Genomic DNA, 72,089 nt, shown 5'->3' on the forward strand with positions numbered 1-72,089 from the left:
GGCAGACAAGACTATTGTCAGTGTATATAAGCCACTCTGAAGGAAAGCACTCAGCACAATTGGTCAAAGCAGAAACCACAATGTAAGAGATTTGTATTTAAGGGGGAATTACGGGAAACATTATCCAAAAGGGAGGACTTGTTTTGCAAGGTGATTCCTGTAGTGAATGCATCACAAACTAATTGTGCTTTCATTCTTCATCACAATTACTCATTTAAGGTTTGTTTGTTTTAGTAGCATATTATTTTATTACTTCTTTGATGATTTTACAGTGAGACTTGCATTTGTATTTAATTGTTTTGTTTGACAAATATATAGTAGAAATTTTCCCTTCCAACTAATCCTTGAGACTTTGGACACTTAAAGTAGTATATATGCTCACATCTAATGATCTCTTACTGTAAGCTTAAAAGTTCCAAGTTTCTCAACTTGAATGAATATCATACTTATAGGTCACTAAACTTACTCTAATGTTATCTGATTGTATTATTGGGTGTACTATTTTCTCAAGATACAGACAATATAGTAAAGCAGTTCATTGAGATTGGAGGGAGATGAGAGTGGCTGTGCACAGAATAATCATAGTTCTCTCAGAATTCAACAATGAGAAAAGAATATATGTGAAATGCCATTGATATTCAAAGGTTTGGGTTACACTTGGTTGATAATTAAATCGGATAATTTTTTAATGAAATTTCTCATTTATATTTATGTGTATACACATATTTAAATGGACAAGTACCTTGTTTTACAAATTTCATTAATTTTCTTGGACTACTGAAAATCATGATTCCTATCATATCATTTATTTCATAGTCTGGAAGTAATATTGGGGACTTGAATTAGAATTACCTTATTTTGCACTAAAGTTTTACTACTTTATGGAGATTGACCCAGGAAATAAATATGCAATATTATTAATAAAATATAATAGTTTTAAAATTCTTTAAACGTAACAGTTCTTTTAATTCCTAACACAGAAATTGCACAATATTCCCTAATTTGGTGACATTTTGGTCTTCTAATTTTAAACTTAAATATAATATTAAAAAGTACAGAAATAAAGAAGAGGGAAAAATTCATGAGAAATAAGTGGAGGGACAATGTTAAAGAAAGAAAAGAGAAAAAGAAGAAGAATTGAGACAGAAATGTAGAGAGGATTTTATGAATACTTATTCAAATTCGTATATGATATCTTAGCATTTAGAATTAAATAGCATCCCTCATGTCTAGGAATATATGACTCTGCAGAGATACACTCAAATGGCTAAGTCCGTAGTTCAAGGAAAGACATTTTGCTCAGAATGAGTTTCAGAGTGGGGGTTCTTAAATTATTTGACGAACCATTTTTATCAATCACTTTAATATACTTAATTAAATCTGTACATTTAGACTTTGTCAAAAATAGATTTATTCCTGAGAATTTTGTGCTTATGTCTGAAATATGTCAATAGATTGTCATTCAGAGCTTATGATTGTCAAATATAGAAGGTCTAATATTAACTAAGATATTGATTGAAGAAAATATTTCTGATTCCATATGGAATAGGTAGTTTTAAGTGTTGAAAAATGTAAAGAAAATATTAGCTACTAATGTTTTTAAACGATATATTCATTTCTATACCTATACATAATACCAATCAGATGTATATTTTCCTGTATTTAGGAACATTCCCTGACTAGAAAAAGTATAGCAACATAGGAAAATTATTTTAAACTTGAGTGGAAACAATGTTAAGACATAATTTGTATTTTTGTCTGCTTATATTACCAAACATTAAGTTATTGTTTCTATTTCAGAAATTGTTAGTTCAACTTTGTCTTTCAACTCATTAGAACACCTTGTAGTAAATGGAAGAAACAAACCAGACTGTGGTCTCTGAGTTTATTTTTCAGGGAATTTGTGCTTCAAAGGAACTACAGCTCTTCCTCCTGCTGCCATTTTCCATCCTCTATCTAATGGCTGTGGTAGGCAACCTCTTTGTTGTGATATTGATCATCATTGATCATCATCTCCATTCTACCATGTACTTTCTGTTAGCTAATCTATCATTTATTGACTTCTGCCTTTCCTCAGTTACCACCCCCAAACTGATAACTGACCTCCTAAAAGATAACAAAACCATTTCCTTTGGGGGCTGCATGAGCCAGATCCTCTGTGTGTACTTCTTTGGAGGAAGTGAGATGGTGCTTCTTGTAACAATGGCCTATGACCGGTATGTGGCCATCTGCAGGCCACTCCACTACAGCAGCATCATGGGCAGACAGAAGTGCATCTGGCTTGTTGTGATATCATGGACCATTGGCTTTATACATGCCATGAGTCAACTGATACTGATTTTGGATCTGCCTTTCTGTGGACCTAGAGTGATAGACAGCTTTTTCTGTGATATTTCTTTGGTGATGAAATTAGCCTGCATGAATACTGATACTCTGGAAATTCTAATAAATGCTGACAGTGGTGTTTTGGCAACAACTTGTTTCATCCTCTTACTGATATCTTATACTAACATTCTATTAACTGTTCAACTTCACTCTAAAGATGGTTCATCAAAGGCATTATCTACATGCACATCCCATATCATAGTGGTTTTGCTGTTCTTTGGGCCAGTCATTTTCATCTATCTGTGTCCAGTTAGCATCACCTGGGTTGACAACTTTCTTGCCGTATTTTACTCAGTCATCACACCTCTCCTTAATCCAGCCATCTACACACTGAGAAACAAAGATATTAAAAATGCCATAAAGAAGCTGATAAACCACTTGTGAATTCTGGTTTAGACATCTTACATAATTATAATTTATTTTTTAGACACCATTTTATCCACATTCCTATTGGAAAATGAATTATGTAATGACTCCTTTTGGGAACCTATGAATTATAATTAGTATATGTTTATGAAACTAACCATTAGAAAATTACATTCAAAATTATAATATTTGTAGTTTTATCCCTTAGAATGAGTAATCATTCTGCATAGTATACCTGTATATATTGATGATTAGCAAAAGATAATAATGTTCCAAATATCATGTTACTACACATTTTCTGTGTTCCCAACATTGTGAAATTCAATTTAATCAGATCCTTAAAAATATCCTTTGAATTACTTTTCAATATTACCATCCTATAAAACATAGCATTATATGCCAATATGCCGATCCTAATTCTATTTTTGCCATTGAAGATATATGTGAAGTCTACATCCTTTTATAAATAAATATGTAAAAGAATTCAAATCATAATGCTAGTTGCATTGTTTTGACTTCATCTTTGTCAGTTTTCAAGTGTTAGCCATTCATATGAATTCAGAATGTTTTATTTCATTTCTTAACAGAAAAGACAATTTGTTCAAAATATTTTAATATACTTTTCTCAATTCAAACATTATTTGTATGATTATGATCTTATATTATATAATGAAATACCATAATTGCCAGGACCAGTTAGGTTAATATTATATGCTCTTGATAATATGGTCTACATAATATTTCATATATATACTTGATATAGCGTATAATTTTCTGGATAATACTATATGTATACATGTTTACAATACTTTGAGTTTAGTTTATTACTCATTAGACATGAAAGCCCTACTTTCTTGAATAATGTCCTAATATTGCATGAGCTAATGGGTAAAATCAATCTGTATGCATATCTTAATAAGTTAAAGAGGTTGCAGTAACAAAAATTATCTATCTAAGAACAAACACACACCTGTTTTTATAAAATCATATGATTAAAGGTAAGTATGACTCAAGTCTGTTCATAGACCTCGCTGCATACATATGTGTAGTTTTTGGTATCCTTTTCAAAATAAAAAGATCTCCATTTATAGATTTATAGATTTAACTAGCAACACTTTTACATCTACATATTTTAATTAAATATGTTCTTTAACAATATCTGCAATAGTTGATTGCATCTTATTTTTGCCTGTGGTTTTGTATTTCCCTACCCCGACTATTTCCCCTTTCCCCAGACACATACAAACACATGAGGATCTTTGCACATTTTTGTATTTTTGTTTCATGTGTCTGTTTGTTTTTGTTTTCATTAGTAGCTCACTGTTCAGCAAGAAGTTGTAGAAGTCCATAGCAACTCTCTGATCTGTGATTGACTGTTGACTTTGATTTTGTTGTTCAGGGGCCATGGCAGACAGCCTTGAGATCATGACTGCATCAACTGCGCCATGCTCACAAGATTATACTTCACAGGTTTTGCATTCTTTTTGTCCCCTTCTACATTCCTTCTCAGAATTATTTTAAAATTATTTTAAATCTACAGATAGTTTGTCCTCCTCTCCCACAGGCATAGTAGAGCAACATAACACTTTAAGGATGCCTTGCAAAACTAAATAATTAAGTTCTAAAATGATCTTTTATTGCCTGTTTAGTTTCTAAGTGTTAGTTGAAAATGGCTTATTCCTGGACAGATCACACCAAGCAAGCACAGTTCTCATGAGAGAGGTGCTTTATTGAATGAGGAGAAGAAGAGAGCAAGCAAAAAGACAGACAGGGTTGGGGTCCCTGTCTTCTATCTGTTCTGTAACATAGGTAACACAGGTGGTGACTAGCACAGGTGATGCAGGTGAGGTGTGCTCAGGGAGTATGGTGTGGTTGCCATGGCAAAAGATAGAAGAAGGTCTTTGTCACCTAGGGGTGACTTCATCATTGGATTCAGAGCTTGGCTATATTCTGATGCTAACATTAAGGGTATAAACTTCACTTGAATTTTAGCAATTCAGTAACATTACTTGTTTGAATGTGTGTTTCAATGTGTGCACAAGGGAGGTGTGTGAGATGGCACAGCACACAAAGGAGCTTCCTGTCAAAGGAGAGGGCATGAGTTCCAAACCAAAAATCCCTTGGCGAAAGGAGATTAGCAACTCCATAACTTTTGATCTAACACCTACAAATATTCGCACACATGAACACAAAGACTATTTAAATAAATAAGTAAATAAATAAATAATATATAAATGTTTAAAAAGAAATAATCAGAATGGAAGCTTTAAAATATGTTTAGTTTGTATCCTAATGAAAGCATAAAAATAAAAAAAAACCTTGGAATACAGTGACAATCATGCTTTGAGAGATATGTGAGTGTGTGTAAAATATAAAAATCATATCAATGGACAAAGTTTCACAAATTAAAAATAAAGAAAGGAAACAAATTTAAATTATAGACATTTTTATTCTGACATTCAGAGTCAAGAAAAATAAGGCTAATTATTCCAAATAACAAGCTAATTCATAATATAGTAGTAATATCAATAATCAGCTTCCAAATGCTGACACCATTGCATACACTAGCAAGATTTTGTTGAAAGGACCCAGATATAGATGTCTCTTGTGAGACTAGGCAAGGGCCTAGCAAACACAGAAGTGGATGCTCACAGTCAGCTATTGGATGGATCACAGGGCCCCCAATGGAGGAGCTAGAGAAAGTATCCAAGGAGCTAAAGAGATCTGCAACCCTGTAAGTGCAACAACATTATGAACTAACCAGTACCCCTGAGCTCTTGACTCTACCTACATATGTATCAAAAGATGGCCTAGTCGGCCATCACTGGAAAGAGAGGCCCATCAGACACACAAACTTTATATGCCCCAGTACAGGGGAACGCCAGGGCCAAAAAAATGAGAATGGGTGGGTAGGGAAGTGGGGGGGAGGGTATGGGGGACTTTTGGGATAGCATTGGATATTTCATTGAGGAAAATACGTAATTAAAAAAAAGGCACAGATAAATCTGAGAATAAATAGAATACTTAAAATACTATCATTCATATAAGTATTTATTGGCATATATATGTATATGTATATATATATATGTTTATACTTTATTTGAAATTTATAAATGCTTACTAAAGTGAAAATATTAAAGCAAGAAGTCTTTAATTTTCAAAAAGTAACTAATTTTATGTGTGTGTCTGAGTATATATCAGTGTAACATGTGTGTGTAGGAACACAAAGTTGTCAAAAGAGATATTGGAACCTTGGAGCTAGAACAGATAAAACTAGACATGTCATTTCAAAGATCAAGAAGGGCTTTTAGCTACTAAACCATCTTTCCACATCTATCTTAATATATGTTCATTGAACTCTCTTAGTATATAGTAATCCCACTCATTCCAGTTGCTGTCCACTTATTTCTCCTCTTCTGTACCCACTGGTGCTTTTCTATTTCCCAGATACTCATTGTACTTTCATTTATAAAAATATTTTAAAATGTTTGTTTTCCTGAGCCATTGTCATTTCACTTACCATGATTCATATTTTTATTCTCTTGATGATAGATATTTTGAATAGGCTAATAGGGGCAGGAAGCGGTTGGGGAGCAGCAGGAGGGGGTGGGATAGGGGATTTTTGGAGAGAAAACTAGGAAAGAGGATAACATTTGAAATGTAAATAAAGAAAATATCTAATAAAAAAGGAGAAAAAAATTTCAATACATGTCTCTCATTTGTTTTCTGTTTGTTTGTTTGGTTTTTTTTTGTTTGTTTTGTTTTCTTTTGTTTTGTGATGTCATTGGTTTTTACCGAGTTGCTTTTTTGGTTCTGTTTTTATTTTGTCTTGCTATGGTTTATTTCTTGGTAATAAATTTTAAAACCAAAGTCTCATGCATGCTAGGGAAGCTCCCCAACACTCAGCTGTATATTTTCTGCCAATTACTTTTATACTTGAAATAGGCTCTTACTAAATCACTCAGGTTGTCTTTGACTTTTCAATTCTCCCACTTCGGCATCCCAGGGATATGGAATTACAGACCTGTATTTTGAGGCTAAATTAGTTAGATATGTGTTTGCCAAATGCCTAACCATTCAACCTAACTGATCTCAAAATAGCAATGGCATTCATCACAGTACTGGAGATGGGGAGAACATCTTTAGAACTTGCCAGAGACCTGGCATGGGCTAGACTCTAGGAAGTCCAGTAGACTAACTTTAGCTGAAACTCCTAGAAGGGTGGATATGGAGCCATCTCCTGTAGCTATGCATGAACTAGTGGAGGGATAAGAATACCAATCCACCCACAAAACCTTCAAGATGGGTCCTGACTACAAGATTAGAAAATAAAATTTTAAAGTAGGAAAAAAAGACATGATCTAAAGAAAATTAATCTTAGGAAAAAGAAAGGGATAAAAGAGGACAAATTGTAGGAACAGCAGAGGTGAGAGAGGGCAAAAGGGAGCAAAATACAACAAATGTAGAGAGTAAAATGTGACATAAAACACATTGTTTGTACAATTTACACCCTCTAATAGAAAACCTAATTCACCAAACAAGTGCTAAACAGCAAAGGAAACTGTCTCAGATAATGTCACCTCTTCAATCACTGTAAGAATATTATTTAGATTTTTATAAACCACTAATTATGGAAGATTTGTCTTATAGAGGGCAAAATTATAAAACCTGAAACAAAATTTAAATGACTTTGGAACTGTTTGTGTATATTAAGAAGTCTGTGGATAAAATTATGCTTAGTGGTACTTGCTGAAAGCATGGAAAGAACTGAGATAATATATTTATAAAGAAGAAAATATATAAAGCTTATGAGAAAACTAGAAGAATATAGTTTCTTTTTCTTTGAAAAATAAAGTTTTATTTAACCACAGTGTATTAATACAAATATTAACATTTTAAAATTATTGATATAAGAAACATCATTTCTACAGTGTTGGTTAAAATATTTAGAGCTATTTATATGTCCATTTTACATTTCTTGTTTCTTCTCTTTTCAGTTTTGATACCTTCCCTTTCCTACCTCTAAACTTTCCCATATTGGCCACCCTGCCACTCTCCTTTGAATTTCTGGCCTCTTTATCCATGAGTTGTTATGGAATGAATATATATATATATATATACCTAATATATATATATATATATATATATACCTAAATACTGCCTGATCAGTCCATATATGTTACTTATATGTGTGTTTTCAGAGCTAACCATTTTTGCTTTGGACGATCAATGGTTGTGCTCTTCCTTGGGAAGAACACCTCTCCCACTCTCAGCTCTCTGCAGTTGCTTCTAGTTCTTTGTGTAGGGATGAGGTCTCACGTGTTTCTCACCATCCACTTTGGCATGTCCATTGGTATCATCCTTGTTTGTCTCACATTTGGGCTGTCATGTTGGTGAAACTTTATGTGTGCCAAAGGATCAGACAGTTTTCTATAAGATTGTATATTTTACTGATGTCAAAATCCTCACCTTGCGTTCTGGATTGTATTGCTGTATTAAACAACTGGTTAAACAATGGACACTGTATCTTTAGTTCTTTAATTTTGTATCCCTCAATTCTGTATCCATTCTTTTTCTATCATGTGTTTAGGTTTAGCTTAAAATAGTACATTTATGATGAAAATTCTACTTGTGTGTGCACATGAGTGTGTGCGTACACGCTCACACACACATACACTCATATACACACAAAGTTGTTCTACTTGTTTACCTTTTCTGTACTGATTTTTGTCTTGAACTTTCATTCATCTGTGTAAGCAAATTGCATATATGACAGTATATTATTTTCAAATCATTTATTTTTCTAATATTTTCTAAACCACTTACTTTCAACCTTTTGCCAAGAGCGCTGATCTATATATTTGCCAGGAAAAAAAAAAGTCTGCTCTTCACACCAGAGAGTTCTGGTACACTGAATATCAATGTTTCTAAGGAAATAGAATCACTCTAAATTTAGTGTTTCTATTGTCTCCTCATACAGCAAGCAATGAACCATGTCTCTCATATATATAGTCAAGCAAGCAATAGTTTTCCCTGTGATGGGATTCAAAGCAAACCATCAAAGAAGCCAAAATATGGTTTGCAGGACAGTGAAAATCCACGTGGGCCTACATACTAAATGGACAGCTAAGAGTGCACTGCTTTACTTTGTTTCTATTACTATATATTTCTTAGTATTAGGTACAAACATAATTTAATAGATACCAAACAGGAATTATCAATGATTTTAATAAGTCCAATACTTCAATGTACACCAAACGTCAAAGTTAAGAAAATATTATCATAGTCACACAGACTCTCATCAAACAGAACAATTTGTCAAATATCAATTCTGCATCTATTAATAGTTGACTCTGGGAAGAACAATATTTATGGAAGGCATTGTTTCTATAGAAAATCAGTAATGATGTAGGTATTGGACTTTATGCCCAGTCGTATTAATTGGTTACATTCCTGCTAATAAATACCCATGTGTCTTTAGCTGTAAAGTTGAGTGAAGAATTAGAGAAAGAGTAAGTCTCCCTGTGTTTCTCATCCCTGGAAGATGCTGAGGGCCGAATCTGTGCTTACACAGGTAGGGCGAGTACTGTTTTCTAACCTTCTGGTTTCAGATCGCACTCCCCTCACCTTGTTCTGTGCTTTTGTTTTTCACACTTTACTTTTTTTTCATCCTAATGTTTCAATCTCAGCTTAACTCACTCAAGTTTATTTGTAAATTTTGGTTTCTTTCCTCATAGCTGAAACTGAGTGAAGAGAAACTCAAATAGTCTTCAAAGCAGTAATACTTTAAAGTACTATGTTTAGTATTTAGATCTTTCTGCTGTCTCTCTAAAAAATAAGATCATACAAATAAAAAAGCAATGTCTGTCTGTATCTTCACTATATAATAGCAATTCAACTATTACTTCTAATCTGAATAGCTATAAGATATTTTCCTATAAGTACAGAATAATGTTTATGATGAAAAAATGCTTAGTACGTATGCCATAATATTATATTGTTGTAGATATTGATAATTCCATGTGTGTGTGTGTGTGTGTGTGTGTGTGTGTGTGTGTGTGTGTGTGAGTGTGTGTATTAATTTGGATACATTTTGAATTTGAAAAAAAGCACTATACTTAATGTAGAACAACTCATATTGGTAAGAATAAACTGAAATTGTTACTTCATCCCCAATCCAGAAGTTGTAAAGATGACTTAGTGGATAAAGGAGCATTTTAAAAATCAAGTTTCTAGATTTGTATGTGATTGGAAATGTGTTTTGAAAAATAGACAATTTTTATCTATTTCTTTATATTTTGGTAAAATCATCATTGCATGAATAGAGCCAGTCTATTGCACTTCCTAAACAATAATAGTTTTCTGTGCTCTGCCCTACCTGTCATTATTCACTTATCCAAATTTCATACTTTCCATTTTGGGTTAGTCCATCATATTTATACTACTTTTCAGGAATTATGCAGTTAATCCATAGTCTTCTGGGAATTGATAGATTCACAAGTCTGAACTTACTTTATTCTATTATAATAGTTTGGTTTACCATTTTAACAGGATTTCAAATTCATCAGAAAATATTTTAATAGAATATATATGCTGTCTATGCACTTACTTTTTGTATATTTCTAACTTAAATTAGTTTAACTATTCTTCTTCAATATCATAGTACTTCTTTGTCTTAATTTTATAGGAAATTATGTAATTTGGCAATTGATTACTGAAATTTTGTTTCTTTGCTTCAAATAGCATTCTTTCATTCTCTGAATTAGATTCTTGTCTACATCATAACACACTGCTAATATATAGCTCTAACAGGCTTTTCTTTATTCTTATAGCTTTATATTTTACTGAAAATCAGAAGTTGACAACTTAAAAATTCCATTCAAATTATCTTGAATAAATTATTTATAAATGCTTCCTTTTCTTTTTGTAAATTTATAAGTCATTTTAAAATTAGTAATTCATATGTTATATACATTTTCTATAATAAGTGGGTTAAAATCCTCTGCTATATTCTGCTGTTTCATCAAAATTTTGTACAGTGTCTTGAAGAACTTCAAAAAGTACTTAAGAAATACACCCAAGAATTAATTTGAAAAAATCACATCCTGTAGATTGATATAAACACAAGAAAGAAAGGGGACAATAGTATTATTCATTGTGGTCAAGATACAGAAATAAGAAGTAGAAACAAAAATATTAAAACAGTTATCTAGAGGAAGGAACTGATTTAGGAATTATTAGAAAGCAAATATATAAAAATGCATAGCAACAATTTAGAAAAAAAATCTGGTCCTAATGTAATATAAAGGTTGTTTCATTTAAAATTAGCACCCCTCACTCCACATTCTGAGAAAACGAAATTTATGTTGATAAAAACCGGAAAGGCACATAGCTGATAGACCTCAGAAAACCACAGGTAGAAATATATAGAAATAAAACAATGATTGAGAACATGTAATTTTTCAGTAACAGCATGAAAACGAAGATTAATGTGACTATTGCACAGGATATTGAGATTTATAATTATTTTCTCTAAAATAATCTGAGGAGATGGAAGTATCACAGTAGGATCAATAAAATTGGTCAAGGCCTTACAACGGAGGAGTTGTAGAGAAAGAAATATTAGTGCACAGAATTCCAGAGTCTTACTTATTTATGTGTTTGTTCACTTGCTTTGCATTTTGACACGAGGTCCTCTGAAGCCAATTCTAGTCTCAAGCTCACCATCTGTCTCTGAATTACATTGAATTGCTGATCATCTTTTGTTACCTACACCCAAGTGCTATTTTTTATACTCCAGATTTTATTCTTCCCCCGCCCCATCCACCCTCTGCCTGTTCCACATCCCGTACCTCCTCCCACCCCCTGTCGCCATGTGGACATCCCCACCCCACCGTGCCCCACCTGACTTCTAAACTCCCAGGGGCCTCCAGTTTCTTGAGGGTTTTCTGCATGCTCTCTGAATAAATACAGACCTGGAAGTCCTCTACTGTATGTGTGTTGGGGGCTTCATAATAGCTGGTGTATGCTGTCTGTTTGGAGGTTCAGTGTTTGAGATATCTTAGGGATCCAGATTAATTGTGATCCTGCTGGTCCTCCTACAAGTTTGCCCTTCTACTCAGCTTTTATTATCCTTCCCTAATTCAACAACAGGGGTCAGCTACTTCTATTTATTGGTTGGGTGCAAATATCTGCATCTGACTCTTTCAGCTGCTTGTTGGGTCTTTCAGAGGGCAGTCATGATAGGTCCCTTTTTGTGAGTGCTCAATAACCTCAGTAATAGTGTTAGGCCTTGGTACCTCCCCTTGATCTGGATCCCACTTTGGGCCTGTCCCTAGACCTTCTTTTCCTCAGGCTCTTCTCTATTTCCATCCCTGTAATTCTTTCAGACAGGAACAATTATGGGTCAGACTTGTGACTGTGGGATGGCAACCTCATCCCTCACTTGATGTCCTGTCTTCCAGCTGGAGTTGGACTCTATAAGTTCCTTGTCCTTACTGTCAGGCATTTCATCTATAAACTAATTATTAAAACTGTTGTATTTAATTTAATAATTAAACACATTAGACATTTAAAATATTTATAGGTACAAATATGTGGTTGATGTTCAATGAGGCTTCAGATGTGTCTAAAATAACCCAGAAAACTGCCTTTACCCTTGTTTGTCCACCAAATCCATGAGGAAAGACATTGTTTATTAAAAAGAAAAAAAAAAACATTCTTTTTCAGGACACAGAGCAATCAATCTCAAATTGACTGGGGATGTTTCTTCCTATTCTATAGGATTCATGGTGCTAAAAGTTGCTCAGGGAACTGGCAGGAAAAAGACTTCAATGGCCTTATCCAATTCTAGGCCAGTTATGGTAAATAGAATCCTATCTGGCAAGATGTATCCACTGCTGTATTATGGCAGTTGTCTGATGGACAAACCAACAATTTTTGATGCCCTTTTCACAGGATAGAATTTATGTCTAATGCTGTAAAGTTAGTTAAAACTCAAAAGCTATTCACACAGTTTACTGTTGTTAGGTTTTTACATTTATTTTATTTTATTCATTTGGAATTGTCTTTTTTTGTTAAAAACAGATCATAAATTATTTCTTCTGCAATTTTTTGATATAAATTATAAATGTTCTTTGTCCTAAAGAATATCTTTGTACAGTACTATCTTTTTTTAAAACTCCAGATTTTATTGAATATGAAATATATACATTCCCCTCCTGGTCTACCCTCTGACTTTTCTACATTCTATACCTCCTTCCCACCCCCCTGTCTCCATGAGGATGTCCCCACCAGACCTCTAAACTCCCTGGAACCTTCAGTCTCTTGAGGGTTAGGTACTGCAGTTCTTTTAAACAGGAACAATTCTGGATCAGAGTTTTTGAGTGTGGGATGGCACTTTTAAAAGTTGATCTCTTCTAAATGATGCCAGATATACCACATCCAAGCATGATAGGAAAGAGACCATGGGAAGAGATGCCTGAACAAGCAGAGGTACATCCAGAAGGTGAGCGTCAAGGCACAAGTAAGACCAGAAATTGATGAGCATGAGAAAACTCAGGAGTCCAAAGGACACAGGGTTATGGGGGCTGGACGGTCCCAAGGACTGAAGTATGGAACTGTCGTAATCATAATAATACATGGGCCTATAGTCCTTTGTACGCAATAAATTATTTTATGGAATGTTTGGAGTACCTTAAATACATCCTGTCTTCAAATGCTAGTTTGTCTTCCTTGCCAGTTTGATTCCCTATGTATAATCTCATTTGGAGTATGTCTGAAAGGTTGGTCTTCAATGTCATTCTAAATTATTACAATTCATTTGCAGCTAAAAATTTAATCTGTTCTTCTGTATTGTAATTAGCCAAATTCTGTTTGGGGGAAATAAATGGAAAGTCAAGTTATTAGAGAAATTATGTAATTTTAAAAACAGTTGGTCTCACAGAAATTCAAAGCAATGCAGTAGTTACTAGAGGCTGAGGTGAGTGGTGGTGGGAGAGGAGATACCAAAGTTAGATCTGAAAAGAACAATACATTCCATTTTGTTTTTTTCACATTGGGACTCTACAGAAAAGTGGCATATACTTTATATTTCAAAAACACAGGCTTTTTCTGTCTCTCACTAGAAAAGAACAGTCTTCTAAAAAATAACAAAATAAAATAGAAGATATAATGCAAAACATTGTATCAAAGTTGGAAAAGAAGGCCCACAGAAAAATAAATGATAACAGGCACAAGAATTAGAGAGCAACTCAAGAGTCCCATAAACTGAAACTATATATTCAGTTTATGTGTGTGTGTAGATAGATAGATAGATAGATAGATAGATAGATAGATAGATAGATAGATAGATAGTTTTGAGTGCTAAACTGATAGATGATATAGAGATAGATAGATATAGATGTAGATATAGATATAGATGATATAGATATGGAAGGATTTGATGGAAAGATCTCATTTAGAGCTGTATGTTCCAAGATTTCGTTTTGTCTGTACTCTCTGGAAGTTGACCTGTGTGTTTTTCCCATCTGATACAGAAAATGTCTTCTCTGATGACAGCTAATTAAGGCACTGATCTATGAGTATAGCAGAATATCATTAAGAGAATGGTTACTTTCCATACTGCTCTTCAAGACTTTGCCATAAGACTTTGTCTCTCTCCTTACTACCTCCCTCAATCCCAGCTCTTCTAAACGTCATGTCTGATCTTCCAGGTTTTATCCCTCGCCATATCCCTGACTCATTCCAGCCATGAAATCTATTCTATTCCCCCTTCAGAGGGAGATGAATGTGCCTCCCAATTCCTTCTTGTATGTCTATCCTCTCTGTGTCTACAGGCTGTAGCTTGGTTATCATGTATTTAATAGCTCATATCCAAATTAAAAAAAATACTATATCTTTCTGCATTAGGGTTTTTTTTCCTAGTTTCTCTCTGGAAACTGACATCCTACTTCACAGAAAGAGGCATGAGCAACCAACACTCTGGTTAGCAAGTTAAGACATGAATATTAGACAAGGCAAGCTCTCTGCCACAGTTGAATAACCCATCCAATGGGATCATGATAAGTATACAGCAAAGACATGTTCCTGAAGAAATCTCCATATGCCTAAATCCTGATGGGTAGAATAACTTGGCACAGATATTTGTAGGTCCCTGGCTTTAAAGCCCTGTAGCACCTTAACTTGGGGTCATGGTTCAGTTCCTGAATCTGGACTGTGGTCCTGACCATTCAGTCCTGGTGCATATGCTCCATAAATTATCCTTGTCTGACTGAGATTGGTGTTTGTGTGATTCGTGAGGTGATTTTTGGACTCCAACAATCAGTAAGATTAAGAAATACTTTTTCTAAGATAACTAAAAGGCAAAGAAAGACGATCCAAATTAACTAACTTAGATTTAAAAAGGGTGATATAACAACAGACACTTGGAACTATTGACAATGAATCATAAGGTACTTTAAAATCTGTATTTCACCAATCTAAGTCTAAAAAAATTGGATATTTTTTCTTGATACATATTACTTATCAAAGATAAATTAAGTTCAGATATGCAATAGTGTAACTGACACCACAGCCTGAAGGCATCCCAGGAGATCTAATGCACATAAGGCAACTGAGCAACAGATACTAGTTTGTCTGCTTCCCTGAAGACACACAGCTTGACGGCATCCCAGGAGTTCCTCTGTATATAGGGCAACTGAGCAACCAACACCGCAGTCTGAAGAACTTCCAGGTGGCGGGGGTCTCTGTGGCATCCAGGGTAACTGACCTAACAAACTGAAAGCCTCCCTGGAGTTGTGCTGCAGAGAAGCAGAAACCACACAGGACCCCCTTGAGAAAATCTTCATACAGGACAACAGTTTGACTGTTCCTGTGGAGACCCAACAGTCTGAAGGCCTCCCAGAAGATCTTCTGAAGCCAGGGCAACAGATAAGCAACTTCTCTGCCCTCTGAAGATCTCCGAGTTGGAAGGACCTACAAGAGGTTTGCTACAGCCAGGTCCACAGGCCTACCAGGAGACCTGAAGCAACCCAGGGACAAAAAAGCTAGACTTAGTCAAACCAGATCAGCAAATATCAGGGATAACCAGATGGCAAGAGGCAGGCACAAGACCATAAGGAACAGAAGCTAATCTACGTGGGTATCATCAGTTCTCTCACCACAGCAAGTCCTGAATACACCAAAACACCTGAAAATCAGGGTATTGACCTAAAATCTTATCTCATGAAGATAATAGAGGCTTTTAATGAGAACGTAAATAACTTACTGAAGGAAATATAGGAAAACATAGGTAAACAGGTAGAAGCCCTTAAAGAGGAAACAAATAAATCCATTAAAGAAATACAGGAAAACATAATCAAACAGATGAAGGAATTGAATAAAGCAGTCCAAGCCCTAAAAGTGGAAGTAGAAACAATAAAGAAAGCAAAAATGGAGGCAAAACTGGAAATGGACAACCTAAGAAAGAGGTCAAGAATTACAGAAGTAAGTATCACCAACAAAATACCAGAAATAGAAGAGAGAACCTCAGGTGTAGAAGATACAGCAGAAGAGCTTGACACAATTGTCAAAGAAAATTCAAAACATAAAAAACTCCTAACCCAAAACATCCAGGAAATTGAGGACACAATGAAAAGACAAAATCTAAGAATAATGGAAATAGAGAAGAATAAAGCTTCCCAGCTCAAACAACATGAAAACTTCTTCAATAAAAATCATAGAAGAAAACCTCCACAATGTAAATAAAGAGATGGCCATAAAGGTACAAGGAGCCTATAGAAGACCAAATAAATGGGACCAGAAAAGAGAATGCTCTTGTCAGAGAATAATCAAAACACTAAACACACAGAACAAAGAAAGAATATTAAAAGCTGCAAAGGAAAATGGCCAAGTAACATACAAAGGTAGACCTATCAGAATTACACCAGACTTCTCAACTGAGACACTAAAAGCTAGAAGAGCCTGCTCATGGGTCATGCAGAACACAAATGCCAGCCCAGTTTACTATAGCCAGCAAAACTCTCAATCAACCTAAATGGAGAAACCAAAATTTACCAGGGGAAAAGCAAATTCAAGCAGCATCTATCTACAAGTCCAGCCCTACAGAGGATCCTAGAAGGAAAACACCAACACAAGGAAGGTACCTATACCAAAGAAGACACAAGACATTAAGCATCTCACAACAAAGCCAAAAGGAGAGAACCACAAGGACATAAAGCCACCTATAAAAACATATATAACTGGAACCAACAGTCATCTGTCTTTCATATCTCTCAATATTAGTGGACTCATCTCACCTATAAAAAGACATAACGTAGCAGATTGGGTATGAAAACAAGATCAAACATTTTGCTGCATATAAGAAACACACTTCAATAATAAAGACAGATACTATCTCAGAGTAAAAAGATGGAAAGGGTCTTCCAAACAAATGGTCCCAAGAAACAATTTGGAGTTACCAATCTAATACCCAATAAAATAGACTTTCAACCAAAAAATATCAAGAGTGATGAGGAAGGAAACTTCATATTCATCAAAGGGAAAAGCCACCAAGAGAAATTCTCAATTCTGAACATCTATGTCCTAAATGCAAGGGCAGCCACATTCATAAAAGAAACTTTACTACATCTCAAAACACACATTGAATCCCATACAATAATAGTGGGAGACTTCAAAACTCCACTCTCATCAATTGCCAGGTCATTGAAGCAGAAATTAAACAAAGACACTGTGAAACAAGTAGAGGCTATTAACCAAAAGGATTTAAAATATATGTACAGAACATTTCATCCTAAAATAAAAGGTCTCAGCACACCATGGTACCTTCGCCAAAATCAACCATATAATTGTTCAACCAATACACAAAGATTGAAATAATCCCATGCATCCTATCAGATCACCACAGACTAAGGCTGGTCTTCAATAATAGAAATAGCAACAAAAAGCCCACACACATGGGGAAACTGAACAAATTGGTCAGGGAAGAAATAAAGAAAGAAATTAAAGACTTCCTAGAATTTAATGGAAATGTTGACACATCAAACCCAAACTTATGGGAGACAATGAAAACAATGCTAAGAGGAAAATTCATATCACTAAGTGCCCTGGTGAAGAAATTGGAGAGATCTTACATGAACAACTTAACAGCATACTTGAGAGCTCTAGAAAAAAAGAAGCAAACACACCCAAGAGGAGTGGAATGCAGGAAATAGTCAAACTCAGGGCAGAATCAACCAAATACAACAAAGAGAACAATACAAAGAATCAACAAAACTAAAACCTGGACCTTTGAGAGAATCAACAAGATAGATAAACCCCTAACCAAAATAACTAAAGGGCCCACAGGCAGTATTCAAATTTGCAAAATCAGAAATGAAAAAGGATATATAACAGAAATAGAGGAAACTCAAAAATATCAGATCCTACTACAAAAGCCTATATTCAACAAAACTGGAAAATCTAGATGAAATGGATGGTGTTCTAGACAGATACCACATACCAAAGTTAAATCAAGAGCAGGTAAACTATATAAATAGGCCCATATCCCATACGAAAATAGAAGTCATTAAAAACATTCCAAACAAAAAAGCCCAGGGCCAGCCAGTATTAGTGCAGAATTCAACCAGACTTTAAAAGAAGACCTAATACCAATATTCCTCAAACTATTCCATAAAATAGAAACAGAAGGAACACTGCCTAACTCGTTCTATGAAGCCACAATTACTCTGAAACCTAAACCACACAGGGATCCAACCAAAAAAGAGAACTTCAGACCAATCTCACTTATTAATATCAATGGAAAAATACTCAATAAAATTCTTGCAAACTGAATCCAAGAACACATCAAAGCCGTCATTCACCATGATCAAGTAGGCTTCAACCCAGGGATATGAGGTTGGTTCAATATGAAAATCCATTAACTTAATCTACTATATACACAAACTCAAAGAAAAAAAATCATATGATCATCTTCTTAGATGCAGAAAAATCATTTGAAAAAATAAAAAGCCCCTTCATGTTAAAAAAAATTGGAGAGACCAGGAATTCAAGGCCCATACCTAAACATAATAAAAGCAATTTACTGCAAACCAACAGCCAATATCAAATTAAATGGAGAGATACTTAAGGCAATCCTACTAAAAATAGGGACAAGAAAAGGATGCCCACTTTCACTATATCTATTCAATAACTCAAAGAGCTAGGTAGAACAATAAGACAACAAAAAGGGATTAAGGGGATATAAATTGATGAACAAGAAATAAAGGTATCACTGTTGGCAGGTGATATGATAGTATACATAAGTGACCCCAAAAATTCTACCAGAGAACTCCTCCAACTGATAAACAACTTCAGCAAAATGGCAGGATAAAAAAATTAACTCAAATATATCAATAGCCTTCCTTTATACAAATGATAAACAGGCTGAGAAAGAATTTAGGGAAACAATTCCCTTCACAATATCCACAAATAATATAAAATATCTTGGGTAACTCCAACCAAACAATTGAAAGATATGTATCACAATAACACTAAGTTTCTCAAGAAAGAAATTGATGATCTCAGAAAATGAAGAGCTCTCCCATGATCATGAATTGGCAGAATTAACATAGTAAACATGGCCTACCTACCAAAGGCAATCTACAGATACAATGCAATCCCCATCAAAATCCCAACACAATTTTTAAAAGGCATGGAAAGAGAAGTTCTCAAATTCATCTGGAAAGGCAAAAACCGGAGAATAGCAAAAATCAATTCTTAACAATAAAAGAACTGCTGGGGTATCACCATCTTTGACCTCAGGCTCTACTACAAAGAAATAGTAAACAAACTGCAGGCATGTTAATCAGTGGAATAGTATTGTACACCCAGAAATAAAACCACACATGTACAGACACTTGATCTTTGACAAAGAAGCCAAAAATATACAATGGAAAAAAGAGTCATCTTCAAAAAACAGTGCTGGTATAACTGGCTGTGTATATGTAGAAAAATGAAAATAGACCCAAAATTTTCAAAGCTCAAATCCAAGTGGATCAAGGACCTCCACATTAAACCAGATACATTGAATCTAATAGAAGAGAAAGTGGGAAAGAGTCTTGAACTCATTGGTGCAGGACAAAATTTCCTAAACAGAGCTCCCATGGCTCACACTCTAAAAATGACCATGAATTCATTCATAAGTGGACCTCATGAAAAAGGAAATCTTCTGTAAGGCAAAGGACATAGTTAACAAGAAAAATCGGCAGTATGTATAAAGAACTCAAGAAGCTAACCACCAAAAAACCCAACAACCCTGTTTAAAAATGGGGAATAGAACTAAACAGAGAATTCACAACAGAGGAATCTCAAATGGCTGAGAAGCACCTAAAGAAATGTTCAAAGTCCTTAGTGATCAGAGAAATGCAAATCAAAATGACCCTGAGATCCCACCTTACACCAATCAGAATGGCTCAGATCAAAACCTCAGTTGGAAGCAAATGTTGGTGAGGTTGTGGAGATTGAAAACTGGTACAACCACTTTGGAAATCAATCTGGAGGTTCATCAGAAAATTGGAAATAGATCTACCTGAAGACCCAGCAATACCACTCTTGCAACTATACCCAAAAGATGCTCCAACAGGCCACAGGGGCACATGTTCCATTATGTTCATAGTGACCTTACTTGTGATAGCCAAAAGCTGAAAACATTTCAGATGTCCCACAACAGAAGAATGGATTCGGAAAATGTGGTTCATTTTCACAATGGAATACTACTCAGCTCTTAAGAACAAGGACATTCTGAGTTTTGAAGGCAAATGGATGGAACTAGACAATATCATCCTAAGTGAGGTAACTCAAACCCAAAAGGACATGCATAGAATGTACTCACTAATAAGTGGATATTAGCAAAAAACAGAAAAGTACAAATGATACAGTCCATGGAACTAAAAAATGTCAACAAGCTGATGTTCCCAAGTGAGAATGCCTCAGTCCCACTTGGGAAGGAGAAAAAAGCAAACACAAGAATGGAGGGAGGTAGGAAGGGAGGGAGGGAGGGAGGGAGGGAAGGAGGGAGGGAGGGAGGGACTAAGGAAGGAAAGGGTACAAGGTAGGGAAAGAGTGGAACATGATCTGGTATTGGGTGGGGGAAAGGACTGAAGCCCTGAGGGCCATCAGAAAGAATTGAAACAGGCAACCTGTCTTCCTGATGGAGGTGGCTCTATAAGTTCCCTCTCCCTACTGTCAGACATTTCATGTGGAGAATGGTAGCTATAGCTACAGTGGGGGCAAGTCTTCTTCACTTAAGTAGCTTTCTTTCTTTACAGGTACCCCTCTCTAGTGGCGACATTTAACTTTATATTATGTGAGCTAGATCTTTTCAAAATCCCCCAATTGCCTGTTTGGAAGGGCTAACCATTCTATCTTGGGGGAATCTCCTAAGTTCATTGTAATGTGGTAAAGAATCAGCAATGAAATCTGTTCAGCATAGGACTTGTATTCAACCTTTCTTCTTCTCTGAAACACCAAACACTACACTGGAAAAATGTGCTTCAGAATTATCTTCCTTAATTTCAAGACATCAAATAGTGACTCCAGATGTTGATCCATCTACTGACCTCTGGCTCGGGGTTATTAGCTTCCTGTTCTATTCTCAGATGAAAACATGGACTCCTGCCTGCAGAGTGGGCCTATGTGTTTCACTGCCTGCGTGAAGACCTGTTAGTCTGAACTTTTCACTACAGAAATTAATGAAATGTCTGCACCTGTAACTGTACTTTAGGGAGGCTTCACCTTCTGGACACTGGTAAATTGAATTCAGGCTGCCTGACTAGTATTTTTTCCTCAGGGGAGCTCACTTTTAAACAAATATTTAAAGAAACACATTCTGGGACGTGGACTTTGTCTTTGCAGAACTATTTCTGAGACCTGGTACACAAGAGCATAAAAAAATGAGGAAGACAGAGCTGAAAATACTGATAAAGTTTATAATGGCTCATTTATAAGAAATTCCACAAAGAGAGGCTACAGGGGAAGAAGGAAACACCTGTTCCAGAAAATACTTCATGAAAATCAGCAACACAGAGTCATTACAAACATTTAACAATGTCCCATTTTGCTCCAACAAGAACCAACATTTAATAAGTTTAAAGTTAAAAAGGAAGTTCTTTCTGAAACCTGCTTTCTTAAATCATCCCAAGTTACTTGGGATAAATAAGTAGTTACTTGGCCACTTGTTGGTCACAATAATGAATTTTTTCCTCCCTTTGATGATCATTATTCACCAAATTATCAAGCTCTATGAACCTAAGTAGCTCTTAAATATGGCCTCAGTTATTTACATATAACTACAGACAATTGAGTAAAGCTGGGAGAACACAGTAGATTGGTTTTATTCTTTGCGTGAAAATGTCAGCTTCTCTTAATGAGTGTTCTATTGCTGTGAAGAAACACCTTGACCATGCCAGCTTTTATAAAGGAAAGCATTTAATTGGGAATAGCTTGCAGTTTCAGAGGTTTATTTCATTCTCATCATTGTGGGTAGCATAGCAGCATGCAGGTACACATGGTACTGGAGATATAGTTGAGAGATCTACAGACAGATCCATGCATAACAGGAAGAAAGAGACTCTGAACTTGAAATAGGCTTTTGAAATCACAAATCCTTCCTTCAGTTGCACACTTCCTCAAACAAGATCATGCCTTCTAATCCTTCTCAAGTAATGCCACTCCCTAACGACTAAGTATTCAAATATATTAGTCTATAAAAGGTATTCTTATTCAAGGCTTTTAGCCTTATCATAATGTAAAATGCATTCAGTCCTACTTCAAAAGTCTCCATAGTCAAGCATAGGCTCGGCATTGCTTTAAAGTCCAAAATTCAAATTGTCTTCTGAGACTCATGACATTCTCTTAATTTTTATCCCCCAATAAAATTAAAATAAAAAAATAAATCACATACTTTCAACACAAATATACATCTCAATTCCAAGAGGGAGAAAAGGACAGATAGAGAGGAAATACTGGACTAAAGCAAGACTGAAAACCAGCAGGCAAACTCCAAACTCATCATCTCCATGTGAAAGAACTTGCTGTGGTTTGAATGAGTAGTTCTTCTTTCCCATAGGTTTATAGATTTAAATACTTGATCACTAGGAAGTGGCACTATTAGAAAGGATTATGAGATGTGGTCTTCTTTAAGAAAGCATATTCTTGAAGAAGTGATTTGAGGTTTTAAAGTAATCTTCTGAAACTCCATGTAAGCCCCAATTAAATACTTTCTTTTACAAGACGTGCAGAAGTCATCAACACAGCAATTGAACACTGACTAGGACATATCTTTTCAGATCTCCAATTCCATTTAGCTTTGTTGAATGAAACATACTTCTTTTTCTTTTAGAATGGTTCCATACCCAGTCTGAAGTGTTCCTTGGCAGTGTCCACAACTCTCCAAAATCGTGGAGTCTCCAAAGCAATCTAGGGCTCACCTGCATACAATAGCCTTTCTGGTTTCATGCAAGAACACCCCTGACACATGACAAACGTGACCTCAGGAGCTTTTGTTAGCTGTGGAGGGAGAGCCCACAATTTCCCTATTGTATTCTTGACTCTGCAACCCAAAACGTGTGGCTGAAGCTACCAAGTTTGGCTGCTTGCTAGGGCTAGAACTTGGGCCCTCATTCAAATGCATTTTTATCAAGTTCCTCTTTTTGATGGTTTCCTTCACTGCTTAAACTTTTCTTTAAGTCTTTTGCACAAAATGGGAGACTATCTGTGTGGGTTCTTTTCCTCAGGTTACCATTCCTTTTATTCCATTTAGTGACAGGCTTCTCTTTTAATCTCCTTGAGCACTGGTCTTAACTCCATTGTACTTCCTTGTACACTTTTTCTCCTCAAACTCAGCTTTCTCCTTGATCAGCATTCTCCTTTTCATTATAGCTCAGAATAAGACAGAGTCAGTACTAAGCTATATTGAAATCCATTTGCCAATGCCATTGATGAAGAACTCTTAAATTTAGCCTAAGGCACATTTTTTTAAAAAGGCAGAATTTTAGCCACATTCTTCACCAAAGTATCACAAAAACAGTCTATAGGCTACTTACTAATATTCTTCAACCATGAAACTTCTGGAGCTGGGCCTCCATGGTCATTAAGTCATCACTATCTTCTATGTTCCTACTACAATGGATCATTAATCCCTGCTCAAAATACCCAACTGCTTTTCTAGTCCAAAGTCACAAAGTCTTCCATATTCCTCTAACAAACAACATGGTCATATCTGTCACAGCAATATCCCCATCCCTGGTGCCAACTTTGGTCTTAGTGAATATTCTATTGCTGTGAAGAGACACCATGACCATAGCAACTCTTATGAGATAAAGCATTTAACTAAAGCTTTCTTACAGTTTCAGAGGTTTCATTCACTCTCGTTAAGGGGGAAAACGTGGACCATGGCTACAGGCAGGCAGACATGGTACTATAGCTGAGAGTTCTACATATAGATACTCAGGCAACAAGAAGTAGACCTGGCTTGAGCTTTTAAAAGTTCAAAGCCAACCTCCCATTACACACTTTGTCTAACAAAACTACCTCTTCTAATTCTCAAGTAGTGTTACTCCCTGATGATTAAGAATTCAAATATTATTATTATAGACCATTATTATTCAAATATCATCAATTCCAAGGAAATATTTGCACTTCATGGTTTTCTTTATATCATGGTTTCATTCTTCATGACATCATATCATTGGTTTCTTTATTTTACCAGATATGGATTCCTGAAGTTTGGATTAGAGAGTTTTTTTCTTCCTTTCCATTTATTTATTTATTTATTTATTTATTTATTCATTCATTCATTTATTATTAACTTTACATCCAATTTACAGCAACCCCTCTCGTCCCAGAGCCCTCCTCACATACCCCCTCTCTCATTCTCCACCCTCATTCTCCTCTGAAAAGGGAGAGGTTCACCCCTGGGTACCAAACCTACCCTCGCAGATCTAGTCACTATAGAATAAGGCATTTCCTCTCCTACTGAGGCCCCACAAGACACCTAGTTAGGGGAACAGTATACCACAGACAGTCAACAGTTCTAGGGACAGCCCCTGCTCCAGTTGTTAAGGGACCTGAATGAAGACTAAGCTGCACATCTGCTACATATGTACAAGATACCTAGGTTGAACCCATGTATGCTTTTTGGCTGTTGTTTCAGTTTCTGTGAGCTGCTAAGGGTCTAGATTGGTTGACACTGTTGGTCTTCTTTTTGAGTTCCTATCCCTCTGGGCTTCTCAATCTTTCCTTCGTTTCTTCTACAAGACATCTACAACTCTGTCTAACGATCAGCTGTGAGTTTTGACATCTGCTTTGGTCCGCTGCTGGGCTGATCCTCTAGAAGACATTTATGCTAGGCTCTTGTATACAAGCATTACAGAGTATCATTAATAGTGCCAGAGATTGGTTCTTGTCCATGGGACAGAAGTCAAATTGGGCCAGTCATTGGTTGGTAATTCCTCTGGTCTCTGCTCTATTTTTGTACCTGCACTTCTTATGTCAGGACAAATTTGTGGTCAAAGGTTTTCTGAGTGGGTTGGTGTTCTTATTCCTCCACTGGGAGCCCTGCCTAGTCACCGAGGTTGCCACTTCAGGCTCCATATTTCCTACTGTTAGACCCCCTAGAGTTTGCCCTATTCCAGGTCCCAGGCATTTCCCACAGTTCAGGGATATTCCCCCTCCCACTGATGATTTCTCTTCACTCTCCCATCCCTCTTTTCCTGGCTTTTCTATCACTACTAGACATATACACAAAATATGGGTTTCTTATATAACATTAAACGTTCTCAAGTTGTTACTCGATAATTATATTCTCAATTTTTTAAAAATCAAGTTACAGAATATCTGCATTCTTTGGTCATTTTAAGTTCTGCATCAGCAAAGGTAGATTTCACTGCAGAAACATCACAAACACAACAGCAACTAAAATAGTGCTGTTTCAATGTGAATAACTGAGTAGATGATACTGAGCTTCCCATGTTCTCTTTCCATTGTGATTAAAGAAGTACAATTGTATGTGAGAGTGTTAGATTTTAGTTTTTATTTTTAAATATATCTGGAAGATGTATTCTTCAGTTTTAATCTCCTATGGATGTTACATCACATTGTATTGTACTCTATTATGTTTTATTGTATTATATTATTGTTGTTTTTCAAAAATTTTGGTTAAACTAGCATCCCTTCTTTTTCTGTTGACCTAAGAAGAAACCCTTTCCTTCTTTTGAACAAGATAAAATGAAGTGCAGATTTCTAAACAACACAGCTTTAAAGAAGCACACTTATAAACAAAGGTAGAGCTTTCACTGTTTCAATGAAACCTCAGTGAGATCAGATTATGACTCTACATAAATGACAAAGACCCACCGAGACTGGTACCATGTTTTCATTCATATGGTGTTAAATGATGGTCTCCTCGGGTATCCAGACCCTTCATTTAAGTAACTCAAAACAACTATCTATATCTTCCAAAATTTCTAAACAAATTGACCCGATGACTTACAAGTTTAACTTATAATAGATCAACTCAAATGATAAAATAGTGATTTTCAGATATACCTATATCCTCTGGTTTTGTAGAGCATTCAGGCTTTCTTGGACAAACATTTGTCAAAATGAAACAATAAGAACTTTTATCTTTTTCCATACTAACAAGTGAAGTGTATTTTCAGATAATTAGTTTTAGACTATTTTTAATTTGATATATGAATCCAGAGTAAAAATACAGCTATCCACTTTTGGAATATTTTTTATTCTATTTCAAGCAATTCATAAAAAAAGATTATAACTCCTCAAGGAGGTTATTTTAAATTTAATACATTACACAGAATATTTTTATTTTTTCCCTTTTATATAACCAGACAATTCTTTTGATACTTCTCTCTTGGGGAAACCAACAGCTCATGATCCAATTCCCAATAGAAACTATTAATGAACTGGGTATTGGACACCTTCACAGTGCCAATGGGTCACTCTCCTGAGCAAATAATTGGCTTCTTTGCCACTATAAACAGTCATACATATATCTTTGTCTTCAGGGGCATTGCTTATAGAAATGAATGATAACCTACTTAAATTTTCTTTTTCTTCAAAGCGTACCTGCTGTTACTTTAGAGAAGGTAAGGGGTGGTTTACATTTAAAACCTGCCGATTATAGTTGTTTCAATCTTGCTAACTCTAATCTCCCATCTGTAAAATAATTATGTCAGACATGTCACCTTTCAAGAGTATTTTTACCCTTTTAATTTTAAACTATCACAGAATCGTTTTGTGATTTTATTTAAAAATATTGCTTTATATAATTAATCTCGTGCTCACAACCTTTTGATATTTTTTTAATTTGCTTCTTTGGTATGAAGATTTTTCAAGAACGTGTGTTTCTGCTTTTTGTAGCCCTCAGACAATTGTGCAATTCATTTCCAACTATGCCAAGCAGATGTCTGGTCTCAGATATTTCCTGCATATTAAAGATCATATTACAATCTCAATAATCTCAAGCCTTGTCTGCCAATACTCTGGAGTAATTCTTACCTTTTATTTCAATATTTGAATACTGTAAGCAGTGAATACACTGAGAGACTATTCCAAGACTTAGATATATTCTAGCCCACAGGATTCTAAAAAAGTGCATTAAATAGAAATTCTTTTTATTGCAACTGTTCAAGTAGTGGTCTAGATGTTTGAAAAAAAGAAAAAAAATTGGCAAAGTCTATTAAGGGCACAGGGTAGGGAAAGGACTAGTTTTTTTACGAAGTAGGATGTGTAGTTTTATGCCAAACTGAGTATGAGTTCAAAGACTAACACAATCCTTTCAGTAAAGCAAAGTGATCATATCAAATATATAGTATTCTGAGATTTTACAACTGTTTCTCCTAATCATTTGTAGAGTAATACTGACGAACAGTACACTAGAGTTTAGGACACCTACCCTCTGATCTGTAGTTCTGTATGTTTTGCTCTTGATGCTGTTAAACACTAGGCTGTTTTATGCAGAATCAAGTGTTAAATGCGTTTTCTCACAGTTGTTCCCAGTTTTCATGTAAATCTACGATTCCATTAGTATGCTTTGTTTAACACATGTCTATGTATCTTGTTTGAAGTGATACTTATCCCTAGACCTTGAATAATAGACAAATTTTAAGTCACCACAACCAGGAAAACCATCAAACACTATGGGGACTTGGTTTCTGATGCACTCCTTGAAGCTCCATGCTGTTATCAACAGCTCTGAAGGGAAAGGAATAAAGCACTATATTTTGCTTTTGTTTTGATTTTATATTTTGAGATGGAGCTGAGAAGTTGTTTTGTTGTATTTTTACTATTTTTACACATAAATTCTCTAGAAACATGTGGATTTAATAATAATATATAAAAATAATAACCCAAAATGCTTGTAAGATAAAAAGACCTTCATTTATTTAAGTTCTCATTCTTTATAATTAGCACAAATAGAAATCAACAGATATAAAAGTGTATTAATTTAATTTCTACTACAGTTTTGGGGAAAATATAATGTAAATATAGGTTAGAAGTCTAGGAACAAAATCATGAATGCACTAATATTGCAAAAATTGTTTTGCAGTGTATATGGTACAATAACTAAAACTTGAATGCCTATTCAAGGATTTTTATATGTAATAATGTAGGAAACAATGCAGAAATTGAAAGTTAACCAAAATTGTTTCATATTATAGAATAGGAAAGGAATCCAAGTGATTAGTCTTCAGATTCATATCGAAGTATAATCTCTTTTCATCCCATTTCATTATGCTTCTTTGTATTCGATCATTCATTCTATCTTTTTAAAAATAATCTCTTTCAATAATTGTTGAGCAGAGACAAAACCAACAGACATGCTAGCATTGGTGGAGGAAAGCTTCAATCTTCAACAAAGAATTACAAGTAACTAAGGAATGCTGAGAGTAGGGGAAATAGCCTTCCTGAGGGAAGAACACACTAACTGATTATCCAATAGTGTATGTTCATCCCTGGAAACATACACACAAATCACATTGTTCGGATTGAGTAAATTAATATCCCAGTGCACCTCACTACTCTGGCTCACGCTGAGCCTGATGAGGTCATAGGGCATCCATTTTTCTTGTAGTTATTTTATTATTACCAGAATTCATTCAGAATGGCCACCTCTAGTCAACACAAAATAAGCAGCGTGCTTTGTCACTATTTGAGTAGACTTCCTTAGGAAGTTTTCATCTTAGGGTAGTTTTACATAAAGCCCAATGTTAAAGTATCTTTTATTCGTCTGATATATTCATATAACTATCATCTTGGAGGCTTACTGCTTCTTTCTTCTAACTGAGGTTTAGTATTGGAAGCGTCTGCCCTCCATGCAATCTTATCTAGGCCTAGAATGTTTCCATCTTCTGAGCATTACTGGTGAATAAACTCACCCTTGCTAGCTCTTTCTGAACTCTGGCTTGGCTGGCCAATTTAGCTGTTCTGGCTCAAAACTCCTCTCCAAACTGACTGATGTAATCTGACTTCTCTCAGATTCTCCTGAATTGTTCTGTTTGGCCTAAAACTAACTCTGGCAATATATTCTAATCTTCTTGCTCTTTTTCATTCTCTGGCTCATTCTGTCTTCACCTGTGTCTAGCTTGTTCTCTGCAACCTGTCTCTGTACAGCTATCCTGCTAAAAACTTCACTCTCTTCTGTCTCTGTAATGCTCTCTCTTAAGTAGCCTCTCTTTTCTCTCTGTTCTCATGAAAGATGAACATATGTTACTTTTAAAAACTTTCTCTGATTTGCCACTGTGTCTGCCACTCAATTATACATCACTTTCAAATGGACACATTCTTCTACAAACTAAATTTACCTTCGTTGTTTGTGATTCTAAGTCTGTACGTAGGGAGTGTCTGTATTCTATCCAGAAGGATTAAATGTGGGTGCTAAGGCTTAGCTACACCACAACTACAAACAGGTTTTTCTAGTAAACAACAAAATCTTCAGGTTGACAGTGTGATTTAATATCCTGCAACAGCCCAAGAAAATTAAACAAATCCCTTTACTAATTTAAATGTATCTTGCTACTAGATATCATTTGTGACATAAATATTTGCAATAAAATCACTAACATTATTTATTTCATCAGTGATGGGTTAACCCTAGTTTTCAAACAGCTTTGATAAATCTGTCATCTCTTTAGATCACTAGATAATTTGATATTTGAGGGGAAAATAGATATGAATGCACTATGTGCATTAAAATATCCCTTAAATCTAAAAATAGAATTAGAAGCTCTGAAACCTGAAATGCTATCATTGTAACCGGGAATGATGGGATATGCTAATTACTTTACAACAATGTTTTAAGCAAGAATCTTAAAGTCCAACATCTAGTTTTGTTATTATAGCCAACTGTGTATATTTGATATATTTATACCTAATTGCTTTCATTTAAACTGCCTTAAAGCTTTACTTAAAACTATCAATAAAGTCTTGCTAGTATTTGTGACTGGAGATATTATCTGTACAAGTAGTTATTTCAGAGAAGTACTTTACAACAAGGTATGGAGATAAAATTATTGACATATTGTTTAAGGGTTAAAATATCTTCCCTCTTGTGAATTATAAATAAACCAATTTCATTGAGCTTTTGCTCTCTGCTTTGTGTGGAGAAGTATTGTCCACTCTGAATGATTTGGTAATAATAATAATATATTTTGCTAATTATATTTGTAATTTTTCTTATTTAACAAGAAATGAGAATTTTCTTATATTTCACTGATTTCTAACACACACACATATACACATCACATACACACAAAGAGAGAGACAGAGACACAGAGAGACACAGAGAGACAGACAGACAGACAGACAGACAGACAGATACACAGTCACATTTCTCAATTCTCTATATCATTGTTCACTTTGCCTGATGGGTTTTTAGTAGCAATCATGTATATTTTAATCATTTTAATATTATAAAGATATCAGCTTTATTCTCTCTAAACATTGAAATTCAAGTACAAGATAAGCATGAGTTAGTTTTGTGACAAGCATGTGTAAGAAATAATTCTTTCTCTCTCTCTCTCTCTCTCTCTCTCTCTCTCTCTCTCTCTCTCTCCATTTTTCTTTCTTTCTTTTGGTACAGAGGATGAAAGTTCCACATGTGCTCTTAAAGCACTTTATCATTGAGTCTATTTTTTCAGTTGGCATAAGTAAAAATAAGTTAAGTGTTTTGACTCACCATTCTAATGCTTGATATTCACTTAATTTTATTAGTTTTAAATTTCAGTTTTAAAATAATTTTTTTAAGTTTTGAAAACAATGTTAATGTCCTTACAGAGTCTTTTCATTTTCTGGACTACTGCATTCATTTAGGATTGTTCCCAATATCTCTTTTTATTTCACCTGCACTTGAGAATTTAATACATTTTATCCTACTACATAAATCGTGTCATGTTTATGTTTTTATCAATTGCTATAATTTAATGCAGTATATCATTCTGAGTAGAGCTTTTTTCAAACTCCATAAATCTTATATACACTGGATTCCTCACATTTTGTAAATTGTCTACACCAATTAAAAATACTTGTTAATAGAAATTGTTTTGATAAACAAATTGTCTAGTGTTAAACAATATCTCTGGTACAGTGACTGATTTTAAATGACTAACATTTAATCTTACTTTGATGCCTTAAAATAATTCATCTTGTCTTTCAGGATTTTTATGTATTTTCCCAACTTTCTGATCCAATGGACCAAGTTAATGCTTCTGCTCTACCTGAATTTGTTTTGCTGGGACTTGCACAATCGTTTGGAACACAGATTTTCTTTGGCCTCTTCTTCTCCTTATTTTATGTGGGGATTCTTTTTGGAAACCTCTTCATTGTGTTCATAGTGATTGTTGATTCTCATTTACACTTCCCCATGTATATTCTATTGGCCAACCTTTCGCTCATTGACTTGGGCCTTTCATCTACAACAATTCCTAGGACAATATCTGATCTTTTTACTGGCTGTAAAGTCATTTCTTTCCACAGCTGCATGACACAAATGTTCTTCATTCATGTGATGGGTGGAGTTGAGATGGTACTGCTCATAGCCATGGCATATGACAGATATATAGCAATCTGCAAGCCTCTTCACTACCTGATGATCATGAATCCCAAAAAATGTATAATTTTGGTAATAGCAGCTTGGGTCATAGGGATGATTCATGCAGTGTCTCAGTTTCTGTTTGTTGTAAATTTACCCTTCTGTGGTCCCTACAATGTAGGAAGTTTTTATTGTGATTTTCCAAGGGTCATTAAACTTGCATGCATGGACACTTATAAACTAGAATTTGTGGTCTCTGCCAACAGTGGCTTTATTTCTATGTGTACCTTCTTTTTTCTGATTACATCATACATTTTTATCCTGGCCAGTGTACGACAACATTCTTCAACTGATTTATCCAAAGCATTTGTCACCTTGTCAGCTCACATCACTGTAGTGGTTTTGTTTTTCATACCATGCATGTTTCTGTATGTATGGCCATTTCCGACCAAGTCACTTGATAATTTCTTTGCTATTGTTGACTTTGTTCTCACTCCTGTCTTAAATCCTACTATCTATACTTTAAGGAATAAAGATATGAGGTTGGCCATCAGAAGGCTAAGTAGACAGGTTTTAAGTTCTAGGGAATTTATATAGTAAATTTTATTAGTATCAACACTGAAAATGTGATAAACTATCAATATTAACACTATAGAATAAAAACATTATTTTATTGGGTTTAGAAACATAAGAATGTACCTATCAAAGAGTTTCAATTAATAAGGAGTTACAATAACTTCTGCTGGTTACAAAATAAAAGTGTTATATGTTTTCAAATCAACATAACTAAATCTTGTTGGTTTTATATTTTTGTATTGAATTGAAGTATTCATATTTATTTAAGTTATTATAACCAGCAATTATTGCACAAATGTTCATGCTTTTTGGTTTGTATAAATAAATGTGCATATATATATATATATATATATATATATATATATATATATATATATAAAATGAACCTTTATCAGCATCTATATGCAGATAATACAACACTGGTTACTAATATATATTTCTTGTGGAAATTATGTGGATCCAATGGATAAAGGTTTATGTAAACCAATAATTTTAATTTAAGACTTATAAGTAGGATAACCATCACTATTAAGATTTTTGTGTCCTTCTCTTACCTGCTTTTCCATGATAATGTATAATGTCATTTTAGACATAGACATAGTATACTTTTATCATGTAATATCTCTGTATGTCACTTTGACATGATAGCATGACTTTGTTTCCCTGGTAATCTTCCTCAGAGAAGTTTATGCTTAACATTAAAGAGACATGTACAAGTTAAAGTATTTCAAGAGACTTAATGCCTAAAGTTGTACTGCCAAGACACTATTTAATGTGCCAGCTCTCCAGCTGTGGTGCTTAGGAAGAGGAATGTGTGTGAATTCTTCAGAAGAAACCAGAAACGCATAGTAGTCAAGAAGCACAACTTGAGACAAGTCTTAAATGAGTTTCTTAGATGTGATTTAGAAACCTAGCTGTTTATCTCAGCTCATTTAAATGTCTTCATGGTAACTAAAGCATAAAAAAAAAACTCATATGAACTGAGGTTTTATAAATTATTCAGGGAATTTTTGATATGCTCTCCTCATACTGGCTATCAATGTCTTTGAATTATTCTCTTTATGAAATTGAAATATTATCATTCACTGCCTGATTTATTTGTGTAGATTTTAATTCTGTAATATTACCTTATTTGTTTACAATGGGATTTATTTATTTTTTTGCAATCACACTTTGAGTGAGATGGTAAAATTGTGCAGTGATCTAAGAAACTGCAACAATGTCCCTTAACTCAGGAATAACCCATGCTTCTGCCAAAGGACAAGGGAACGCCTATGACACTGCATCAGTCTGCCAGTTTCCTTGCGACTGTTTCTGGATCCTCCATGGGCTTCTGGTTACTTCAGAAATGCTTATCATTAGCCAAGCAGTTTGCTCAGGAGGACAATTGTATAAAAGCCAAAGTCCCAGAAATGTTAATGCTTTAAAGTGTGTTTAAGAGAGACTCTGTACTGTTCTGTCTCTTAAGATTACTGCTGTCTCTTCAAGTTATGAAAGAGGTAAGTGGAATAACAAAATTGACATTAATCAGTGGATGCAACTATGGGCAAAATTTTCATTGGTAGTGTAATGCTTCTATGAGTAGAAACTCACTCTGCAGAACTAATTTTTTTCTTCAGGAAAAAAAATATCCTGTAGGGTTGCTTAAATTCTTAGAAGTTTTAACATGACTAATATTAAAAGGATAACCCATATTATCAGTGTTGTAGTGCAATAATTATTGAGTTCTACACCTAAATTTACTAATTAAACATATCCTTTACTCTCTGTGATGCTGTTCTATTTAGTTCTTCTTACAAAACAAAACAATACCCTAGTATTTTCTTGTTCCATGCTTTTTTTTTCCCCTAATTAATCCAAGGGAAAAATAGTTTTGAACATTTCTTTCACATAGGAGTCGCAAATATAGTGTTACAACTATGTAAATCCTGAGAAGAATTAATTGGATTATACCATTTGAAAACAGAAAATTGAAGGCACAGGAGTTTTTCTTTGTACACCCAGAATCAAGTAGTGGATCTGTGCCTAATCCCAAAGCCCTGATTCTGATTCTCATCCCTGTGAGTACAAAGATGTTTGCCTTTTAGAAAAAATCAAGGTTAAACATGATTATGATTTATAACACAACACTAAATTATTCAATTCAAAACATATATTGTGAGCATTTTCTCTTTGATCAGGCTTGGCCTATGGTTGTTAAAACCAAAGCAGTACACCCAGCCTTAAAGTGAGTGGATGTGCTTGTTATTATTGCAACATGGTATGACATGTTTTGTTGATATACTGTTGAGTCCTGCCCTTTTCCTAAGGGAAACAAAGGAGGAGAGGATGTGGGGGAGATGGCAGTTTGTGAGGGAGAGATTGTGTTCAGGATATAATATATGAGAGAAGAATAAATTTCTAAAATGATCCAAGAGAACTCTTTTAATTTGAATGCAAATTTAAAAATAGAATCATTACCTTCTTCTAAAACTTCTTGCATATTTCCTAGAGGCTCACATGAAATGAGGAAGTTCTGTTGGTAGAAAGACCATTGATGAGGATAGCATGGTATCATTATCCTCTTAGCAACACAATTCTGCGGATGTGACCCATAGTGAACCACAGAATTACTTTATTTTTAAAAAATAAAATTCTTAAATTCTTATTTTCTATTCTGGTAGATTTTGATATTTAGCAGTTGAGAACTCTGAAACCATTATTCTTGGCATATTTGTCATTGAGATACAGCCTGGAATATTTCTTTCCCTATCCTCGTAAAGTTTGGAACAAATGAACACTTAAAACAACTTTAATTTACACAGTGTGATTCTAAACAAAAGCTTTCATGAAATAGTCACACCGTAATGTATCTCACAACAGAAATCATATCCTTGAGTATTATCAGTTTGGATAATTATATTTATACTCGGTTAAGAAGGCACAAACCAAAAACTTTCATGAATTATTTTGTGATTAGATCTGTCTTTATTCTGGAAAAAGTAGAACCACTAAATTTTTATAGAACTTTGTACAAAGTAATTTGAAATTTATCTGGGCAAGTGTAGAGAAACAGATCTGGAATAAGGATAATTATAATTTCTAAGCATAATGTGTTTTGACTAGATAAATCACAAAGAAATAATAAATAACAGCATTCGCCCAAGAAATTGAGGAAATCTAAGATTTATGTCTCCTAAAAGACATTACTCATCAAATCTGACTCTATGTTATAAATGTCTACTGTATGACTTTGTCATTTTAAATCCTGTATGTTCACTTTTTCTTTCATTTTTGTTTTCACCTTTAATTTCATGTTAGTAAATTTTCTTTTTTCTTAAAGATGTTCATATAAGGAATGTTTTATTCATCACATCTTATTTGTTTTGTATTTAACATTCAGAGGGTAAAGAAAATAAGTCTAGGATGAGAGTACAAAAGCGCAGCACAGACAGCACCATTCTGTTGGGAAGGAGTCTAGTACCATGGATACACAGGAGGCTTGGATAGCTAACTAAGAAGCAAAGCAAAACCAGTATAGTTTAAATTACAAGTTCTGATTTTTAGTTTGGGAGCTTTTAAGCAATATGTCATAGCAAGACCTTAATGGGTGAGCAGAGGTAAGAATTTGGATATAACAACTCTGACAATTTTTTTTCATTGTCTTCTCCAAGGCAAGTGCAGAGACTCTCTTCTGGAATCAATCAACATGGGAAACAAATCATTCTGTGGTGACTGAATTCATTTTAATGGGACTCTCCAATTCTCGGGAACTTCAGATCTTTCTGTTTGCATTCTTTTTTGTTTTCTATGTAGGCATTGTGTTTGGAAACCTTCTTATTGTCATAACTGTGACCAATGACTCCCACCTCCATTCGCCTATGTACTTTCTGTTGGCCAACCTCTCATTCATAGATCTGTGTGTGTCCTCTGTCACAGCTCCAAAGACTATTGCTGATTTTTTCTACAAACGCAAAGTCATCTCTGTTAAGGGCTGCTTTACACAAATATTCCTCCTTCACTTTTTTGGGGGGAGTGAGATGGTAACCCTTGTAGCCATGGCCTTTGATAGATACGTAGCAATTTGTAAGCCTCTAAGCTACACTACAGTTATGCGTGGCAATGTATGTGTTAGCATTGTGGCTACTGCATGGGCAATTGGCTTCCTACACTCAGTGAGCCAATTGGCCTTTGCTATAAGCTTACCCTTCTGTGGTCCCAATAGGGTTGACAGCTTTTATTGTGACCTTCCTAGAGTAATCAAACTTGCCTGTGCAGAGACATATAGGTTAGACATCATGGTCATTGCCAACAGTGGTGTGCTCAGTGTGTGTTCTTTTGTTTTGCTAATCATCTCCTATGGTATTATTCTAATGACCATCCAACGCCGCCCTTCTGATAGGTCATCTAAGGCTCTGTCTACACTGACTGCTCATATCACAGTAGTTCTTTTGTTTTTTGGACCTTGCATCTTCATTTATGCCTGGCCCTTTCCCATCAAGTCATTAGATAAATTCCTTGCTGTGTTTTATTCTGTGGTCACTCCTCTCTTGAACCCCATTATATACACACTGAGGAACACAGAGATGAAAACTGCCATGAGACGCCTGAGACAATGGAATTTAAGCTTTTGGGTGAAGTCTTAGATCTCCTGTAGCCATGAGATTGAGATAATGAGCAAAGGACGTTATTACATTATTCAGCAGACCTTATATCAATTGTAAAATTCCATTTTACCTCACATAACAATTGTTTAAGAATGTTTGAACATTTACTCAATTTATTCTATGTGAATATATAGTTTTTTATACAGGTTCAAAATTAATAGCATTAATTCAGAATACCTTTTCACTAGATTTTAGGACAATTAAAAGTATTATTACGGTGCTATTTGAGTACAACTGAGACTTCCTGGATACTTTTGGGTTTGAGATAATAAAAAATACAAGCTGGACTATTTTACATTAAAGAAAACTTTATTTTGCTCATTTTCATAAAAGCGTAATAAAAGAATTACTACTTACCTAACTAAAAAACAAAAAAAGGTACTAAATGATGTGAGTTAAAATCTGAATTACAGAGATTTATGAGAGATATTTCTAACTGGTAACCATATATCATTTGTCTCCTACTACTATCATAAACCACAGTCTGATAGTACTTTATCAAGTGTGATATGGAGACCAAATTTACCACCATGATTTGCCTTCACAGTGTTTGATACCCTGTAGAATACAGCAATTGGTTTTAAAAGGTGAAAAAAATAAGAGTATCCCAGTCACTTGTCATGCTGGCACAAAGAATATGACTTACATTAATTGATCACTATTCCTTGTCAGAATTTTAAAGTTAAAAGCTGTTGAATTCAATTCCACGTAAGCTTTGCTAAATATGATTTGGGTACTTATTTATCTTTTATAAGGTTTGAATGTCATCTTTATAAAAAAGACATAATGATATGCATTACATATGATTTTTATGAGAAGTAATAAAATAGAGGAGATATGTAAGATGACATAAACATGTGACATATTCACCACACAATCAATATTAGATAATATTACAATAGCCATGCGAATCCTCTATGTTAACACAGTTAAAAATTTTTATGCAATGGTATTCTAGAACTTAGTTCTGGGGTATGACATATTTCAGTCTTAGTAGATCGTTCATTTAGGGCATTATAGTTACAATTGGAAATGTGTTCAGTTATATGCAATGTGACATTAACACATTTATATGCAAGAATGTCAAACACATATTTGTGTAATGTACATGTATTCTGTCATCATTGTAAGGAATTCTAAATATCAGGACAGAAGTAAAGGAGAAACTATATATTTTATAAAAACTTAACAGTTATTCTGGTAACTTTTCACCTTCCTATTGGCTTTGATACAGGCTAAAGTTGAACATGACAGTGCTAACTAAGAATCAACATGGTTGAATTGTTATAATATGAATGAATGAATAGACATGGAAATTCAGACAGAAAAAGGGTCAGAATTGTGCCTACTCAAGAGAAACAAAATAACCATGAGGTCCCTAAAACACATGAACAGATAGAGTCTTTAATCAGTGGTAAGAGAGCTATTAATAAAGTGACGGAATCAATAGGATGCTTTGGAAAAGAAGGCATTTGAACTATTCACCATACTACAGAACAATTTCTAAATGAACTGATGATGTGAATCAATTTAAAAACCACACAAATTTTTAAAACATGAACTAATATCTTTAGAATTTACAATGTATTAAATGTCTTAATAAAATTAATTTTAGTATCATATTAGACTATCTAAAAAGAAGATAAATGAGAAAGTTAATGGCACACAAGGAGTAATAATTTATATACAACAACAATAGTTACTATATATAAGTTAGATAGCTTTCATAAACTCAACAACCTAGTAGAAAATTTACAAAAATTTTAAACTTACAGTGTTTACAAAAGATAAAGCCATATGTGCAAGAAATATTGTCAAACTGCTTCAATATAAAATATATGCAAGCTAAAATTTCATCTAAGTATCATCTTTGGCCTTTAAGGTGTCTGATGTCAAAACTTAATAATACAACTAGACAGCAAAGCTGTAGTGGAAGAAGAATGCTGCACATCTACGGACTCTTTTTACAGTCACCTTTAAATGTACCTAAACATTTTCTATTATGATAAAGCCAAAAAAAATGAAAAAGACAAAAGTAGAATAATCTGCTAGCAATAAGAAATGGACCATATGACGTTCAAAAATACAGTCCAGTGACAGTGATGACTATAACAAATTAAATCATAAGTACATACAAGCATCCACAAAATGATCATTAAAATAAAAGTGCCATAGTTTCTCTTTGAATGAACCTAGTAAGCTAAAATTAGTATGTAAGAATTTTGCTATAAATTTACAACAATTAGAGAAACAAACAACTTGAAGATACGAAAAATGAAGATCATTATGAATCATGTGTGGAAAATAAGGTATAATGAAGCAATAATAAGTAATTAATAATAATTATCTGCCTAATGATGTTCTATAGGAAAGAGATCAGACAAAAATAAGCAAAACTACCTTATAGATTCAACAAAATAAAAAAAATCAAATAATGGAACAGTTAATTGGAAAAATTATTTAGACCATTGGGTTCAAGGAAAGAAAGGTGGGTAAGAAGAATTGGTACAATTTGAAAGCCATAAGAGACATCAAACTCAATGAATTTTGTCAAAGATCTGGCTTAAGCAAGCCAGTTTTCACAAAATTGTGAGACAATTAACAAAATTTGAGTAGCAAGTGTATATTTATAGTAATTATAGAGAGACAGATATAACATCTGACTAGTAAAAAAAAGAGAATTCAGGGTTGTGGGGTCAGGATGAAAAAGAGAGAAAGAGATGGGAATCAGAGCACCAGAAAAGAAATGCTCATAACATTTTGTCTCATAGATAAATTCTTAATGGACTCTAATGCTGAAAATGTAGGCACAGAGAAGTTACGAAAGGATAAAACATTGCAGCAGACCAACATACAACAAACCAGAGAGGACTAAATCAAGGACATGAAGAATAAAATCTATTAAATCAAACTTCTAATCATCTACTGAGCCTTATAATATATAAAATTGAATTTTTCAGTTTTTATTATATTTTTCTTAATGCTCTCAGTATTGTTATATAATTTTCATGGCATAATTCTGTTAAAGATGATCCTGAGATCTTGATATTACAAAAAGAATTATTCATTTCATTTCTGCAAGTCTACTGCTAAGGGAGAGATACATAACATTTTCAATAGTCATCATTTGCAATATCTCAGAATTAATTTATTATATCTAATAATTGCTGTTTGGATTCTTTATTATTTTCAAAACAACAATTTTTATTATCTACCAATTTAAAGAGTTATACAATTTTAAGTCTGTGTCTTTTTTGATTTTTATACTGTCTAAGACTTCAAGTACAACCAAAAATAGAATAAGAGAAAGAGAAAGGTATAATTTTTGGCAAGTGCATCAATTTCCTCAAAGCTGAGAAATATAGAAGAATAAAATGTTCCATATTTTGTTATTATCTTTATTATCCTTAAGACATATCAAAAAGGACTGATATATCCTTGTCTCATTATTTGATTTTATTCTATTTCACTGGTCAGACTAATTAAAAATTTATCAATTTCATTAAAATTAAGTGGAAACACTTTAAAGATTTAACTTTTACTTAACCATAATCATTAATTTTATGTGTACATATTGTTAACCCTAATAACAAGCTATTTGTGAAGTGCTACCATAGCATAGATATCCTTGGGACTCATCAGTTTCTTCTATGTAAATGGTTCCCTAGGTACCCAACCTAAATACTCTGCTAAATTTGTGATCCACAGCCTTCATATATGTCTTTTTGGGGGTCAACTTTTCATAATAAACAGACACACACAAACACACACACACACACACACATACATACAGAATATATTCCAACGTGCAATAAGGACACATGCTCCACTATGTTCATAGCAGCCTTATTTATAATAGCCAGAAACTAGAAACAAACAATATGTCCCTCAACAGAAGAATAGATACAGAAAATGTGGTACATTTACACAATGGAGTACTACTCAGATATTAAAAACTATGAATTTATGAAATTTTTAGGCAAACAGATGGATAAAATTACTTTTCAAAATAATAAAATTATTGACCCTTTTTTTAAACCACAAATTACAGCCTGCCAGTAAGAGAAGCTGTTTGAGCTTTGTTCCATCCACCAAGTGTATTTATATATGTAGTGGTTGGAGTTTTAGAGACATCTGCACCTTTACTGACCAACACCACCATATGTACACGTAAAAATATGTTTGCTAATGACTTGTGTATTAGCAACTAAATTAAGTACAATACCTCTAATAATTAATTGCTCAATTTGTGGAAACAGACATTATGGATAGTACATTTTGGGATATTGTACTATATTAAGTAGTAACTTAAAGAACAAATTTTAGTCTCAGATGGAGATAACTTAGAAATCTCATTTAATTCTACTTGTTTAATTATGATTCTTTATTCATGTTACATAAAATGAAAACCCCAAATTATATACACCACTGCTGTTTTGTTAAATGTATATCTTTTGTTTGATCTTTTCTAATCCTTTTCAGCTCACTCCATTAGTGTTTTGGTAGATAGCTGTGTTCATGCAAAAGTGGAAACCTATGCCTGGTAAGGCAATTTAGTAAAATTTACTAAGATATTATTATAAATTTATATACATATGACTTTGTTGAAAAATATTAAGTCAAATTTACTAAAAACAGAAGAATAGTTAAATGAAATCCCTGTGTAGGAAAAGCATGTCTGATCAGATTCAAGATTCAGTTTTCACAGTAATTAAATGGTTGGTCAATAAATGTCATATCCTTTTTTTATTACTAACTTATATTTGGAGATTGGAACAAATTTTAACATAAATTATATTTTCTGATTTAAAATTTATTTCAAAGAATCAGTCTTACAATGTGAAATACTTGGTACAGTTATCTAGATATTATAAATTTCCTTTGTGACTAAGGTAGTTACTTATAAATCTTTTCATGGCATTTTTCATCTCTTTATTTCTCAGAGTATAAATGGCTGGATTTAGGAGAGGTGTAAAAACAGAGTAAAATACAGCAAGAAATTTATCCAACCAAGTGATATTGAGAGGCCATACATAGATGAAGATGCAGGGCACAAAAAAGATCAGCACCACCGTAATGTGGGCAGTGCATGTGTTCATTGCCTTAGATGCACCAGCTTTAGAGCTCTGACATACGGTGATAAGAATATATGTGTAGGAAATAAGCAACAGAATAAAGCAAGTTACAGCCACAAGTCCACAATCAGCATTCATTAGAACATCCAAGTCACGGGAATCTATGCAAGCTAGCTTGATTACCAATGGCATGTCACAGAAAAAGCTATCTATTTCCTTAGGTCCACAAAAAGGCAATTCCACAATCACTACCAAATGACTAAGAGCATGTACAAATCCAGTTGTCCAGGAAGTGAACACCAACCCAGTGCATCTCTTCATATTCATGATGGTGAAGTAGTGGAGTGGTTTGCAGATGGCCACATAGCGATCATAAGCCATTATCACCAACAGCACCATCTCTCCTGCAGCAATACAATGGGCAAAGAAGACCTGGGACATGCATCCTGCAAAGGAAATGGTCTTGTTTTCTCTGAGAAAGTCTGTAATCATCTTAGGAGTAGTGACTGAGGAAAGCCACATATCAATAAAGGACAGGTTGGCCAACAAGAAGTACATGGGAGAATGCAGATGGGGGTCAGTGGTGATTAAAACCAGAATGACAATATTTCCAGAAACAATGAGAAGATAAAGCATTGAAAACACCATGAAGAGTAAGACTTCAATCCTCTGTGAGCTGGAAAGTCCCCAGAGTATAAATTCTGACACCATAGTGTGATTGCCTTCATCCATTTTACTCAGTGTGTCTTCAGAAGTAACCTGCAAAAACCAAACAAACTGGGTAGGTAGGGGTGGGGCGGGGAGGGGATGGGGGACTTTTGGGATAGCACTGGAAATATAAATGAAGAAAATACCTAATTAAAAAAGCAGAACAACTAACAACTAGAGGTATGAGGGAGGCTACTTTCCCTGTAGAATTTGTCATTCACACAGAAACTTACCTCAATAGAAATGCATACATGTAAAGAGAAATCAAAGCAAATCATGAGCAACTGGTTGCCAAAATGAAAGTTAATGAATCTAAGTAACTCCCCAAGAAAAGAAGCAAAATGGGTGACTTTTATACTCTGTGAGAAACATCTGTTTATGAGAGATGTAAGGATATCAAGACTGTAATGTGAAAACTTAAAGTTGTGTGTGGTTCCTAAAGAAAATATCTGAATATGTCATCATGACATTCCATAACAACAATGTGGATTACATTTGGCAACTGGTGGTGAATTGCACTGAATTTCAATACAAATGGTATTATAAGATCTCATTATTTAGATAGGATATATAATGATTACTTTGAACATGAATAGAATAATATGAATAAATGAAAACTTTAGCTTAAGACACTAAAGGACTTGTTGGGAAAGCCTAAGTTGGGAAGCATGCAGACGTATACATACGCATGCAATTGAAATGGAAAAATCTGGTTCACTATTCATATATATATATATGGATATATATATATATTATAAGGTTTATTTTTTCAACTAAACTGATTAACAAACTAACGTTGCAAATACATGAGGAAGTGGATTCACCAAGCAACTATTCAACTCATATTCAGACCTGAGCTCTAAAACTCACAATCTTAGCAGTAGAAAATATTGGTCTTAAATTGCATAAACTAATCTGAAAGTACATTAATAATATATCATCTATCATCAGTATATTTTCTCATTGTGTCCCTGGTCTACTGGTCATCTGTGTTGTTTTAAAAAATATAATAAATTAAATAAACTTGTAAGCAAACCTGACCTGTCATTTGGCTGTCAGTCTTGAGTGAGTGTGAAATTATACTTCCAGGAAGCAGCAATTATTCACCTCAAAACACAGATGGGGTACTTATGCTGATATATTGAACAACACTAAAACCAGAAGATGAATAGTCATTTCCCATTTCTTTCTCCTTTCAGAAATTTGGAGACTTGGTGTTTGGAGTCTTATTGGTCTCACTTTCTTTTATCCTAGAGAAAGTGAACAATGAAATCCCAAAGACTATCACCAGGAAAAGAAAATAACATTGATTACACAGTGAAGAGTATGTGGTTTTGAACTATTTTTTTCCATGGGTTAAAATGTTTCAGGTCAATCTGAACTTTTAGTTTTGTTTTTTTATTATTTCTTTTATCTTTTAAGATTATAATATATTACAACATTTCTCTCTTTCATTTCCTCCCTCAAGATTCTTCCATATCTTGTTCCCTGTTCCCTTTCAAATCATGGGTTTGAACAAGGCCATAAATCAACTGAGAAAATGTCATATAAACTCACAGAGAGCAAAGAAGCAAGCACATGGCCTACAAGGGTCCGCACATCTGCATAAATACTATAGATGCCTTTTTAGTAATTTTATGCAGCTTCTGAATAGTGGGTCTCTGATTCTTATGCCTTCTCTTGGGGCTCTTGAATTTTTTATCGGCTTGTTACATTTAACTTTTATATGATGGTTTTTGTTTTACCTTTAAATATATACATATACATATATATATTTGTTGTTGTTATATCTTAGAAGCCTGTTCTTTTCTAGTGAAAAACACAAAGAATACAAATAAGAGGGGGTGGGAAGGAACATGGAAGAAAAGAGAAATGGGAAACTATATTCACAATAAATTTTATGAAATAGAATTTATGTGTAATAAAGAGTGAAAAAAGAAAATCATGGCCTCTTATTTCATTACACACATATACAAACACACTCACATATACATATAAATGTATATATAAACAGCATTCCATCTGTATAATCTTACTTTTGTTACTTTTTGTATAACCAATGGAATTGCTTTTCCCTGGAATACTCCATTTCTCCCACTTTCAGGAATCTTTAGTTGGCTGTAATTCTTTGCATAGGACTCCTGCTTTTTCCCCTCTTCCACTATAGCATGAAGTAAGGTTTACAGAGCTCAATTTTGTTAATCATGATAGAACTATAGAACTACAAAAAAGAATTACTAAAAGAATTAATTCCCTGACAAAATGAAGTCAAACTGTCCTTTTGGACCTCTGCTGCAAAATAGAACCAAATCTGAAGAAATTCCTTTTGAATTGTCACCTCTCGTATTTTAGGTGATATAGGACACTACTGGATCAGCCTTTGTGAATGTAAACATGATATAACTGCTGTCTGACACATTGTACCAGACCTTTTTTAATGAATTTACTCAGAATGTTTTGTTTCCATGTGATAAATAGTAAAAATGATGACATATATTACAATAGCTTAGAGAATGTTGCATAGTCAATTTGATGTGTTTGAAAATATAAAATAAAATATACACGTGGAAATCATTAAATCTTACTATATATACACAGTGCAATTTGTGAGTTCTTCCTTTTATTAATATGTCCTAGTGTATCTTGAAACAATATTGTTCATAAAATTACAGCCAGTGTTTTTAATGTTTACCTGAACTCTTTGTTTAAGATATGCATACATAAATAAATATATAGATGTGTATGTATATATAAAATATATATTTTCAAATGTAACAAATATGTTCATATGCAAATACTTATGTGATATATATATACATGTATACTTATATATGTTTAAAATTTATATATGTGTATAAATTACTAAAGTTATATACATATATATAAACATACATTTTATATATGTTCTTGCTTGAAGTAGAATTACATTATATTTCTATTTTCTTTTAATCTCAATACCAATACCAATGTCTTTTATTTCCTATACCACTCCCAAATACCATCCCTGCATACTGTTGCCATGCTACCCCTCAGTGGCTAGCCTCTTTGTCCTTGATTCGTAGTGTTACATATATGGGTGTATGAATATAAGTGTATGTATAAATGCATGTAAGTTCAGGCTGTTGTATCCACTTTTGTTGTGGCTAATTGTATCAGGACTAACCTCTCTATATTTAACAATAAAATAGGGATTCATCTTTGGGAGTAGGTAATTCTTTTTCTCCTTGAAGATAATAGTTGGCAGAAAATTTTTATCTAATTTCCATAATAACCACTAAACTTACTTTGACTTTACTCCCAGTTCAAAGTTTAGAGTTGTCTTCTCTACTGTGTGCTCTTTAATTTAAAAACAGTTTGTCTGGTTAAGTTGCAGGGAATACTTGTAAAATGTCAGCTGCATACTACTCATATGGATTATCTGATTTAAAAAAATGATGAAATTATGATATAGATTACGAGCAATCAAAAAATAGGAGAGGTAGGGAAAACTCATTAATTGGCCTCTAAAACTCACAAGACAAAGAAACAATTCTCAACCTAATACATCGTGGCTATTGGTATAAAGAGATAGCTAGAAATAATTTAAGAACTATATAATAGAAGACTATCAGAGAGATGACTTACGAAAAATCATAATTTTCTCTTGGGTCAGAATTTCTTCCCATCTAATATGTGCTTATGAAGACATTCATGTTGTCTAGAGACAGTTTTCCTTTCAACCTGACCGATCTTAACTTCCTGAAATTGTCTCATGGGGGTTCCATGTCACCTGTTCTGTGTTCTGAACAAAACGAGAAAGTTGGACATAATTATCTTGAACATCTCTTAGGGACTTCTCTGTTAAGCGGGATTCTGAGAGCTACATATCCGTGTAAATAGAAAATAGGACAAGTGAAACTTCCTGTTAGTCATCCCAGCATTGACAATGTCAGTCAACTCTACAAAATCATTCACTTCATCAATAAGGAATATAGAGAAGCTTGCTCCTGCCTGGTCCCTTACTATATCAATATAATCTTAGTGACCACATTTTTTTAAATTATTTTATTTATTTATATTTCAGCCATTACTCATCTCTCCTGGACCACCCTCTCACAGTTCCTCATCCCATTCCTCTTCTCCCTTGTCTCTGAGAGGGTCCCCCACCCACCTTTCCTGAGGCCTCAAGTCTTTCAAGGATTAAGAACATCTTCTCCCACAGAAGCCAGACCATGCAGAATTCTGCTATATATGTGTCAGAGGCCTCTGACCAGCCCCTGTATGCCCCTGGTTGGTGGCTTAATCTCTGGATACTCCCTAGGGTCTGAGTTAGTTGAGACTACTAGTGTTTGTGTGGGGTCCCTTCCTGCTTCAGTCTCTTCAATCCTTCCCCTAATTCAATCATAGGGGTCCAGGTATTGGGAATAAGTATCTACTCTGCCTTAGTCTGCTGCTTGAGGGCCTCTCATAGGGCATCCATGCCCAGCTCCCCTCTGTAAACAAGGCATAGCATCAGTAAGTGTCAGGCTTTAGTGCCTACCATCCCCATAAGATGCCTCAAGTTGGGCCAGTCATTGGACCACATTTCCCTCAGTCTCTTATCCATTTCAGTACCTGTAGTTCTTTCAGACAGTAATATTTCTGAGTCAGAAATTTTCACTGTGGGTTAGTAACCCCATTCCTCCACTTGAGGCCCTATCTATCTACTGAATGTGGACTCTATGTGTTCCCTGTCCTCATTGTTGGGCATTTTGGCTAACATCAGTCCCATTGAGACCTGAGAGTCTCTTACCTCCTGGGTCTCTGGTACTTTCTAGAGGGTCCCGCACCTCCCGCCGATAGCTTGCTTATTTCCATTCATTCTCCTAGCCCTTTGGGCTTCTCTCATGACTCCCCCCCATACCTAACCCTTGTTCTCTTTTTTGCCTCTGCCTCGCTTTTCCCACCCATGTCTCTCCCTCCCTCTGTCTCCTGTGATTATTTCTTTCAACCTTCTAAGTTGCATTGAGGCATCCTCATTTAATTATGAGACCATATGTTAAACATTTGAGATAACACCAGAACAATACCCATGATGTGAATGTAATTTCCTAATACATGGTAAATATTTATCAAATATTGATCACATGACTGATGAAGTTTGATCTATAAATGTTTGTGATATTGGCATATATGAACTGAATCCTATACATATGAACTCTATAGAATACAAACATTTCCTCTATTGATTTTAGAAAATTAAGATGTCTACCTATCAAATAATTTCACCTAATATTCAGTTGCAATAAATTATGCTGATGATAAAATAAAGGTAATACACATGGTTATTCTTAATCAGCATACCTAAAGTGAAATGATCAGCAATTGCTGCACAAAGTTCTATGTCATTTTGCTTGTAAAAAGCCACAACCAAAGTACTGAAGTCCTGGACCCTTGTGGTTGAATTAAGGAAAGGCTTGAAAAGTTGAGGAGGAGGGCAACCCCATAGGAAGACCAGCAGTCTCAACTCACCTGAACTCCTAAGATCTCTTAGACACTGAGCCGTCAACCAAGCAGCTTACACTAGTTGGTCTGAGGCCTCTGACAAATATATAGGAGAGTACTGCCTGGTCTGGCCTCAGTGAGAGAAGACTTGCTTAACCCTAGAGAAACTTGAGGCCCCAGGGAATGGGAAGACCTGGTGGGATGGGCTGGGGAGGGTAGGGACATCCTCTTCGAGACTGGAGAGGAGGAATGGGATGAGGAACTGTTGGAAGGTAGACAGGGAGGGGGATAAAAACTGGACTGTAAAAAAAGATTAAAATTAAGTAACAAAAATTCATGTATATGTATGCAATGAAACTTTATCAGTATTTTTTTGTAGGTAGGACAACACTGAATATTAATAGATGTCTATTAAGGAAGTTATGTGGGTCCATTGGGGAAAAATATGGGTTTATGTAGAGCAACAAATATGTAAACTGAAGAGAAAATAATCTTGTGTACTTAAAGAAAGAACTAATGGGTACCCCCACCGCTCCTTGGAACTAAACCACCAATCAAAGACAACATTTGGTGGGACATGTGGCTCTAGCTGCATTTGTAGCAGAGGATGGCCTAGTTAGTCATCAATGGGAGGAGAGGCCCTAGGTCATGTCTTGACAGGACATATGTTCACAGTTCTATGCCTCAGTATACGGAAAGACAAGGGGTGGGAATGGGATGGGTAGGTTGTAGAGCAGGGGAAGAGGGGAGTTGATAGGTTTTGTTGTTGTTGTTGTTTTGTTCTTTTAGGGGAAACTAGGAAAGGGGATAACATTTGAAATGTAAATAAAATATATCTAATTAAAAAGAAAGAAAAAGAGAAAAAGAAACATTAGAACTTGTATGTGTTCTTTTCAGCTGACTTTGTAATGTATAATGTATATTGTCATTTAAGGTATAGACCATAGATTTTGAATCATGTAATCCTTCAACTCCCCCAAAAGAAACCTTTTGTATATTATAAAGCACAATTTTGTTGACTTGGTAGTCTTCTTTAAAGAATGATTTAGAGAAAAAGACACATACAATTTAGAGTATTTTGAATAGTTACTTCCCGAAGTTATATTTAGTTTAAAAACATTGGTTGTTTATCTTAGCTCACTTTAGTGTCTTCATTGCAATTAAATAAGATAAATAAAGCAAACTGCAAGCACTGAGACTTTTAATACTACTGAGTATTTTTTCCTATGTTCTCCACATATTGGTCATTGACAGCTTAAGCTATGCTATTTGTATAATATCTAAATATTATCTTTCACTATATGATTAATACATATAGAATTTAATTTCTCCATGTTATTTCATGTATTTTAATTTTTTGACAATCAGACTTAGATTGAATGAGATAGTAATATTATCCAGTGGCCCAAGAAATTGTGACAATGATACTTAACTCAGATAGACGGTTTCCTCCAAGGCGAAGAGAAAACCTGTAACATTGAACCAATTTGCCAGGAAATCTCAGGTTGTTTCTGGATCCTCTAGGGGCTTCTGCTTACTTTATGAATGCTTACCATTAGCCAATCAGTTTGCTCAGAAGGACAATTCACATAAAAGTCAATCTCCCAGAAATGGATGCTTTTAACGACTGTATAAAAGGGACTCTATGCTGTTCTGTCTCTTAAGATTACTGCTGTCTCTTCAAGTTATGAAAGAGGTAAGTGGAATAACAAAATTAAAATCATCAGTAGAAGCAACCACAGGTTAGAATTTTGTTAAAAATTACATGTTTCCATGAGTAGAATTTCATTAGGAACTCAGTTTTGATTCTTTTCTTCAGGAAAATGAATGAAAAACCCTTTAGGGTTGCCTTAAGCAATTATAATAATTAACATGAGTAATAGTAAGAGTAAGAGTAATAACCCTTGCTAGTGGTGTTCTAGCTGCAGGAAAGATTGACTCCTACACTTACTTTTTTGACATGAGAAATTACTTCCTCTTCATTTAGTGGATTTTACAATTCTTCTGTCCCCCTAAATCTAGTATACCCTTTTATGTGAGTTTTTAAAATAAATATTCTCAGGGAAATTTTAAACTTTTTTCATAAAAGTTGAAATATACATTGATACAACTGTGGATATTCTGAAAACTATTGATTGAGTTATGCCATTTTGAAACCAGAAAAATAAAGGCCCCTGAATATTTCTTAAGACATCCAAGATCAAGCAGTGGATGTGATTTAAACCCAATGCCTTGATTTCCATCCCAAAGAATAAAAAGATATTTTGTTGAAAAAGTAATTAAGGCAAAAGATGGTTATGAAAAGTACAATATTTGAAAGATTGGATTCAAAGATGGTGTGATTAAAGTATTTACTCCTTAGTCATGCTTGCTCCTTAGTAGCATATATGCAGTGTGAGGTGCAAGAAACCTCCTTCAATGAAAGAAAATCGAAAAAATTAAATCTGCAAATCACTTAAAAACATCTTGAGACTTTTTAACTTTCCCCAATGAAGCCTGAGGAGGCTATGTGCTGGTTGAGAGACACTAGATGGGGATTAGACTTTACCATTCTCTTAGCAACAAAACTCTGCAGATGTGACACATAATGAGCTACAAGATTTCTGTCTTCTTCTGATAAATTACATTCTTAAGTTCTTATTTTCAACTATGGTAGATATTGAATTTCTTCAGATAGGAATGTTTGAACAATCTTCATGCTCAGCATATTTCTCACGGAGCTATGTTCTGGAATTTTTTTCTGTTTTCATCTCATGTCTATTTTCTTCTCTATTCCCCAGATGATATAACATTTTAAAATATATTAAAACTCAAAACAATTTTTTACACAATATGATTCTAAAGAAATGCTTTCATTAACTAGCCACACCATAATATATCTTCTAACCTAGAGTGTTGTCAGCATTCACATGGTTATAATTTTACTGGATTAAGGAGACCCAAACTTAAAGAGTTTCATGAATTATTTTATGATTAGATCTTCCCCATATTTGGAAAAAAATCACTAAGTTTTCATAGGACTTTGTACACAGTTATTTGATACTTAACTAGGAATGGCTAAAGAAGGTCTGGAATAATGAAGAACTGAACATAATTTGTAAGCACAATTGGTTATGAGTATGTAAATTTCCAAAAAAAAGGAGATAACAGAATTCTACCAGAACATTTTTTATATCCTCTTATCCCTCACAAGACATTGCTCATCATACCTATCTCTGCCTTTTATGTTATACATAAGTGATGTGTCATGGAATCTCTTAAAACACTATATTTTAACTTAGTTTTGCCATTTCCATTTTATACATTTTGTTTCATTTGTTAATTTATTTTCTCCTAAGCACTTTAACATTTTAAATGTAAGGACCTTTCTATATATCTTAATGTCTTGATATTCAGAGATGAATGAAGTAAGCCTAGGAAGATAGTACAGAAAACGCAGCACAAACATTCACATTATTTTAGGATTGAGCCTAAAACCATAGAGAAATTGGGAGGCTTGGCTAACTGAGGAACAATACAGGGAAGGAAGCAATGAGATTTAAATCATGAGTTTTTATTTTTAGCTTAGGAGCTGTATGCAATAGATCATATCAAATCCTTAATGTGTGAACAGAAGCTAAATTTGCATATAACAATGCTGAATTAATTTTTTATTGTCTTCTCCAAGGCAAATACAGAGACTCTCTTCTGGAATGAATCATCAAGGGAAGCAAATGACTCTGTGGTGAAAGAATTTATTTTTATTGGACTCTCTGATTCTCAGGAACTTCAGGTCTTTTTGTTTGCATTCTTTCTCATTTTCTATGTAGGAATTGTGTTTGGAAACCTTCTTATTGTCATGACTGTAACCTATGACTCCCACCTCCACTCTCCTATGTATTTCCTGTTGGCCAACCTTTCATTCATCGATCTGTGTCTGTCTTCTGTCACAGCACCAAAGATGATTGCTGATTTTTTCAGGAAACGCAAAGTCATCTCTGTCCATGGCTGTTTTGCCCAGATATTTCTCCTTCACTTCTTTGGGGGGAATGAGATGGTGACCCTCATAGCCATGGGCTTTGACAGATATGTAGCAATTTGTAAGCCTCTACACTATACTATAATTATGCGAGGCAATGTATGTGTTGGCATTGTGGCTACTGCATGGGCAACTGGCTTCCTACACTCAGTGAGCCAATTGGCCTTTGCAGTGAACTTACCCTTTTGTGGTCCCAATAAGGTTGACAGTTTTTATTGTGACCTTCCTAGAGTAATCAAACTTGCCTGTGCAGACACAAATAGGTTAGACATCATGGTCATTGCCAACAGTGGTGTGCTTACTGTGTGTTCTTTTGTTTTGCTAATCATCTCCTACAGTATCATTCTAACTACCATCCAGCGCCGCCCTTCTGATAGGTCATCTAAGGCTCTGTCTACACTGACTGCTCATATCACAGTAGTTCTTTTGTTTTTTGGACCTTGCATCTTCATTTATGCCTGGCCCTTTCCCATCAAGTCATTAGATAAATTCCTTGCTGTGTTTTATTCTGTGGTCACTCCTCTCTTGAACCCCATTATATACACACTGAGGAACACAGAGATGAAAACTGCCATGAGACGCCTGAGACAATGGAATTTAAACTTTTGGATGAAGTTGTAGGTCTCCTGTAGCCATGAGATTGAGATAATGAGGAAAGAAAGTTATTACATTATTCAGCAGACCTTATATCAATTGTAAAATTCCATTTTACCTCACATAACAATTGTTTAAGAAGGTTCAAACATTTACTCAATTTATTCTATGTGAGTATATAGGTTTTTATACAGGTTCATAATTAATAGCATTAATTCAAAATATCTTTTCACTAGTTTCTAGCACAACTAAAATATTATCATATTATTTGTGTACAACTGAGACTTCCTAGATACTTTTGGGTTTCAGATAATAAAATATACAAGCTGGACTATTCTACATTAAAAAAACTTTATTTTGGTCAATATTCATAAAAGCATAATAAAAGAATTACTACTTACCTAACGAAAAATGTACTAAATGAGATGAGTTAAAAATCTGAATGACAGAAATTTATGAGAGATATTTCTAACTGCTAACCCTATATAATTTGTCTCCTACTACTATAACCAAACATAGTCTAATAGTACATTATCAAGTGTGATATGGAGACCGAATTTACCTCATGATTTGCCTTCACAGTGTTTCATACCCTGTAGAATATAGCAATTGGTTTTAAAACAGTGAAAAGAATTAAGAGTACCCTAGTCACTTGTCATGCTGGCACAAAGAATATGACTTACATTAACCTATCACTTTTCATTGTCTTAATTTTAAAGTTAAAAGATGTTGAGTTGCATTCCACTTAAACTTTGCTAAATATGATTATGGGTCCTTATTTATTTTTTATAAAGTTTGGATATCATCTTAATAAAAAAAGACATAATGATATATATTGCATATGATTATTATGATTAATAATAAAATAGAGGATATATGTAAGATGATATAAACAACGTTACATATTCACCACATAGTCAATATTAGATATTATTATAATAGCCATGCTAATCCTCTATGTTAACACAGTCAAAAGTTTTTACGCAATGGTGTTCCAGAACTTAATTCTGGGACATGACATATTTCTATCTTAGTAGATGGTTCATTTAGGGCATTATAGCTACAATTGGAAATGCATTCTGTTATATGCAATGTGACATTAACATATTTATATGCAAGATTGTCAAACACATATTTGTGTAATGTATATGTATTCTGCCATCATTGTAAGGATTTCTAAATATCAGGACAGAAGTAAAGGAGAAACTATATGTTTTAAAAACTTAGCAGTTATTCTGGTAAAATTTCCCCTTTCTATTGTCTTTGAATCAGGCTAAAGTTGAACATCACTGCTCTGACTAAGAATCAACATATTTGAAAATTTATTATCTGAATGAATGAATGAATGAATGAATAGAAATAGAAATAGAAATTCAGACACTAAATGGGTCAGAATTGTGCCTACTCAAGAGAAACAAAATAACCATGAGGTCACTAAAAACACATGAACAGATAGAATCTCTAATCAGTGGTAAAAGAGCTATTAATAAAGTGATGGAATCAATAGGATGCTTTGGAAAAGAAGGCATTAGAACTATTTATCATACTACAGAACAATTTCTAAATTAACAGAAAATGTGAATCAATTAAAAAAGCATACAATTATTTTAAAACATGAACTAATATCTTTAGAATTCACAATGTATTAAATGTTTTAATAAAATTAATTTTAATATCATATTGGACTACCTAAAAAGAAGGTAAATGAGAAAGTTAATGGTACTCAAGGAATAATAACTAATATACAATAACAATGGTTATTATATATAAGTTAGGTAACTTTCATAAACTCAAAAAACTAGTAGAGAACTTGCAAAAGTTTTAAACTTACAGTGTTCACAAAAGATGAAACCATATGTACAAGAAATATTGTCAAACTGCTTCAGGATAAAATATATGCGAGCTAAAATTTCATCTAAGTATCATCTTTGGCCTTTAAGTTGTCTGATGTCAATACTTAATAATACAACTAGAGAGGAAAGCTGTAGTGGAAGAAGAATGATGCACATCTACGGAATCTTTTCACACACCTTTAAATGTACCTAAACATTTTCTATTATGATAAAGCCAAAGAAAAAAAAATGAAAAAGACAAAAAAAGTAGAATAATCTGCCAGCAACAAGAAATGGACCATATGAGGTTCAGAAATACGGTATAGTGACAGTGATGACTATAACAAATTAAATCATAAGTACATACAAGCATCCACAAAATGATCATTAAAATAAAAGTGCCATAGTTTCTCTTTGAATGAACCTAGTAAGTTAAAATTAGTATGTAAGAGTTTTGCTATAAATTTACAACAATTAGAGAAACAAACAACTTGAAGATACAAATCGTTATTAATATCATGTGTGGAAAATAAGGTATAAATGAAGTAATAATAAGTAATTAATAATAATTATCTGCTTAATGACATTCTATAGGAAAGACATAGGACAAAAAATGAGCAAAACTACCTTATAGATTCAACAAAATAAAAAATTAAATAGTGGAAGAGTTAATTGGACAAATTATTTAGACCATTGAGTTCAAGGAAAGAAAGGTGGGTAGGAAGAATTGGTAAAATTTGAAAGCCCTAAGAGACATCAAACTCAATGAGTTTTGTCAAAGACCTGGTATAAGCAAGCCAGTTTTCACAAAATTGTGAGACAATAAACAAAATTTGAATAGCAAGTGTATATTTATAGCAAATATAGACAGACAGATATAGCAGCTGATAAATAAAAAAGAGAATGCAGAGTTGTGGGGTCAGGAGGAAAAAGAAAGAGAGAGAGAGAGAGAGAGAGAGAGAGAGAGAGAGAGAGAGAGAGAGAGAGAGAGAGAGACAGGAACAGAACACCAGAAAAGAAATGCTCATAACATTTTGTCTCATAGATAAATTCTTAATGGAATCTAATGCTGAAAATCTAGGCACAGAGAAGTTCCAAATGGATAAAAGATGGCAACAGAACAACATACAACAAATCAGAGAGGACTAAATCAAGGATATGAAGAATAAAATCTACTAACTCAAACTTCTAATCATCTACTGAGCATTATAATATATAAAATTGTATTTTTCTGTTTTTATTATATTTTACATAATGTTCTCAGTAGTGTTATATAATTTTCATGGCATAGTTCTGTTAAAGATGATCCTGAGATCTTGATATTATAAAAAGAATTATTCATTTCATTTCTGCAAGTCTACTGCTAAGGTAGAGATACATAGGATTTTCAATTGTTATCATCTGCTATCTCTCTGAATTCATTAATTGTATCTAGTAATTGCTGTTTGGATTCTTTATTATTTTCTAAACAACAATTTGTATTATCTACCAGTTTAAAGAGTTATACAATTTTAAGTCTTGTGTCTTTTTTGATTTTTATATTGTCTAAGACTTCAAATACAACCATGAATAGAATAAGAGAAAGAAAAAGGTATAATTTTTTTGGCAAGTGCATCAATTTCCTCAAAGCTGAGAAATATAGAAGCATAAAATGTTCCGTATTTTCTTATTGTCCTTAATGTTATTAATATCACTGATATATCCTTGTCTCATTATTTGATTTTATTCTATCTCACTGGTCAGAGAAATTAAAATTTTATCAAATTCATTCAAAACTAAATAGAAACCCTTTAAAGATTTTACTTTTACTTAACAATAATCATTAATTTTTATGTACATATTTTAAACCCTAATAACAAACTATTTATGAAGTGCTACCATAGCATAGATATCCTTGGGACTCATCAGCTTCAACTATGTCAGTAGTTCCCTAGGTAACCAATCTACATACCCTGCTAAATTTGTGATCAGAAGCCTTCATGTATGTCTTTTTTTGGGTCAACATCTCATAATAAACACACACACACACAGACAATTATTTCTGTCTCTGCCCTAATGCATTACTCACGAATTGTATTTGGCTATTTTCTATTTCATTGGTTTCTGACATTACCTATTAGAATTTTTTCTTTTTGCGTATTTAAATTTTTACTTCTTCTAGATCATTTACCCCTTTATTAATGTATAATTTTGAAAATAAATATGATAAGTAACAATCTTTTAATATGTATGTCCTCTATGAAATAATCTACATAATCAAGATAATGAACATCTTCTTTTTTTGTTTTGTTTTGTTTTCACCTATTATAAGTCAGGTATTTTGTGTTCATTTATGTAGTAAGAACATTTTAGACTACCCCTGTAAGCAATTTCAGAATGTATGATATTGTCAAATATACTAGACATAGAGTATCTTTAAATAGTACTTACTCAGTAACAAAATCTGCCAGGTTCCAGTTCACATGGCCAGAATGGTAAGAGATCTGGCCCCTGTGGTTCAGTGTGTTTCACTCATGACACTCTAAGGCAGGATTCTTAACCATACAAAAAATCTTGTCTGAGACCTGGCTGCACCATTCCTCAACTCACCCTGCTACAGGAGCTTCACTATCAAGCCATGGGCACAAGTGACCATATTTGGTCAGAGAACTGCCTCTTGCATTGGTTTCATTCTTCTCACCCCAGGAATCTCAGAAAACTACCAGCCTTGTGGCTGTCACTGGGACTCTAGACAAATGAGCTTACAATTAAGTTTTTTAAAAATCTTACCAACAATCTAACTCCAGGAGACAATATCCCATCATAAAACCACAGACAATATTAGAATGCCATTATCCAAGAAATCACTAGGTACACTGAAAAATCCTCAAAAAGAACAATTTGAAAGCACGAAAATAGTCAAAGTATTCCTGAACCAAAATAAAAAAAAAAAAGTCTAATTGGAATATTATTTCTGATCCCAAGTGATATTCCAGAGTCATGGTTATCAAAACAATATAGTGCTGTTATACCTGTATACAAATAAATGAATAAAATAAAGTAGAAGGACGTTATTAAACTCTACACAATGAGAGTGACATGCGTTTCACCACAGATTCCAAAACTACATACGGGAGGAAAGACAGAGTCTTTAACAAATCTTGTAAAAATGAGATATGTACACGGAAAAGAATGAAACTAGATATTTGTTGTAGGAGCCTTGTTGGAGGAATACCAAAACAGCTTTAGAAATAGTGGAATGTGGCCCACCAGTTCACACAATTAGTTGAGTCTGCCTCAGAGAGCAAAGCCCAGAGGACTGGCTATGTAATTTGAGAACTTCTTGCTGTTGTGGAGCATCACTCTGCTTGTTGCCTTCATGGTCAACCTAATCCTCTGAATCTATGAGTTTTATGGAAACTCTAAGGGCCTTTCAGCCCCTCACCAGGCAGTATCACTGACACTCACAATTTTAGTGCTTGATTTTTTCCAGCATTGCAGCTGGAGCAGATTAATGATTCGTGTCCACTATACTCAGAAAGAAATTAGAGATGTAGGTTTTTAGCAATGACCACCACCCTTAGAGAGAATTTGGAGAAGTAGATCGTTAGTAAAGTTAGGTTAGGATCTTTTTACTAATGGATTTGATATAGAAAATCAAAATTTGATATAGAAGAACAATTTGGAGCTAGGAAAGGCAGTCTCTTTTTTAAAAAATAAAAACTCCAGATTTTATTCCCCTCCGGGCCCACCACCTGACTGTTCCACATTCCATACATCCTCCCTGCACCCCCTGTCTCCACAAGAATGTCCCTACCCTTAGCCCCCACCATACCAGACATCAAAACTCCCTGGGACCTCATACTCTTGAGGCTTAGGTGTATCTTCTCTCAGAGAAGACAAACTCTTAATAGTTAAACTAGAGAAGTGTTGAGGTCATGGAAGGACAATGGCAGCCCAAACAGCACTAGCTAATGTGCCTCTGGCCACAGCTGGGCTTTTGAGAAAGGTGATGACTAATTTTCTTGTAATGGGTATTTTTCTTGTACCCATTTTTACCCTTATCTTCTTGATATGATTTAATAAAAAATATTAATGAGCAGATTTCATCCTAAGGATTTAAATTAGAAATAAGTGATTTTTATATGAAAGTTTAGGTTTGTGATTCTTTTAAAATTATTGTAAGATTACTTTTTTATTAGATATTTTCTTTATTTACATTTCAAATGTGATCCCTTTTCCTAGTTTCCCCTCTGAAAATCCCCTACACCCTCTCCCTCTCTGCTCTCCAACCCACCCACTCCCATTCCTGGTCCTGGCATTCCCATATACTGGGGCAAAGAACCATCACAGTACCAAGGGCCTCTCCTCCCATTTATGACCGACTAGGTCATCCTCTGTTACATATATAGATAGAGCCACAAGTTTCACCATGTGTTTTCTTTGATTAGTGGTATAGTTCCAAGGAGCTCTAAGAGTACTGGTTAGTTCATATTGATGTTCCTCTTGGGAGTGAGGGACTCCAGTCCCCTTTAGATCCCTGGCTCTCTGGCTCCTTCATTGGGGACCTTGTGCCCGTCCAAAGGTTGACTCTGAGTATCCACTTCTGTATTTGCCAGGCACTGGCATAGCCTCACAGGAGACAGCTATATCAGGCTTCTGTCTGCAGTCTCTTGTTGGCAACTGACTAGTGTCTGGGTTTGGTGGTTGTTTATGGGATGGATCCCCAAATGGGGCAATCTCTGGAAGGTTGTTTCTTCAAACTCTGCTCTGAACTTTGTCTCTGTAATGCCTTCCTTGAGTATTTTGTTTCCCATTCTAAGAAGGAACAAAGTTTCCACATTTTGGCCATCCTTCTTCTTGAGTTTCATGTGTTTTACAAATTGTATCTTGGGTATTCTAAGTTTCTGGGCTAATATCCACTTATCAGTGAGTGCATATCATATGTGTTCTTTTGTGATTGGGTTATCTCACTGAGATTCCACCTCACATCAGTTAGAACAGCTAAGATGAAAAATTCATGTGACAGCAGATGCTGGAGAGGATGTGGAGAGAGATGAACACTCCTCCATTGTTGGTGGGATTGAAAGCATGTACAACCATTCTGGAAATCAGTTTGGTGGTTCCTCAGAAAACTCATAGTACTACCAGAAGATCCAGCAATACCTCTCCTGGGAATATACCCAGAAGATGTTCCAACTTTTAATATGGACACATGCTCCACTATGTTCATAGCAGCCTTATTTATAATAGCCAGAAACTAGAAAGAACCCAGATGTCCCTCAACAGAAGAATGGATACAGAAAATGTGGTACATTTACACAATGGAGTGCTACTCAGATATTAAAAACAATGAATTTATGAAATTCTTAGGCAAATGGATGGATAAGATTACTTTTTTAAGACAATAAAATTATTGACCCTTTTTTGTAACCACAAATTGCAGCCTGCCAATAAGAGAAACGAGCTGAGAAAACTACCTTGCTTGCTCACACTTTTATCTATAACAAGTTTATCAGGTGCAATAGTATATCGATTCTTGTCATTAACTTGTTTGTTTCACTTCAAATATGTAATTTATTATTCATGTGAGGATATTAAGGAACATGTTTTCTTTTATGTATATGTACAAAACTCATTCACTAGAAGAAAAAATGAGTGTATTCCCATTGTTATTTTTATACTTCTTGGCAGACATTTCTGGGATATGTGCACTGGGGGAGAAAGCATAGAGTTGTTGGAGATTGTTCTTTTGAGCTTTTTTCTGTCCACCTAGTATATGTATATATGCAAAATGGAGTTTTAGAGACATTTGCACCTTTACTGACCAACACCACCATATGTACACTTAAAAATATGTTTGAAAATATGTTTGCTAATGACTCGTGTATTAACAACTGATTTAGAACAATACCTCTAATTAATCATTCAATTTATGGAAACACATGCTATAGAGATTATATTTTACGATATTGTACTATATTAAGTAATAACTTAAAGAACAAATTTTAGTCTCAGACGGAGATAACTTAAAAATCTCATTTAATTCTATTTGTTTAATTATGATACTTTATTCATGTTAGATTAAATGAAAACCCCAAATTATATACACCACTGCTGTTTTGTTAAATGTATATCTTTTTTTTTTTATCTTTTCTAATTCTTTTCAGCTCACTCCATTAGTGTTTTGGTAAATAGCTGTGGTCAGACAAAAGTGGAAACCTTTGACTGGTAAGGCAATTCAGGTAAAATTTACTAAGATATTATTATAAATTTATATACATATGACTTTGTCAAAAAATATTAAGTTAAATTTACTAAAAACAGAAGACATTTAAATGAAATCCCTGTGTAGAAAACGCATGTATGATCAGATTCAAGATTCAGTTTCACAGTAATTAAATGGTTGGTCAATAAATGTCATATCCTCTTTGTATTACTAACTTATATTTGAAGATTGGAACAAATTTTAACGTAAATTATATTTTATGATTTAAAATTTATTTTAAAAATCAGTCTTACAATATGAAATACTTGGTACGGGTTTCTAGATATTATAAATTTCCTTTGTGACTAAGGTAGCTGTTTATAAATTTTTTCATGGCATTTTTCATCTCTTTATTTCTCAGAGTATAAATGGCTGGATTTAGGAGAGGTGTAAAAACAGAGTAAAATACAGCAAGAAATTTATCCAACCAAATGATACTGAGAGGCCACACATAGATGAAGATGCAGGGCACAAAAAAGATCAGCACCACTGTAATGTGGGCAGTGCATGTGTTCATTGCCTTAGATGCACCAGCTTTAGAGCTCTGACATATAGTGATAAGAATATATGTGTAGGAAATAAGCAACAGAATAAAGCAAGTTACAGCCACAAGTCCACAATCAGCATTCATTAGAACATCCAAGTCACGGGAATCTATGCAAGCTAGCTTGATTACCAATGGCATGTCACAGAAAAAGCTATCTATTTCCTTAGGTCCACAAAAAGGCAACTCCACAATCACTACCAAATGACTAAGAGCATGTACAAATCCAGTTGTCCAGGAAGTGAACACCAACCCAGTGCATCTCTTCAGGTTCATGATGGTGAAGTAGTGGAATGGTTTGCAGATGGCCACGTAGCGATCATAAGCCATTACCACCAACAGCACCATCTCTCCTGCAGCAATACAATGGGCAAAGAAGACCTGGGACATGCATCCTGCAAAGGAAATGGTCTTGTTTTCTCTGAGAAAGTCTGTGATCATCTTAGGAGTAGTGACTGAGGAAAGCCACTTATCAATAAAGGACAGGTTGGCCAACAAGAAGTACATTGGAGAATGCAGATGGGGGTCGGTGGTGATTAAAGCCAGAATGACAATATTTCCAGAAACAATGAGAAGATAAAGCTTTGAAAACACCACGAAGAGTAAGACTTCAAACCTCTGTGAGCTGGAAAGTCTCCAGAGTGTAAATTATGACACCACAGTGTGATTGCCTTCATCCATTTTACTCAGCGTGTTTCAGAAGTAATCTGTAAAAACAGAAAAACTACAAACTAGAGGTATAAGGGACGCAACTTTCCCTGTAGAATTTGTCATTCACACAGAAACTTACCTCAATAGAAATGCATGCATGTCAAGAGAAATCTAAGCTAAATATGAGAGACTGTAGGCCAAAATGAAAGTTAATGAATCTAGAGTAACTCCCCAAGAAAAGAAGCATCAGGGGTGACTTTTATACTCTGTGAGAAATGTCCTTTTATAAGAGAGCAGTAAGGAGATCAAAACTGTAATGTGAAAACTTAAAATTGTGTGTGGTTCCTAAAGAAAATGTCTGAATATGTCATCATGACATTCCATAAAAACAATGTGGATTACATTTGGCAACTGGTGGTGAATTACACTGAATTTAGATATAAATGTTATTATAAGGTCTTATTATTTAGAAAAGATATATAACGATTACTTTGAACATAAATAGAATAATATGAATAAACGAAAACTATAGCTTAAGACACTAAAGAACTTGATGGGAAAGCCTAAGTTGGGAACCATACAGACACATACATAGGCACGTAATTGACAAATGCAAAAATCTAGTTCACATTTATTGAATAATAGATATATATCATAAACATTTTATTCAACTAAACTGATTAACAAACTAACGTTGCAAATACATGAAGAAGTAGATTCACCAAGCAACTATTCAACTCATATTCAGACGTGAGCTCACAATCTTAGCAGTAGAAAATATTGGTCTTAAATTCCATAAACTAATTATGAAAGGACATTAATAATATATATTTAATATATTATTAATATATTATAATATAATATATCTATATATTATTAATATATTATAATATAATATATCTATCATCAGTATATTTTCTCATTGTGTCCCTGGTGTAATATATCTATATATATTATTAATATATTATTAATATATTATAATATAATATATCTATCATCAGTATATTTTCTCATTGTGTCCCTGGTGTACTGGTCATCTGTGTTGTTTTAAAAATATAATAAATTAAATAAACTTGTAAGAATATCTGACCTGAAATTTGGCTGTCAGTCTTGAGTGAGTGTGAAATTATACTTCCAGGAAGCAGCAATTATTCACCTCAAAACACAGATGAGGTGCTTATGCTGATATATTGAACAACACTGAAACCAGAAGATGAATAGTCATTTCCCATTTCCTTCTCCTTTCAGAAATTTGGAGCTTGGTGTTTGGAGTCTTATTGGTCTCACTTTCTTTTATCCTAGAGCAAGTGAACAATGAAATCCCAAAGACTATCACCAGGAAAAGAAAATAACAATGATTTCACAGTTAAGACTATTTGATTTTGAACTATTTTTTCCATAGGTTAAAATGTTTCAGGTCAATCTGAACTTTTTGTTTTGTTTTTGTATTATTTCTTTTATCTTTTAAGATTATAATATATTACAACATTCTCTCTCTCATTTCCTCCCTCAAGATCTAATTCCAGTTCTGCACAAACTTTTTCACAAGATAGAAGTAGAAGGTACTCTACCCAACTCATTTTATGAAGGCACTATTACTCTTATACCTAAACCACAGAAAGATCCAACAAAGATAGAGAACTTCAGACCAATTTCTCTTATGAATATCGATGCAAAAATCCTCAATAAAATTCTCGCTAACCGAATCCAAGAACACATTAGAGCAATCATCCATCCTGACCAAGTAGGTTTTATTCCAGGGATGCAGGGATGGTTTAATATACGAAAATCCATCAATGTAATCTATTATATAAACAAACTCAAAGACAAAAACCACATGATCATCTCGTTAGATGCAGAAAAAGCATTTGACAAGATCGAACACCCATTCATGATAAAAGTTCTGGAAAGATCAGGAATTCAAGGCCCATACCTAAACATGATAAAATCAATCTACAGCAAACCAGTAGCCAACATCAAAGTAAATGGAGAGAAGCTGGAAGCAATCCCACTAAAATCAGGGACTAGACAAGGCTGTCCACTTTCTCCCTACCTTTTCAACATAGTACTTGAAGTATTAGCCAGAGCAATTCGACAACAAAAGGAGATCAAGGGGATACAAATTGGAAAAGAGGAAGTCAAAATATCACTTTTTGCAGATGATATGATAGTATATATAAGTGACCCTAAAAATTCTACCACAGAACTCCTAAACCTGATAAACAGCTTCGGTGAAGTAGCTGGATATAAAATAAACTCAAACAAGTCAATGGCCTTTCTCTATACAAAGAATAAACATGCTGAGAAAGAAATTAGGGAAACAACACCCTTCTCAATAGTCACAAATAATATAAAATATTTTGGCGTGACTCTAACTAGGGAAGTGAAAGATCTGTATGATAAAAACTTCAAATCTCTGAAGAAAGAAATTAAAGAAGATCTCAGAAGATGGAAAGATCTCCCATGCTCATGGATTGGCAGGATCAACATTGTAAAAATGGCTATCTTGCCAAAAGCAATCTACAGATTCAATGCAATCCCCATCAAAATTCCAACTCAATTCTTCAACGAATTTGAAGGAGCAATTTGCAAATTCATCTGGAATAACAAAAAACCTAGGATAGCAAAAAGTCTTCTCAAGGATAAAAGAACCTCTGGTGGAATCACCATGCCTGACCTAAAGCTTTACTACGGAGCAATTGTGATAAAAACTGCATGGTACTGGTATAGAGACAGACCAGTAGATCAATGGAATAGAATTGAAGACCCAGAAATGAACCCACACACCTATGGTCACTTGATCTTCGACAAGGGAGCTAAAACCATCCAGTGGAAGAAAGACAGCATTTTCAACAATTGGTGCTGGCACAACTGGTTGTTATCATGTAGAAGAATGCGCATCGATCCATACTTATCTCCTTGTACTAAGGTCAAATCTAAGTGGATCAAGGAACTTCACAAAAAACCAGAGACACTGAAACTTATAGAGGAGAAAGTGGGGAAAAGCCTTGAAGATATGGGCACAGGGGAAAAATTCCTGAACAGAACAGCAATGGCTTGTGCTGTAAGATCGAGAATTGACAAATGGGACCTAAGGAAACTCCAAAGATTCTGCAAGGCAAAAGACACCGTCAATAAGACAAAAAGACCACCAACAGATTGGGAAAGGATCTTTACCTATCCTAAATCAGATAGGGGACTAATATCCAACATATATAAACAGCTCAAGAAGGTGGACTTCAGAAAATCAAATAACCCCATTAAAAAATGGGGCTCAGAACTGAACAAAGAATTCTCACCTGAGGAATACCGAATGGCAGAGAAGCACCTGAAAAAATGTTCAACATCCTTAATCATCAGGGAAATGCAAATCAAAACAACCCTGAGATTCCACCTTACACCAGTCAGAATGGCTAAGATCAAAAATTCAGGTGACAGCAGATGCTGGCGTGGATGTGGAGAAAGAGGAACACTCCTCCATTGTTGGTGGGATTGCAGGCTTGTACAACCACTCTGGAAATCAGTCTGGCGGTTCCTCAGGAAATTGGACATAGTACTACCGGAGGATCCAGCAATACCTCTCCTGGGCATATATCCAGAAGATGCCCCAACTGGTAAGAAGGACATATGCTCCACTATGTTCATAGCAGCCTTATTTATAATAGCCAGAAGCTGGAAAGAACCCAGATGCCCCTCAACAGAGGAATGGATACAGAAAATGTGGTACAGTTACACAATGGAGTACTACTCAGCTATTAAAAAGAATGAATTTATGAAATTCCTAGGCAAATGGATGGACCTGGAGGGCATCATCCTGAGTGAGGTAACACATTCACAAAGGAACTCACACAATATGTACTCACTGATAAGTGGATATTAGCCCAAAACCTAGGATACCCAAGATATAAGATACAATTTCCTAAACACATGAAACTCAAGAAAAATGAAGACTGAAGTGTGGACACTATGCCCCTCCTTAGAAGTGGGAACAAAACACCCTTGGAAGGAGTTACAGAGACAAAGTTTGGAGCTGAGATGAAAGGATGGTCCATGTAGAGACTTCCATATCCAGGGATCCACCCCATAATCAGCATCCAAACGCTGACACCATTGCATATACTAGCAAGATTTTATCGAAAGGACCCAGATGTAGCTGTCTCTTGTGAGACTATGCCGGGGCCTAGCAAACACAGAAGTGGATGCTCACAGTCAGCTAATGGATGGATCACAGGGCTCCCAACGGAGGAGGTAGGGAAAGTAGCCAAGGAGCTAAAGGGATCTGCAACCCTATAGGCAGAACAACATTATGAACTAACCAGTACCCCGGAGCTCTTGACTCTAGCTGCATATGTATCAAAAGATGGCGTAGTTGGCCATCACTGGAAAGAGAGGCCCATTGGACACGCAAACTTTATATGCCCCAGTACAGGGGAATGCCAGGGCCAAAAAGGGGGAGTGGGTGGGTAGGGGATTGGGGGTGGGTGGGTATGGGGGACTTTTGGTATAGCATTGGAAATGTAAATGAGCTAAATACCTAATAAAAAATGGAAAAAAAAAGACTCTTGCATATCTAGTTCCCTGTTCTCTTTCAAACCATGGGTTTGAACAAGGCCATAAATCAACTGAGAAAATGTCATATAAACTCACAGAGAGCAAAGAAGCAAGCACATGGCCTACAAGGATCTGCATATCTGCATAAATACTATAGATGCCTTTTTAGTAATTTTATGCAGCTTCTGAATAGTGGGTCTCTGATTCTTATGCCTTCTCTTGGGGCTCTTGAATTTTTTTATTGGCTTGTTATATCTAAATTTTATATGATGGTTTTTACTTTACACACATATATATGTATATATGTTGTTGTTATATCTAGAAGCCTGTTCTTTTCTAGTAAAAAACACAAAGAATACAAATAAGAGAGGGGGTGGGAAGAAACATGAAGAAAAGAGAAATGGGAAACTATATTCACAGTAAATTTTATGAAATAGAATTTATGTGTAATAAAGAGTGAAAAAAGAAAATCATGGCCTCTTATTTCATTACACACATATACAAACACCACACATATACCTATAAATGTATATATAAACAGCATTCCATCTGTATAATCTTACTTTTGTTACTTTTTGGATAACCAATGGAATTGCTTTTCCCTGGAATACTCCATTTCTCCCACTTTCAGGAATCTTTAGTTGGCTGTGATTCTTTGCATAGGGTTGAGAACTCCTGCTTTTTCCCCTCTTCCTCTATAGCATGGAGTAGGTTTTACTGAGCTCAATTTTGTTAATCATGATAGAACTATAGAACTACAAAAAGGAATTACTAAAAGAATTAATTCCCTGACAAAATGAAGTCAAACTGTCCTCTTGGACCTCTGCTGCAAAATAGAACCAAGTCTGAAGTAATGCCTTTTGAATTGTCACCTCTAGTATTATAGGTGTTTTAGGACACTACTGGAGCAGCCTTTGTGAATGTAAACATCATATAACTGCTTTCTGACACATAGTATCAGACTATGCATTATCAGTGTAACCACCTTCAGCCTAGCCAGGCTGGTTCAGACCATCCACCACTGAGGCAGAGCCACCTGCTATGCTGCTTCTCATCACTCTCCTTTGATATTGCACTGCCTGCCACCTGCCTGAGGGCAAACCAGTTCTACAAGATCTTCAGGAGTTAGCTGTGACCTGTGAATTTCTGCTAAAAAAGTTCTGTGAGTTCCTGCTAAAAAGCTATTCTGACAGCTTCACAAGAAACTTAGTGTGACTGGGAATAGGCCTCCCCTCTCCTTTACAAACCATGTCCACTGCCATTAAAGTTGAGCCTTGATCAGAATCCTGTCTTGGTTCCATTTCTCTCTCTCTTCCTCCGAGATTCCTTTTCTTTCAGCTCCAAGATGCCTCCCAGGCTCGAACCGGGACTTGAGAGCCACAGGCCGGCCCCAACAAATTGGTGTCCCATGCTGGGCCTGGGAAAGGCAGAGGACACTGGAAGAAACACTGCTGGTTTGGAGCTCCATGGAAGAAGAAACAAATTAAAGAAAATTCATACTGGAGAAACAACAGGCAAAGGGTGTGGTATGGCTAAGCTGGAACAGCACTAAACCCTTGCGCTGGATTTGCTCAGGTGCAGCAGTGATATCAGGATCCAGGCAGACGGCCGCAGCTTTCAGAAGCTGCTTCTTAAGTGAGAGAGATAAAAGGGTTTAGATTTAATAATCAGGCAGATTGGCCGCAGTCGGAAACTGCATCATGCAGGAGAAAAATGTTCCAGAAGCAAGGAGAAATTTTAGCTGACGCCCTGCTTTGTTCTCTCTGGGCCCTACAGCAGAAGTTCTCTGCCCTCTTTTTGTTTTTGTCTAAGGTCTTGTCTAATGTCTGGTGCACCAGTCTGTCCACATGTTCAATTCATGTGTTCCTGTCTAGTCGACTAAATGACTGAATGTTCTGTGTTTTATGTTGGAAAATAAAAGATGGTTAATATTTTCTCTGCTGGTATAACAAAGTTGAGAGTGGATACATGCTTTAGCCAGGATCAGGCACAGCAGGAGGGTTTTTTTTAAAAAAGAGAGAGTCTGCAGCCTCATGGTTTTGGGGTGAAATAGCTGATAGATGGCTTTTTCCTAAGAAAATTCTCTGCAATTGTGATTATTGTGTTTAGCTAATGACAAAGTGCTTTTTATTTTATAATTATAGCTAGAAAAATTAATATTCTCTGATTGGTCTAAGTGTAGCTGCTTCATTTGGTTTTTTACTGGTAATGTGCTCTGTGTGTCTTTACAATCAGCTCATAAGTTATTGGTTAGGATTAAATAATTGTTACATTGGTAACAGAAGATTAGCCTTAAATTGGCAACTCAGGAGTCTTTTCTAACACGTGGCATAAGCGGGCCAAAAAACTGGGCCTCCTAAGATACTTCTAGCTGAGATATTTAATGTGATTCTTATCCCAGAGAGTAAATTTAAAGATAAGATTTAAAGCAATGTCTCTTTAATGAATCATTAAAGATTGCACTGTCATGCATTCATAGGTATAAGTTGGCAGCCAAACTTCATAACATGATAGTAATGCCTCTAATATTGATTCTAAAGATGATGAATTGTTTTGAAATTGGGTTTTGCTTTCCCAAAGTTGTAGTTATGGTATAATATTGGAAAAAAAAAAACAAAACAAAAACAAAAACTTAGTAATTCTAAAATCTGTCCTCATGGCAGGAGGAACTAAGCTAGGAGCAGCCTCAGCCAGGTTTGTAGGACTTTCTTTTGTCTTGCAAACAGTGCCTAAAGAAGTTCTCCTTGCCTCTTTTTGCCTCCAGAGGAATTTTCTTTTAGCTAAAAGAGCACCTTTGCAGATCTAGCCAGATGCTGTTTTAATAAAGTTCAAATTCAAAGTTTATAAAGGGTCAATCAGACTGTAGAATTTATAAAGGCATTACAATCTGGCTTGCCTACTTTTTATATAGTCATTATGTATCTAAAAGTTTGTTTTTTTCCTATGCATCTTAATAATTGTAAAGGGTTTGCTTCTAGTGAGTTTGTAATCACTGGAAAATTTTGCCTCTAGGTGTGGCTAAATATAGGTCTACATTATGTAAGAAATTTTATCATTTCTGCTGCTATACAAGAAGCTAAGAGTTTGAATCTTTCAGTGTATATTGTTTTCTAAGTGGAAAGTATTTTATTAGCTAATGCCTCTCAAGGAAAGTTTACTTAAAACCTTAGCTGTCATTAAGCTGACCCTAAGCAGAGCTGCTTTACCCTTACTGTAAACATTTATCTGGTTCCTGTTAATCCTTTTGAAGTCATTCCTTTGTTTCATGTCAGGTAACTTCTAGGTACTTTGCCTGCTGTGACTTCCTACCCCCTTTATTTTCTGTAGTCTTTGGCTCCCAGACATTGGACAGCGGGCTGCTGGTGGCTGCGGAGTGGGGCCTTTGGGCATGCAGCTTTCCCTGAACATGGTGACATAGTGAGAGGCCACCAAAAAGTGGGCAGCTTTGTAAGAAACTCAGGGGAGGGTCTTGCTCGCCATTGCCCCTGAGCCTCCACCTGTCCCCACCATATTTTTTCTCACTAAGACTTGGGGTGCTCCGCCACCCTTGCTTGGGTTTCCTAGCCTGAGAGAAAGGCCCAGGTGGCGGTGGTGGTAGCAGAGGCAGCTGAAGGCAGTGTAGTAAAGGCGCAATGCTTTGGAGATGTGGGGCACAGCAGCAGTTTGAAATCCAGAGTCCTTTTCAGAGGACTCCGCAAGCCATGGTGGTGAGCGGCCAAGGTTCGGCTTGGGTGGGGCCAAGAAGGACGATGGCAAACGGACCCCCTAGATCCCTGGTGGGTGTGGGGCCCAGGACGGAGGAGCCACAACAAGGCAGGTGGGCGGGGCCGAGGTGGCACTCACCTCAAAGCACACTTTCAGCATCCTATTAAAACTACTGCCGTGCTAATAAAGAATTATAAGGTATATTCGTGTATTTTAGAAAACCTATAAAAAAATTGTGTCTTAGGAACCTGACAAAGTGACTGTTCCTTGTTCCAAACAGCAATTAATTTGGTTATTACAGAATATTAATAATTGATCTATTGCATACTATCATTTTAAATAAAATTGACAATCAATATCTCAAAGATAAGTTAAAATTTTTTTATGCATGCTTCTGTGTCTTCTATAAAATTCATGCATGAATGCATCCCAATTATTGTGTTTAAAAACAACCCCTCTATGGGAAATAAGTAGATGTGAATTAGATCACACGCTTATTCTTTTGAACTTCCCCCCTGCTTCAGCACAGATAATTAAGTTGTGTGCTGTAGATGGTGTTTTAAAATACTGAACAATCAAACCTTAATTTGTATATTAGTAGTCAATATTATATCTCAGAGCTCACAATTGCTTAAGATTGTTCGTCCCTCGGATGCTATTAATTCTCAAATTTGTGATTGCTTATGCATATACAATTCATAAGAAAAAATGCTGTCCTTTTTAGAAGATTGTTTTTGGGCATTTAATAAATTGTTCTAGATTGCCTGGACATCTTAAAGCAATGCCATGCGGGATTTATATCTCAGGCAGTCTATAGGTCCTACATACAAGATAGATTGGATATATAATCTCGTTCTTTATATATTCAAAACAGTTATGGTTTAAGATAATATTTTAGTATTCTTGGAAATTGTGCATGTCAAATTCTTTGCTATTAGTGTCCTCAGTTACTACTTGTTTCTGCATAATAGTGTTAATTCTTGAGGACTTATACTTAATAAATTGCTGCAAATAAATGATCTTATTTCTGATTTAATAAATAAATAAATTATACACATGTGACTATTAATAACTTTTCAAGCTTTCTTGTTACAACCGTTCTTTAAGAGGAACAATTGAAAGTGCAATTAGTCACTGCCCATGTTAAATGAATACTGACTATAACAGTCAAGTATTTGAGATGTTTTGTCAACATATTATGAATTCTGAAGGACAAGGTATTGTGGAACTTTAAAACTTTAGCTTCTTAAAAGACAAAGAAGGGGGAAACTATATCCCCATGCATATTATTTAGTGCATTTCCGTGCACATTATTTAAATCATATTTTTATTTTAGAATTTTGAAATTTGGATGTCAAAGAATTTAATAAATGCTTATAGTATCTTAAAAGGATCTACATATTGGCATATGGCTTGATCCTGAACAGCTACCTTATTAGGAAAGGGAAAAGCATAGGTTCTCTCCACAGAACGCTGCAAAGCATGATGGCTAATTTGTGTGACAAACTGACAGGTAAGTTCGCTCATTGCCCTGACTGTAGTGACAAGAAAGCTGAATTGGGTACATGTTTTCGATCCATCCTTGCTTGCCATTTTTCCAGTTTGGACTAGTGAAGCTGCCTTGCTTCAAGCTTTTTAACTT

At 34.7% G+C, this 72,089-nt stretch overlaps 4 protein-coding genes and 3 pseudogenes across 6 annotated transcripts; 5 read left to right on the plus strand and 2 right to left on the minus strand.

Moving 5' to 3' along the window:
• Positions 1 to 1,851: 1,851 nt before the first annotated feature.
• On the plus strand, positions 1,852 to 2,769 carry Olfr1287 (olfactory receptor 1287). The gene has a single exon (NM_001011773.1). It carries the CDS (start codon positions 1,852 to 1,854, stop codon positions 2,767 to 2,769), a length of 918 nt encoding a protein of 305 aa, NP_001011773.1.
• Positions 22,149 to 22,568, plus strand: Olfr1547-ps1 (olfactory receptor 1547, pseudogene 1; annotated as a pseudogene).
• Positions 31,496 to 32,434, plus strand: Olfr1288 (olfactory receptor 1288). Its single transcript, NM_146400.2, has one exon. It carries the CDS (start codon positions 31,496 to 31,498, stop codon positions 32,432 to 32,434), a length of 939 nt encoding a protein of 312 aa, NP_666512.2.
• Positions 32,435 to 36,141: 3,707 nt separating this feature from the next.
• On the plus strand, positions 36,142 to 37,038 carry Olfr1289 (olfactory receptor 1289). The gene has a single exon (NM_146404.1). It carries the CDS (start codon positions 36,142 to 36,144, stop codon positions 37,036 to 37,038), a length of 897 nt encoding a protein of 298 aa, NP_666516.1.
• Positions 37,039 to 41,927: 4,889 nt separating this feature from the next.
• Positions 41,928 to 46,525, minus strand: Olfr1290 (olfactory receptor 1290). 3 transcript variants are annotated; one of them, NM_146262.3, is made up of 3 exons: positions 46,467 to 46,525; positions 43,884 to 44,092; positions 41,928 to 42,893 (listed from the first exon to the last, which is right to left on the minus strand). In NM_146262.3, the coding sequence occupies exon 3, from the start codon at positions 42,864 to 42,866 to the stop codon at positions 41,928 to 41,930; it is 939 nt and encodes a 312-aa protein (NP_666374.2). In that variant the 5' UTR covers positions 42,867 to 42,893; positions 43,884 to 44,092; positions 46,467 to 46,525. The 3 variants fall into 3 exon arrangements, with proteins under 3 accessions (NP_666374.2, NP_001265716.1, NP_001265717.1); NM_001278787.1 differs by lacking the exon at positions 43,884 to 44,092; NM_001278788.1 differs by lacking the exons at positions 43,884 to 44,092; positions 46,467 to 46,525 and adding an exon at positions 46,127 to 46,178.
• Olfr1291-ps1 (olfactory receptor 1291, pseudogene 1) lies at positions 52,006 to 52,944 on the plus strand (annotated as a pseudogene).
• Positions 61,283 to 62,261, minus strand: Olfr1292-ps1 (olfactory receptor 1292, pseudogene 1; annotated as a pseudogene).

The sequence above is a fragment of the Mus musculus genome, chromosome 2 (assembly GCF_000001635.26).
Source record: "Mus musculus strain C57BL/6J chromosome 2, GRCm38.p6 C57BL/6J".
NCBI lineage: Eukaryota > Metazoa > Chordata > Mammalia > Rodentia > Muridae > Mus > Mus musculus.

What these genes read in the sequence shown, in the direction of transcription:
- Olfr1290 (NM_001278787.1), bottom strand. Translation starts at nt 42,866, where the DNA reads ATGGATGAAGGCAATCACACTATGGTGTCAGAATTTATACTCTGGGGA.
- Olfr1288 (NM_146400.2), top strand. Translation starts at nt 31,496, where the DNA reads ATGGACCAAGTTAATGCTTCTGCTCTACCTGAATTTGTTTTGCTGGGA.
- Olfr1289 (NM_146404.1), top strand. Translation starts at nt 36,142, where the DNA reads ATGGGACTCTCCAATTCTCGGGAACTTCAGATCTTTCTGTTTGCATTC.
- Olfr1287 (NM_001011773.1), top strand. Translation starts at nt 1,852, where the DNA reads ATGGAAGAAACAAACCAGACTGTGGTCTCTGAGTTTATTTTTCAGGGA.